This window comes from Mauremys mutica, chromosome 3 (genome assembly GCF_020497125.1).
Source record: "Mauremys mutica isolate MM-2020 ecotype Southern chromosome 3, ASM2049712v1, whole genome shotgun sequence".
NCBI classification, from domain to species: Eukaryota; Metazoa; Chordata; order Testudines; family Geoemydidae; genus Mauremys; species Mauremys mutica.
This window is the reverse complement of record NC_059074.1, coordinates 185969969-186041679: the sequence shown is the minus strand read 5'-3', so window position 1 is coordinate 186041679 and position 71711 is coordinate 185969969. Positions and strand designations below refer to the sequence as shown.

Sequence of the window (71711 nt, the reverse complement as noted above, 5' to 3'; positions counted from 1 at the left end):
TAATAAAAATTACTAGGAGCTTGGTATTCTAATTTCTATAAATATATAATGTCTTCTTCAAGTTCACACAGGGAAAAAATAACTCAAAAGATGCAAATTTTTTTCCTTTAAAGCTTGAGTTTAATCTGCAATCAGACACTTAGCTTACTCAAAAAAGCAGAGGATATGAACTCTTCTGACTGACGATAAAATAGGTATATTATTTTAGTCCTAGGTTGTATCTACATTAGGCTCTGCCAAAAATATCCCACCATTGCTACTACTGGTCAGTGGCAGCAGTAGTATAGACAGGGTCTAAGGAAGCCACAGGCATTTTAATTATAGAGTCTTCTAACCATGTTTAGAGCAGTCTAGATGACCTGGGGATTAAAACATCAACAACTACCAGCACCTTATTTAGACTTGGGCTCCAACTGTTGTTGCCACCAGCAGAACTGAATCAGCAATAGCAATAGTACAAAGAGTCTCATGGTATGGTTTCCTCTTTATATTAAATATTTGTGTTTATCTCCACAATCAGTTTGCATTTGTCCAAACTGAATCTCATTTTTTTTTTACCCACAGAGACCTGTTCGTGAAAGGTGCTGAGCTTCTGCTGTTCTTAACAGCATCATTGTGATGTTTAGAAATTCTCAAGCTCAGGGCAAGATTAGTTCATTAAACAGATATGAAGTCTCTGGCCTTACTATCTGGTATCTTTTATGATCTTCAGCTATATGGGTATAAGCTATACCATTATATGCACTTTTAGATTGGTAAAATTGCATTCACGCTAGGAAGTTGTATTGCTTGAACTACACTAGAACCTCAGAGTTACGAACACTAGAGTTACAAACTGACCAGTCAACCACACACCTCATTTGGAACTGGAAGTACACAATCAGGCAGCAGCAGAGACAAGACCAAAAAAAAAAAAAAAGCAAATACAGTACAGTACTATGTCAAATGTTAACTACGAAAAAAATAAAGGGAAAGCAACATTTTTCTTCTGCATAGTAAATTTTCAAAGCCGTATTAAATCAATGATTATTGTAAACTTTTGAAAGAATAATGTTTTGTTCAGCGTTACGAACATTTCAGAGGTATGAACAATCTCCATTCCCGAGGTGTTCATAACTCTGAGGTTCTACTGTATATTGGTTTCTAAATCAGACAAGATACAGCTATACAAAAACTCTGAGTGTATGAGCTCTAAGTGACAAAGAAGATTCTTTCTGCTCAGAAGTCATTTTCCTTTGTGAAAATACATTAATAATTTTTTTAGAAATTAAGGTTACTTGAGGCATCATGGGGAGATCCACCCTATTCATAGAAGAATGCTTCTATCCTGGCTAAAAAAACCCCAAGGAGTCCTTATGGCACCTTTGAGACTGGCTGAGATACAATTTAATGGTAGTGGTGACACTTGTTGTACCTCTTGGTAATTGGCAAAAGCTCTTATTATTTACCTAGTAATTTGGGAAAAAAATATTTAACAAAATGTAACTTTAAAATGCGCTACATACAGTGGTTTAAACTTAATGTGATAAATGAAAGGGATACCCTTTTATGGACACCCAGCAAGCCAGTTAGCTATAAAATCCCTGTTAGTAGCTGTTCACTACTTGCTTTACCTGTAAAGGGTTAAAAAAAAAAAGCCCATAGGTAAAGGGAAGGAAGTGGGCACCTGACCTAAAGAGCCAATGGGAGGGCTAACACTTTTTAAAATAGGAAAAAAACCTTTCCCTTTATCTGTCTGTGTGTTTGTTCTCTCAGGCCTTGTCTACACTACAAGACTATTTCGAATCTACTTAAGTCGAATTTGTGGATTCGACCTCATGAAGTCGAATTTGTGTATCCACAGTAAATACACTAATTTGAATTTCTGAGTCCACAGTAACGGGGCTGGCGTCGACTTTGGAAGCGGTGCACTGTGGGAAGCTATCCCACAGTTCCCGCAGTCCCCGCTGCCCATTGGAATGCTGGGTAGAGCTCCCAATGCCTCCTGGGGGAAAAATGTGTCGAGGGTGCTTTTGGGTAACTGTTGTCATTGAACCGTCAATCACGCCCTCCCTCCCTGAAAGCTCCGGCGGGAAATCTGTTCACGCCCTTCTCTTGTCGGTTACAGCGCGTACGCCACACCACTGCGAGCATGGAGCCCGCTGCGATCATCGCTGCACTTATGGCCGTTGTCAACTCCTCGCACCTTATCGTCCACCTCTTCCACAGTCAGCTGCTGAGAAATCGTGCGAGGAGGCTCCGGCAGCGCGGTGAGGACAGGAATTCACAGAGTGGCGCAGACCTCTCACAAAGCAGGTTACGCCGCGCCGTGGAGATCATGGTGGCAATGGGTCAAGTTCATGGTGTGGAACGGCGATTCTGGGCCCGGGAAACAAGCACGGACTGGTGGGACCGCATAGTGCTGCAGGTCTGGGATGAATCACAGTGGCTGCGAAACTTCAGGATGCGTAAGGGCACTTTCCTTGAACTCTGTGACTTGCTGTCCCCTGCCCTGAAGCGCCAGGACACCCGGATGCGAGCAGCCCTGAGTGTGCAGAAGCGAGTGGCCATAGCCCTCTGGAAACTTGCAACGCCAGACAGCTACCGGTCAGTAGCGAACCACTTTGGCGTGGGCAAATCTACCGTGGGGGTTGCTGTGATTGAAGTAGCCCACGCAATCGTTGAGCAACTTCTCTCAAAGGTAGTGACTCTCGGAAACGTCCAGGACATCATAGATGGCTTCGCCGCGATGGGATTCCCAAACTGCGGTGGGGCTATAGATGGAACTCACATCCCTATCCTGGCACCAGCCCACCAGGCCAGCGAGTACATTAACCGAAAGGGCTACTTTTCAATGGTGCTGCAAGCACTGGTAGACCATAGGGGACGTTTTACCAACATCTTCGTTGGGTGGGTGGGCAAGGTTCATGACGCGTGTGTGTTCAGGAACTCTGGTCTGTTTAAACGCCTCCAGGCAGGTACTTTCTTCCCGGACCACAAACTAACGGTTGGGGATGTGCAGATGCCTACAGTGATCCTCGGGGACCCAGCCTACCTGCTAATGCCCTGGCTCATGAAGCCCTATACAGGCGCCTTGGACAGAGAGAAGGAACTCTTCAACTACCGGCTGAGCAAGTGCAGAATGGTGGTGGAGTGTGCTTTCGGACGTCTCAAGGGGAGATGGCGGAGCTTACTGACTCGCTCGGACATCAGCGAAAAGAATATCCCCGTAGTTATTGCTGCTTGCTGTGTGCTACACAATCTCTGTGAGAGCAAGGGCGAGACCTTTTTGTCCGGATGGGAGGTTGAGGCAAATCGCCTGGCTGCAGTTTACGCTCAGCCAGACACCCGTGCCGAGAGAATATCCCAGCGGGAAGCGCTGTGTATCCGGGAGGCTTTGAAAGCAAGTTTCCTCGGAGAGCAGGGTAACCTATGACTCTCCACTTGCTTTCAAGAGAAACTGACCCTGGGCCTGTGTCTGTATGTGTCGATTTCGATCTGCGGTTACATACCCCGTTCTCCAAGTTTCCCCCACTTCCAAAGCACGTTTTAAAGCAAATTAATTGTAACACTCATTATTAATAAATCTTTGTTTTACTTTGCATTTCTGTTCAGGTGTTGAAACATGGACGCATACTGTGCTGGGCACGGTGTGCACTGATGTACAGACCGCTTGTTCCATAGAGGAATGACATCCTCCTGCTCAGTGATGAGCTGCCAAAATCTTAACAACGGGTTCCCTATAAAAAGTTCTGATTTAACAACGGGTTCCCTATAAAAAGTTCTGATTTAAGGGATGTGCGACAGCATGTATTTTTTGTACCAATAGGGTTACCATACATCCATATTTTCCCAGGTGATTAAGAACCGAAAAGCCTGACATGTCCAGGAAAATACAGATGTATTTTAACCCTACCTAAAGTTCTTTTTTAAAAAGATGGGGCTGAACTAGAAATGAGCTCCGTTTCAAATGTGTGGGTGGTGATCAGGGACAGTCTCAATTTTTGGGTCTTTTTCTTATATAGGCTCCTATTACCCCTCACCCCCGTCCCGATTTTTCACACTTGCTGTCTGGTCACTCTAGGGTGTGCACATGTGTGGGTCCCAGCTGCTCCCTGCCCCCCCTCATTAAAGCACGTGTGCAGGGTTACTGCCCTGGGAACTGCAGGGCACCAGTGGATGTGGGGCTGGCTGCAGATAGGGGCGTGGGGCAGGGCTAGCTGGAGGCAGGGAGTGACACGGGCTGGCTGTGGGCAGGTGATGCAGACGGGCGGGCTGCGGGTGGCTGTGGGCAGGGGGTGGCTGCGGGCGGCTGTGGGCAGAGGCTGGCTGCAGGCAGGGGGTGGCTGTGGCAGGGGCTGCGGGCAGAGGCTGGCTGCGGGCAGAGGCTGGCTGCGGGCAGAGGGCGGCTGTGGGCAGGGGGTGGGGCAGGGGCTGGCTGCGGGCAGGGGCTGGCTGCAGGCAGGGGGGTGGCTGGGGGCAGGGGGTGGCTGCGGGCAGGGGCTGGCAGGGGGTGGCTGCAGGCAGGGGGTGGCTGCAGGCAGGGGGCTGGCTGGGGGTGGCTGGGGGCAGGGGCTGGCTGTGGGCAGGGGCGGCTGTGGGCAGGGGCTGGCTGCGGGCGGCTGTGGGCAGGGGGTGGGGCAGGGGGTGGCTGGGGCTGGCTGGGGGCAGGGGCTGGCTGGGGCTGGGGCTGGGGGCAGGGAGTGGCTGGGGCTGGCTGGGGGCAGGGGCTGGCAGGGGGCAAGGGGGTGGCTGGGGTTGGCTGGTGGCAGGGGGCGGCTGTGGGCCGGGGGTGGCTGGGGGCAGGGGCTGGCGGCGGGTGGCTGGTGGCAGGGGGCGGCTGCGGGCAGGGGGGGCAGGGGGTGGCTGGGGCTGGCTGGGGGCAGGGGGTGGCTGGGGGGTGGCTGGGGGCAGGGGCTGGCTGTGGGTGGCTGGGGGCAGGGGGTGGCTGGGGGTGGCTGGGGGCAGGGGCTGGCTGGGGGCAGGGGGGTGGCTGTGGGTGGCTGGTGGCAGAGGGCGGCTGTGGGCAGGGGGGTGGCTGGTGGCAGGGGGCGGCTGTGGGCAGGGGGGTGGCTGGTGGCAGGGGGCGGCTGTGGGCAGGGGGTGGCTGTGGGTGGCTGGGGGCAGGGGGCGGCTGGGGGCAGGGGGTGGCTGGGGCTGGCTGGGGGCTGGGGCTGGCTGGGGGCAGGGGGGTGGCAGGGGGTGGCTGGGGCTGGCTGGGGGCAGGGGGTGGCTGGGGGCAGGGGGTGGCTGCGGGCAGGGAAGGCGGGGGAGGGGCGCAGATACTCACACGGGGGGAGCAGCAGGATGCAGCCGGAGCCCCAGGGCCAGAGTTCCAAAGAGCAGCAGCAGCAACGGGGCCAGGAGGCAGCCCCCAAGGCTCTCACAGCACAGCGCAGCGCCCCCCGGCGGCCGGGAGGAGGAATTACAGGCTTCCCCGGCAGAGCCCATCAAAGCTTCCCTCGCAGGGAAGCTAGTTAACAAGCGGTTCTAAAACCGCTTCTAAATTTAACAACCGGTTCGTGTGAACCGGTGCGAACTGGCTCCAGCTCACCCCTGCTCCTGCTCCTACATAGGTCTCTGGGGTGGGGGACGGTTGCAAGTGGTTGTGCATGAAGGGGAGGGATTGCAGGAAGGGGTGGGTTTGCAGGAAGGGGCGAGTGGTGCCTTCTTTGGATAGGGGTTTGGATGACGGCAGTGGGCTGCGGGTTTGGGCGTAGGAAGGGGTGAGGGGTGTGGGGGAAGGGTGAGTATCTGTCCGTGGATGAGGGCTCTTGTTGGGGCTCAGGGCAGCGGAGAGGCTCGTTGCTACGGTGGAAGTGCATGGTAAGGGCAGTGTGCCTTAACATTAAGGGGGTGGCAGGCGCTAGGACCCTGGACAAGCATACACATCACAGAATGACCCGGGGCAGCATACACCACACAGAGTGACCCTGGTGCCTACTGACTGCAGTGTGTGTGTGCCCTGCAGTTGATCATGGCCCCAAGTCTATACCCTGGTAATGTAGGCTATACCGTGCAATTATAAATCCCCTCCCCCCCCCATACACAAAAAAATCCTCTGACACGAAAGACGTGACCGAAACAGTGAATAACAGCAAACAGCTTTTAATAATCTAATACACACTGGGGGGATGAAACTTGGATTTGGGACTGGGTGAGCCTGTAAGGGAAGCACTTCTACAAATTTATAGCGTGAGAGGTGTGTGGTACATTAGCGCTATGCAGTGGTGCAGTGACAGTTCTCACGGCCCCTACCGCCCCGCCGTCTTGTACTTTTGGGTGAGGGGGGGGCAGGACTTCTTGGCGGGGGAGGGCGGTTGCAGATACACTGCAGGGGGGCTCTGTCCTCCTGCCTGCGGTCCTGCATAACATCAATAAGGCGCCGGAGCGTGTCCGTTTGCTCCCTCATTAGCCCAAGCAGCGTTTGAGTCGCCTGCTGGTCTTCCTGCTGCCACCAGTCCTCCCGTTCGATGTGTGTGCGATGCTGTTGACATAGGGTCTCCCTCCACTGTCTCTGCTCTGCCGCCTCGGCTCTGGAGCAAGCCATCAGTTCCGCAAACATCTCGTCCCTAGTCTTTTTCTTTCGCTGCCTAATCTGCGCCAGCCTCTGTGAGGGGGATGCCAGGGCAGTCCGGGAAAGAGCCGAAGCTGTGTGATGGGAAAAGTAACTGATTTCCTTGAACAGATACATGTTTGCGAACAGTGAACACAGTCTAGTCAGTTTCTCTGAACAAGACCATACAGGGCAACAAGTCTCACGAGATCTCAGGACAAGTTCGAGATTTCGGAATACGCTCTCATTGGCTGCGGCACTGCACAGGAGAGCGGACAAGTGGGGAGAGACAGCTGAATCCGTCTAGCAGACAGTCCTGGTAAGCCTTACAGTACATTCTGCTTATCAGTTAATGGATAGCTGTGCCCTCCCGCTAAAGGCAAACTGGAAATCATATACTCTGACCCTTTTCCAGCCACTCCCGCCAGTGCACGGGAAAGATCAATGTATGCTTTTCCTATGTGGCCTACAACACGTGGCTGTTAAGCGAGGGTCATTGTTATGCAAAGTAAAAGTCAACCATTCACAACAGTAACAATACACTAATTGCCCTAATTAGATGCAGCATTTCATGAACGAGATCACCCTGATGCGGATCCCTCGGAGTCACAAAGAGCGGATGCTAAGGGAAGCCCTGCAGAGACCAGGACCATATGCGGCCATGCTTGTGGAGGCGATGATTCCCATCTACATAAGGATGTCCTGGCGCGGAAGAGTGTGCTTCCACGGAGCACCCAACAAGGCACCTCTCCCCAGGAACCTCCTGCGGAGGCTTTTCGAGGACCTAAATGAGACCTTTCTTGAATTGTCCCTGGAGGATTATTGTTCAATCCCTATATGTGTGGACCTACTTTTCATATAGTTTTTCATTGAAATTTTTATATATAGTATTTCTATTTTTTTATACCTGTTTTATAAAAAATAAATGTTTACATGTTTATAGCACTTACCGCCTGATCCTTCCCCTGATTCAGAGTCCGGGTTAACGGCCGGGGAGGGTTGGTAGGGGATCTCTGTGAGGGTGATGAAGAGATCCTGGCTGTCAGGGAAAGCGGTATTGTGTTCGCTGTCGCCTGCGCCGTCCTCCACAGACCCTTCCTCATCTTCCCCATCGGCGAACATCGAGGAGGAACTGTCCAGGTTCACTATGCCATCCACTGAGTCCACGGTCACTGGTGGGGCAGTGGTGGCAGACCCACCTAGAATGGCATGCAGTGCCTCGTAGAAGCGGCATGTCTGGGGCAGGGCTCCGGAGCGTCCGTTTGCCGCTCTGACTTTTTGGTAGCCTTGTCTCAGGTCCTTGATTTTCACGCAGCACTGCATTGCATCCCGGCTGTATCCTTTCTCTATCATTGCTTTGGAGACGTCCTCGAAGGTCTTTGCATTCCGCTTGCTGGAGCGCAGCTCCGACAGCACAGACTCCTCGCCCCACACAGCGATCAGATCCAGGACTTCCCAGTCTGTCCATGCTGGGGACCTCTTTCTATTCTTGGATTGGCCGGACTCCTCTGCTGGAGAGCTCTGCATCGTTGCAGGTGCTGCGGAGCTCGCCCCAATGTCCAGCCAGGACGTCAGATTCAAAGTGCCCAGACAGGAAAATGAATTCAAATTTTCCCGGGTCATTTCCTGTGTGGCTGGTCAGAGAATCCAAGCTCCGAATGCTGTCCAGAGCGTCAACAGAGTGGTGCACTGTGGGATAGCTCCCGGAGCTACTAAGTTCGATTTGCATCCACACCTAGCCTAATTCGAGCTAGCCATGTCGAATTTAGCGTTACTCCACCTGTCGGGGTGGAGTACCAAATTCGAACTAAAGAGCCCTCTAGTTCGAATTAAATGGCTTCCTGGTGTGGACGGTTGAGCGGTTAGTTCGAATTAACGCTGCTAAATTCGAATTAAAGTCCTAGTGTAGACCAGGCCTCAGAGAGTAGAGACAGGGCTGGAGCTATGCTGTAAAAAGCTCTAAACCAGGTATGAAAATCACCAGATCATACCTAGAAACTACTCAGTTTGAAACCCCAGATATGTAAGTAGATCAAGAAATGTCTACAAAGACGTGACTAGGTTTCTCTCTTTTATTTCTTTATGGCTTGTGGACTCATCTGTGCTAACCACAAATGCTCTTGGTTTGCTTGTAACCATTAAGCTGGACCTCAAGAAAACCATTCTTGATGCTTAATTATTATATTTGCTCTTTTTAAATCTAGCAATAGCCTAAATTCCAGATGTATTGTCTTTCTTTTTGTTATTAATAAAATTTACCTTTTTTAATAATGGGACTGGGTTTTTTGTGTTCTAAGAGGTTTGTGTCTATGGGCTTGGCTACACTTACAAGTTGCAGCGCTGGTGGAGGCTTTCCAGCGCTGCAATTACACCCCGTCCACACTTGCAGGGCACAACCAGCGCTGCAACTCCCTGGCTGCAGCGCTGGCTGAAAACCCATCCCGGCAGGGGTATAAGAAGTGCAGCGCTGGTGATCCAGCGCTGCTCAGCAGGTGTGGACACTCACCAGCGCTTTAAGTGTCCTCCAGGGAATAAGGAGTTATCCCAGAATTCCTGTTCAGCCACTCTGCTCATCAGTTTGCACTCTACTGCTCTTGCCTCAGGTGACCCGCCCTTTAAATGCCCCGGGAATTTTAAAAATCTCCTTCCTGTTTGCTGCAGCCAGGTGTGTGTGGAGTGCAATCAGTTAATCTTTCCAGGTGACCATGCCTCCACGTGGCAAACGAGCCCCAGCATGGAGCAATGGCGAGCTGATGGACCTCATCAGTGTTTGGGGGGAGGAATCTGTGCAGGCACAGCTGCGCTCCGGCCGTAGGAATTACGATATCTTTGAGCAGATATCAAGGGCCATGCTGGATAGGGGCCATGATCGGGACGCACTACAATGCAGGGTGAAAGTTAAAGAGCTGCGGAGTGCCTATTACAAAGCCCGCGAGGGGAATCGCCGATCCGGAGCTGCCCCCACGACCTGCTGTTTTTACAGGGAGATGGACGAGATACTTGGGGGTGACCCCACTGCCAATCCCAGGATAACGATGGACACTTCTGAGCAGGCTGGGGGACAGGAGGAGGAGGCGGAGGCGGCGGCGGCGGGGGGGGGGGAGGAAACCGCGAGTGAAGCTACTGGGATGGGGGAAGACACCCCAGAGTGGGCATGCAGCCAGGAGCTCTTCTCAAGCCAGGAGGAAAGTACCCAATCGCAGCAGCCAGCAGTTGCAGAAGGACAAGCAGAGGAGCGGGTTAACGGTAAGTGGCTTTTATTTTCTAGGTGGAAATGTTTCTGGAGAGGAAGGGGGGTTATGGCTGCATGCATGCCAGCCTCTAGATGTGGAATAGCCCATTGATGTGGTCTATCACGTCGCGGTAATCTGCTTCAGTTATCTCAGCAAAAGTTTCATCCAGAGCGTGGGCAATATGCCTGCGCAGGTTTATAGGCAGAGCCACTGTGTCCCTTGTCCCAGTGACGGTGACGCGTCCGTGCCACTGTGCTGCCAGTGGTGGGGGGACCATTTCTGAACACAGGCAAGCCGCGTAGGGTCCCGGGCGGAATCCACATTGCTCTAAAAGAGCCTCCCGCTGTGCCCTAGTGACTCGCAGAAGGGAGACATCTTCCAGGATTAACTCCTGTGAAAAATGTTGGGAGACTCTTTAGTGAAGAGATAGGGAGATAAGATCACCCCTGCAGCTGCATCTTCACTCAACCCCTCTAGCACTCCAGATTACCCAAAGCAACCAGCTCCCCTCTATCACTCAAGCCCCACTTCTCCCTCTATAAGCACCCCTCACTCACCATTTCGTGGCTTCTGTTGTGTTATGCGTTTGGGAAAAGAATGCTAAAGTGAGAACTCCCTCAGTGTAACAATTCATGTCTGGAGATAGTGGATACAATGCTGCCCGTGTTAAATGTTGTCATTTCTGTGTTTCTACAGTGACCTTGACTACTGGACTGCCCAGATGTTCAACATCACAGAGGCTTCAAAATTTGAGAAAAAATCCCCGAAAGAGCAAAGAGGACATGCTGAAAACTGTTCTTCATCACTCTGCTACAGAGAGAAAGGAATTGAAGGAGTGGAGAGAGAAGGAAAGCATGATCCGCCAGAGACATTGGCGTAGAAACGCTGTGGCAAAGAGGAAAAGCACAAAGCAGCTGCTAGACATCCTGTCGCGCCAAGCGGACTCTCTCCAGGCTATCGTAGCCATGCAGGCAGAGCAGTCCCGTGCTGCCCCACAGCCCCCCCCGTCCCAAAGCTTTTTGCCTTGTGCCCCAATGTCAGCTCAAACCGCCTTTCCCCAGCATTCAGGTTCTTACCACCACCAGCTGCCTCCAACACCTGTACGTTCACCAACCAGCCCTGATACCTACCACCACCCTTACCCTCTGCACTCAACCCCCATCACCATGCAGTATATGCACCCTGAAGTGCAGGATTCGTTAAACAGCACTCCAGACAGGACATATGCAAACTTGTGACTGTACAGTTCGCCAACCCACACCCCTGCCCTCTTGTTTTCATGAAATGTTGTGTGTCTGTCTGTCTGTCTGTCTGTCAAGGAAGTTTTTTTCTTTTCAATAAAACAATTCTTGGCTTTGAAAACAGTCTATATTATAGCAGATAGTTAAAGATACCTTAGCCCAGTAAAGAAAGAGGCACTGCAAATCATATTATTATTAGGGATAATAGAATAACAGTGTAAACAGTGCAATTCACTCCCATGCAAGGCAGCAAACATTACTGTTGGCTTTCAGCCTCAAATTCTTCCCTCAAGGCATCCCTAATCCTTGTAGCCTGTGCTGGGCCTCTCTATTAGCCCTGCTCTCTGGCTGTGCATATTCAGCCTCCAGGACTTGAACCTCGGTGGTCCATGCCTGACTGAATGTTTCACCCTTCCCTTCACAAATATTATGGAGGGTACAGCAAGCGCATATAACCGCGGGGATGCTGCTTTCCCCCAAGTCTAGCTTCCCATAGAGACATCTCCAGCGAGCTTTTAAACGGCTAAAAGCACACTCCACAGTCATTCTGCACCGGCTCAGCCTGTAGTTGAACCGGTCCTTGCTCCTGTCAAGCTTCCCTGTATAGGGTTTCATGAGCCAAGGCAGTAACGGGTACGCAGGGTCTCCAAGGATCACAATGGGCATTTCGACGTCCCCTACTGTGATCTTCCTGTCTGGGAAAAAAGACCCTGCCTGCATCTTCCTGAACAGGCCACTGTTCCGAAAGATGCGTGCATCATGCACTTTTCCAGGCCAGCCTGTGTAAATGTCAATGAAACGCCCGCGGTGATCCACAAGCGCCTGGAGAACCATAGAGAAATACCCCATACGATTAACGTACTCTGATGCCAGGTGGGGGGGGGGCCAGAATAGGAATATGCGTCCCATCTATCGCCCCTCCACAGTTAGGGAAACCCATTTGTGCAAAGCCATCCACAATGTCCTGCACGCTCCCCAGAGTCACGGTCTTTCTTAGCAGGATGCGATTAATTGCCTTGCAAACTTGCATCAAAACGATTCCAACGGTCGACTTTCCCACTCCAAACTGGTTCCCGACCGACCGGTAGCTGTCTGGAGTTGCCAGCTTCCAGATTGCAATAGCCACCCGCTTTTCCACCGTCAGGGCAGCTCTCAATCTTGTGTCCTTGCGCCGCAGAGTGGGGGCGAGCTCAGCACACAGTCCCATGAAAGTGGCTTTTCTCATACGAAAGTTCTGCAGCCACTGCTCGTCATCCCAGACTTCCATGACGATGTGATCCCACCACTCAGTGCTTGTTTCCCGAGCCCAAAAGCGGCGTTCAACGGTGCTGAGCATTTCCGTGAATGGCACAAGCACTTTGGTGTCACACGCGGCAGGAGAATCGATATCGATATCATCGTCAGACTCCTCACTGTCACTTTGGAGCTGAAGGAATAGCTCGACTGCCAAATGTGTTGTGCTGGCGACACTCATCAGCACAGTCCTCAGCAGCTCGGGCTCCATTTGCCACAGAAATCGCGATTCACACAGAGAGTAAAACACTCACAATGGCGCCAAACGTTGCCGGAAAGAGTGAATGCTGGGATGTGAAGCGATGCACCATGGGGCGTTGGCACACAGGAAGCGGAATGACCCGCACACTTCCTTCCCCTTCCCACAATACTCAGCGCCAAAACGGCGCCAAAACGGGACGAGGTGCTCTGTGGGATAGCTGCCCACAATGCACCTCTCAATACAGCGCTGGAAAGTGCTGCAAGTGTGGCCACACTGCAGCGCTGGTAGCTGTCAGTGTGGCCACACTCCAGCGCTGGCCCTACACAGCTGCATGACCAGCGCTGTAACTCCCAGCGCTGCAACTTGTAAGTGTAGCCAAGCCCTATGTTGTTTAATTAGCTGGTGAAAACAGCTGATTTCCTTTGTTTCTTTCTCAGCTCTTGGGGCGGGGGGAAGAGGGAGAAATGGCTTGAGGGTACCCTGCAGTGAGGAATTCCCAAGTGCACCTTCCTGGGTCAAAAGGGTTTTTTTTGCACTTGGGTGGTGGCAGCATCTACCCATTCAAGGTCAGAGAGAAGCTATAACCTTGGGAGTTTAATACCAGCCTGGAGTGGCCAGTATTAATTTTTAGAATCCTTGCTGGCAGCCACCTTCTGCTCTTGAACTACCACAGTGGGGAATCAGACTTGACACTTAAAAATCCTGTAACACTTAAGGAATGATTAGACAGGAAGGAAAAAACCTTTTTCACGCTAAATCAGGGAAGTAACCTCATTAGTAATAAGCCCCATGTACATATAATTCATCTCACTCCAGCATCCCTTTAAAAGAACAGTGAAAGTTAACAGTAGTCTGATTTTTCTGTGGGGTGTCTGTGCTTGGGGGCATATTGGGGATTTTGCAGAGGGGTCAGCTCCCTCCCGGAGCCTGCACCCCACAACCCCTCCCACACCCCTGCCCCAGCTTGCATCCCAAACTCCCTTCTGGAGCTTGCACCCCACATCCCGTCCTGCACCCCAACCCCCTGCCCCAGCCCTGAGCCACTTCCCACACCCCAAATCCCTCATCCCTGGCCCCACGCCCAGCCCAGAGCCCATACCCCCTCCCACACCACTACTCGGAGCCCCCTCCCAAACGCCAAATCCGTCGGAGCCCCCCCCCTCCCCCCTCAGGCCAGTGAAAATGAGAGAGTGAGTGGGGTAGGGCGAGTGAGTGATGCAAGATGGAAGGAGGGGGATGGAGTGAACGGAGACAGGACGGGACAAGGGTGTTCAGTTTTTTGTAATTAGAAAGTTGGCTACCCTGTCTGGGGAGAAGTCTGTGGGGGTCTGTGGTGGCAGGTCAGTGTTTGGCAGTGGGTGTGCGCACAGTACCAGGGATCGCAACAGCCCCGGGCCCGGGCCCAGAGCGGACTGTGGTTGCTGAGCCCGCCCTCAAGGTTGTCTCCCTCGCTGGCCGCCACAGCAAGGCGCTGCCACCAGGGGGCCCTGGAGCCCAGAGAGCGGAATCGAAGCTCAGCCGACTGCGGCGGGCAGCCCCGCGCCCATGGGAGCCAATGGAGCTCGGCTTTGTTGCGCGAGAGCTCAGCCTCTGAGCCAATCGGCTGCGGTTTTGTAGCGCGGCTGCCGGGCCGTGACCCGGGCGTCATGGCCGCCTGCACGGGGTGCCAGGCCTGCTGCCGCGCCGGGCTCAGGGAGCTGGCCGCGGCCGGCAGCTTCCGCCCGCTGCCCGGCACCATGAGGCGTTGGCTGGAGCCGGCCGCTCGGCTGGTGCAGCTGGCCCAGGCCCGAGGCTTGCAGGGCGGCGCCGGGGCCTACAAGGCGGCGTCGGTGGACGTGGGGAGCAGGTAACGAGGGGGCGGCCGGGAGAAAGCAGCGTCCGCCTGGGGGGACTCAGTGCCCCCCCCACCGGACCGGGGACCGTCTCCTTTCTCCCTGTATCCCGGGGCTTGTGCTAGCCCCCGCGCCTGCCACGTCTTCCCGCAGTCCCAGAGCCCTCTGCTCCCTCCCAGAGCAGCTGCCTTCGCTGCCCTGCGGCCTCCCATCCCGAACCCCCACCCCCTTCTCAGACCAGCCCTCCTCGCTGCCCTGTGTCTTCCACCTTCCCTCAGAAAATTCCTCCTCGCTGCCCTGCGCCCCCCGCAGCCCCCTGCTCTCTTCCAGAACATCTCCCCTTCACTGCCCTGTCCCCTCCCAGAGCGATTCCTGCAGCAGGTGTGTTCTCCCCTCAACATTTCTTCCTCTCCCACCCCCCACCATGATTGGTTACTTTTTTCTTACTCTGACCCCAGGATCGTTTCCCATTTGAGTATGTCTCATTGAGCTCTGCTCCCCACTGCCCATTCATGTCCAGTATCTGCTGAGAAGTGTGTGTTGGTGGGGAGGTCTGTGTAGCTTTGCTTCAGCCATCCCTTTTCCAACCCACAATCTCCCAATATGTAGCTAGTGGAGCCAGAAGTGGACCATAATTGCTAAACACGTTGTTTAAAATCCACTGGCCTCCTTTTTTTTTATGCCTGGTCTTATTGCTTACAGTTGATAAACTGCTTTTCAGTAGCCCTTGCAATACCTTGTCATGGTGATAATGTGATTTGAAATTAAAATTCTCCCATCACGATGACTAAGGTGGTTTATGTCATGGTGGTATTGGTGCTGAGTTGTGCTGATACATTTATAAAGTAGAAAAGTATTAATACACAAGCCATTTAAGGTTAAAGTATCTCAGAAATAACCATCCAGATGTGGACTCTTCCTGCACTTTAAGATATAGTAGCTGCCTCCCTTTTCCCCACATTTGATGGTTTTTATTGATAAATTTAATCAGAGGAGCTGTTTGAAAGTTTTAGAAATAACTAGGGGCCTGATCCAAAGTCCACGAAAGTCAGTGGAAAAGCTCCAGTTGACTTCAGTGGGTGTTAGATCAGGGACTAAATCAGTTGAAATAAATAAGAAAACGGAATGTAATTTGAACTTTTTTTCCACTACACTCTCACATACATAGCTGCCAAATAATGGGCATAGTCTTGCCCCTAAATGTACAAGTGTGTGCATCAGATCTTCCACTTCACTTTTTCCCTTCAAGTACTGTCTGCTGTCACTGAGAAAAAGTGTTTGTGTGGGGTGTAAATGGGGTACTTTTTGCCTTGCATATATATACCATCTCATTTTATGTTGATTTTTTAAAAAAACATTTAATCATACACCATTGAGAATAATAGCCATTAATAAGACTCTTAAAACTCTGACGTGTAGGGGAGACTTGCTGGTTTCCAAAAGAATATAGAGCCTTTCACCTCTAGGTCACTGGTTCAAATCTAGCCAAATTCTGTACAGTAACTCCTCACTTAAAGTCGTCCCAGTTAAAGTTGTTTTGTTGTTACACTGATCTGATCAATTAGGGAACATGCTCATTTAAAGTTGTGCAATGCTTCCTTCTAAGTCATTTGGCAGCCGCCTGCTTTGTCCACTGCTTGCAGGAAGAGCAGCTTGTTGCAGCTAGCTGGTGGGGGCTTGGAACCAGGGTGGACCGGCAGCCCCCCATCAGCTCCCCTAATTTCCCTGTGCAGCAGCTGCCAGCAGGCTAGCAATTGCAGCTATCCCTCCCCGCACTGCCATGTGCTGCTCCTGCCCTCTGCCTTGGAGCTGCTCCCCAGCCGCCTGCTTGCTGGCGGGGGTGGTGGTAAGGTCAGGGTGTCCCCCTCCCCCTGCTTACCCCTTCTTCTCCATATAGAGCAGGGTGCCTTGTAGAAAGTGAGGCTACATTAACAACAATGTATTAACCCATGAGGGCTCAGCCGAGTGCTAGTTCATCATTTAGCACAAGGGTTCTCAAACTGGGGGTTGGGACCCCTCAGGGGGTCATGAGGTTATTACATGGGGGGTTGCAAGCTATCAGCCTCCACCCCAAACCCTGCTTTGCCTCCAGCATTTATAATGGTGTTTAAATATATTAAAAAGTATTTTTAATTTATATGGGAGGGTCGCACTCAGAGGCTTGCTATGTGAAAGGGGTCACCAGTACAAAAGTTTGAGAACCACTGATTTAGCAGCAATGCGTTCCCTGGGAAATATCCCACCCTCTTCCACCCTCTAACTTCACCACTTCAACCAAGCTTCACAATCATCATAGCTGTGAACAGTATTAAATTGTTTGTTTAAAATGGTGGGTGGGTGGGTGGTTTTTTGGTCTGGTGAAAAACATTTCCCTGGAACCTAACCCCCGCTATTTCCAGTAATTCTTATCGGGAAATTGGGTTCGCTTAACATCGTTTCGCTTAAAGTTGCATTTTTCAAGAACATAACTATAATGTTGAATGAGGAGTTACTGTACTGACAAAGATGTTACTGTCTGACTCTTACTTTGCAGATATGAAAACTGGGTGCTGATCTGTCTTGTTCCACATGACTTACTACCTGTTGCAGATGGCAGTCACAGCAGAGATGTATGGGATGGAATTAGTTTGGAGATTAAGGGTTTGTCTACACTCCCCTGCAGTTTGGAGGAGGGTGGGGAGAATAGAAGTGCACCCCAAAATGTTGTGGTGTAAGTCCCCCATATGAATACGTGGCATGAACTAAAAGGTTCCTAGTTTGTGTTAATGTAACCTACTTCAAACAGGATTACATTAATGCAGGCTAGGAACCTCTTAGTTCATGCCCACAGCATCAACACAGGACAGTTACAGCACAGCACTTCGGTGCACACTGCTATTCACACCCCACCCCATTGTCTGAACTACACGGCAGTGTAGATGTAGCTTCAGTTTTCCTTTCATCTTAGAAGGTGGTCACTTTGGAATTGAGGCAAAATTGCTGAACAGTAGAGAAGCTTGTACTCTTGTTTCCTATTCTGTGGATAGATCTAGGGCTTCTGCATCCAGACTTGTCAAAGCCAGTTCCTATCACGAATAGTAAATATAATCAATATCTAAAAAAAAATGAAACATAAAATATAAATGTATAGTAGTTGAATAGAGAGGTGTTAATAAACTGATCCTCAGTTGTCACTAATGGCAGATATGCTCTTTTTTTTAACCAGAAAGTTGGAAATTTCCTCAGGAAAACTAGCCAGATTTGCTGATGGATGTGCTGTAGTGCAGGTAAAAAAAAAATCTATGCAAACTCAAAATGTATAAGTCAACTTCGATAAATGTACTGGTTTTTGTTGAGATGTCTCAACCATGTACGGTAATTGGACTCCCGACTGGATCCACAGCTAGCTACAGCGTAGAAAAACACTTTTTATAAGGTTTCCAGAAGCCTCATCAGTGCACTGTGGATTCATGTGTTTTCTCTTCACTTGGAAAATTCTCTACTCAGAAATGAAACTAAATGATACATTTATCAAAATGTTTTTTCTAAAAGTAATTTCACTGTTTTTAAATCAAGTTAGGTGATACATCAGTGATGGTCACAGCAGTCAGTAAAACAAAGCCTTCTCCATCTCAGTTCATGCCATTGGTGGTGAGTACTAATTGTAATTACACAAACTGCCCAAATTGATAGCTATAAATAATAGTAGAGAAGTAGAACTTGAGTTCTCAGACATTTCATTTGGTTTTTAATATAAATTGTTTTGTCTCTGTGGCTACAGCAAATAGAATATTCAGCTATTAAATACAGATATATTGTCATCTCTTACCTTTTTTTATAGGTATATTTAAGAAATAGCAGTAATTACAGTTTTGTTTACAAATCCCTGTTTTGTTGTTTAAGGTTGACTATCGCCAGAAAGCTGCTGCAGCAGGAAGGATTCCCACAAACTATCTTAGAAGAGAACTTGGTTCCACTGATAAAGAAATTCTTACAAGCAGAGTAATAGGTATGACAAAAGACTGAGAAAACAGTGTCCAGTACTTTCTTTTTTTTGTTTGTGATATCCTCATTGAAAGATTGAAAAGAGAGGACTACCTGTAACCATCGTTTTCAGCGAATATTGCCTCTTCATCAGTTTTGAGAGAAGTGCATGCCTTAAAGTGCTGGAAATTTCAGAACCATTTTAAGACAATGTCCATTGGGGCTGCATGCACATTCCCTATATGAAAGCCCAAAATACAGTAAAAGCTATTTTATCTGGCATGTTGGGGGAATAGGGGGTGCCAGTAAGTGGAAAAATGCCAGTTAACTAAGAGGGATGGAGTTTGGGTGCGGGACGGGGGGTGGGTGCAGGTTCTGGGAGGGAGTTTGGGTGTGGGAGGGGGCTCAGGGCAGGGGGTTGGGGCCCCGGAGTGGACTCTGGGTGTTGGATCCCGGGGGCGTTCGCCACTTGCGGGGAGCTGCCAGAGGTGATCTGTCCTGGTTGCTCCTAGGCAGAGGCGCGGCAGGTGGGTCTGTGTGCTGCCCCCGCCCTGCCCTGAGCGCTGGCTCTGCAGCTTCTCTTGGCTGGGAACAAGCAGAGGCAGCATGCAGAGCCGCCTCTGCCTAGGAGCACCCGTGTCAGGTCAACACTTGCAGGAAGCCACCTGAGGTAAGCGCCCCCCGGATCCAGCACCCCAAGCCCCCTCCCGCACTCCAACTCCCTGACCCAAGCCCACTCCCACACCCAAACTCCCTCCCAGAACCCATGCCCAGCCTCCCTGTCCCAACTCCAGCACTACACCCCTCCCGCACTTGGAACCCCTCATAGCCATTCCTCCACCTAGGGAGCAGCAGGGACATGTCGCCACTTCTGGGGAGCCAAGTGGAGCCAGGTAGGGAGCCTGCAGGTCCCGCGCCAATCTGACTATAAACCGGACTTTCTATGAAGATTAGAAATGCCAGTTTATAGAGTTTTCCAGTTGGTACAGGGCATGATAACACAGCTTTTACTGTATCTAATAGCTTGTGAGATTTCTTCTTTGCTACTGAAATTGGGATTTCTCATGCCTCAGCCTAGAGAGACATCATCTCTTGGAGCTAATAATTTGTCAGGAGAAAGGAAAGAAGAGGCAACCAAACTGTTTTCTGGAAAAGTAGGAAAAAAAGGAGACAGACTGTTTGGCCCAAATGTATCCTGCTTGCACCTTCCTCATTGTCTGAAAAATAGTATCCAAGATGCCCAAAACTTGTCTCTTGAATGAGATAATGGCACCTTGAGGCTCAATGTTTGCTAAAACTAGCAGGACTTAATAGACAATTTGAAGAGGGGATAGGGTTCTGAACAGACTAAGCCGGGGTGGACAAACTTTTGGGCCTGAGAGTCATGTCGGGCAATAGAAATTTTATGGCGGGCCATGAATGCTCACAAAATTGGGGTGGGGGTGCGGGTTCTGGGGTGGGGCTGGGGATAAGGAGTTTGGGGTGTAGGAGGGTGCTCTGGGCTGGGATCGAGGGATTTGGAGGGCGTGAAGGGGGGATAAGGGCTGGGGTTGGGGTGTGGGAAGAGGCTCAGGGGTGCAGGCTCCAAGCGGTGCCTACCTCAAGCAGCTCCTGAAAGCAGTGGCATGTATCTTCTTCGGCTCCTGCGTGGCCAGGCGCCTCTGCATGCTGCCCCATTTGCAGGCACCGCCCCTGCAGCTCCCATTGGAGCGCATAGGAGCCGGAGCGGGGCCATGTCGCGGCTTCTGTGAGCCGCGGCCCCCAACCCAGCACCCCGGCTGGAGAGCGGGGCCGAGCCGCTGGTGCAGACCCCAGCTGGAGTGCCAGAGAGGGGCCGAGCCACATGGTGCGGCTTGTGGACTAGCTTAAAACAGCTCACAGGCTGGATGCAGTCCATGGGCCATAGTTTGCCCACCTCTGGACTAAGCCCTAGTCAGTGTGCAGAGGTGTATTAATAAATCAGGTTGAAAATCAAAATTTAAAAAAAAAAATGCAACATTTGCTTAACTTCACCATTCAGTTGCGTTGCTTTTCATTACATGTCATCTTATTACAAGCTCTCTGGAGCTAGCACTTTGTCTTTGTTTATGTCTGTAACTGACACATTTATACTGCTACTAATAAATACTCAAATTTTCAAAACGTGTTCTTTTCAGCAGCAGGAAAAGAACCATGAGAGCATTACTGAGCTCTTTATACTTCCATCCTTTAAAAGTCAGTTTGGACATGTGCATGGTTACTGATTTTTAGTGTTTTCAAGGCCCATGGCACTGAGGTTCATGCTCTTAAATAGGAATCCGCAGAGGCAGTTCTAACTGGATAAAAATGGCAATTTTTCATATTGATGTTGTTTTAGTGGCTTGTTTTTAAAAGCTTCATTATTGTTGCCTGGGTCCTTGATGCAGTTTCTGGAATAAGATTTACTTTATGCTAAGCCTAAAGAGGCAGAGCAAGGATATTGTAGGGTTATTTCTTTATAAACAGTTTATTTTTCTTGGTTAGTTTTAAAAAATAAAAAGGTAATCTAGGTGGGACTTCCAAGTATAACAATTTTTAGGCAGGTCAATTTGGTTCTAATCTGAAGTGTTATAATTTAAACTACTGAAATGTATTTATTATTTTGTATAAGGGGAAGCTTAGCTATGTACAAAGTTTATTACTAACTGTGACTTGGAGCGCAGGAATAGCATAGTAGATCAGACCACTGGTACATTGTCAGGTATCCTGCTCTTGTTAGTGGCAGTTGATATGTGCTTTGGAGGAAGACACTAAAATTCCCTGTACAGAAATAACCTGCTCATAAAGGAAGCTTCTTCCTAATTCCCATTCCTTAGTGGCTGGCGTGTATCTTGAAGCATGAAGGATTATGTTCCTTACATTTTATTTTATCTAATATGACAGTGAATATTCTCACTATCCATGTACATAGTCTTATCCTTTTTTGAATGCTATTCAGGTCTTAGACTCAATATCTTTTGGCAAAGAGTTCCACAATTTAATTAGCCTTTGTGTTTCTAAAAATTTTAAATGTGTTGGTTGTCAGTTTCTTTGGATAACTCTTTTGTTTTTTATTATGAGAGGAAAATAAGGATTGCCCAAATTTATCTTAGACATATATGCAATAATAAATGACAATCATTTACTTCCTTCATCCACTGTCTCCTATAAACAGTCATAATCTTAATCTTTCCATGTATGAAAGTTTTGAAATGTTTTTTACAGATCGATCAATTAGGCCGCTCTTCCCAGCAGGCTACTATTATGATACACAGGTGGGTTCATTATTTTTAGTGATAGTCACAGTTCTGTGGGAGCCAAAATAATACTGTTTTGGGCAAGCTTCCAAATTGGGTTAATGTTTTGTAAAATAATGTTAACTGTTGGTGCAGTTGAAGGCTTAACAGCAGCCTTCTTTAATTGTTCAGTAAATAATATTGCTTAACACAGACCAACTACTCATTGCTACAAAGAAAGCTATTCTTTGGAACTGGTCCTAATTCAGACTCACTATCACAAAGAAAGGAGTGGGATTTATTCTCTGGGAGTAAGTAATTTAACTAGCTAGGAGCTGTCATTCCTGCTCAGTAATTTTAGATTAAACATTGATCATAGTTTCTGTTGCATGTCAAGTAAAATAATCCATGCTCGATTTTCTCTTGTAGAAGGTGGGGAAAAAAGCTCAAACTCTGCATATTTGTGCAGCAGAATAAAAATAATCCTTAAAACCCAAGAACCTCTCAATCTATTTCCTGTGACTATATTAAGGTTGTTTCACTGTGGAATTTTCTTTCTCACATTTGTTACCTGTTAGATTTATCTCATTATTAATATTTCTGAAGTATGCAAAGTATAGTTAAAGATAATTTTAAGGGCCTGTGTTTGCCCCTAATTTGGTGGTGGTTGGTGTTAAATATCATTTTTCTCCAGCAGTTTATTGATTTAGGTGTGTGAACATTTTTTTTTCTTCAGATAAATTCATATAATTTTTAGGTCATTGTATTTCTTGTTCCTTGCAGGTGTTTTGATTAAAAAAAAAATCAAACACATATAGCTCAAAATTCTTCCATTTTCTTTTATATTATACCAGATCCTTTGTAATCTTTTAGCAGTAGATGGTGTTAATGATCCTGATGTCCTGGCAATTAATGGAGGTAAAAGTAACTTTAAATATTTTGTAAACTTTTTTTAATTTTTGTATTTATGTAATCATTTAAAAATATATATCTTACCATTTTAGCATCTGCAGCACTTGCGTTATCTGATATCCCATGGAATGGTCCCATTGGTAAGTAAATATTTTAGCTCCAAAGCTTGTCTCTCTTACCAGTAGAAGTTGGTCCAATAAAATCTGTTACCCGCCTTGTCTCTAATATCATGGGACTAACACAATACAACAACACTGCATATAACTTGAAATCTAGTCATTTTAAAATTAAAGGCAGTTTCAGGTACTACATCTGTCCCAGATTCCACTGCCAATTTGTATGATTTTACAGTCATGTTTTGTTTTTCTCTTCTCTCATGCTGTGTTAAGCTCCACACAAATAAGGAAAACTGATTATATAGAGCAAATAGTGAAACTACACAAAAAGTTGCAAATGTACAAAGTAAAACTGAAAAATAGAGAGAATAGATTTTTTTCTAATCTTCTGTGTACTTTTAACAATAGTAGCTACAGAACTACAGACAGATGTATGATCAGTAAAATGGCTTCCCATTAATTCCAGTAATTGTTACAGACGTTTAAATAAAATTGTAAGACTACATGATAGCATTGCAACAACTGTCTAAAAACAAGGCATAGTGCTCAGGTCAGATACTTTTTTTTAAATGGACTTTAACTGCAGACAAAGTGAAATTAGTGATCAGGAAAATACCTTCTAATTTTCATATTCTGAGGAAATATCCCCATGACTATGAAGTATATGGAAAAAAATACTTTTTAAAAGTGTCTTGTTCATTTAATTTTATTTAGCAAGTTATTACAGTTCTATGTAAGTTTCTTTTCCTGTATCACTACTTCAGATTACCTCTAAAGTGTTTTTTTAGTTTATTGGACTTATTAAAACAGTTCTCTTCAAGGTTTTGGTGGGGTGGGCACACATGCTACAATTATTTATTTTCTTATTCTAAGGCAGAGATCGGCAACCTTCAGCACGTGGCCCATCAGGGTAATCCACTGGCGGGCCGCGAGACATTTTGTTTACGTTGACTGTTCGCAGACTCAGCCCCCCCACAGCTCCCAGTGGCTGCGTTTCGCCGTTCCCCGTCAATGGGATCTGCAGGAAGCAGTGGCTTGCACGTCCCTGTGGCCCGCGGCTTCCCGAGCTCCCCTTGGCCGGGAATGGCGAACCGCAGCCATTGGGAGCTGCGAGGGGCTGTGCCTGCGGACGGTCGACGTAAACAAAATGTCTCTCGGCCTGCTAGCGGATTACTCTGTTGGGGTGCGTGCAGAAGGTTGCCGATCCCTGTTTTAAGGAATAGTCTGAAGTATAGCAGCAGTCTTGGAGCATCTCCTATAAGTTGCAGGAAATGTTCCATTAACAGGCAAGTCTTACTGTTTTCAAACCAATTGTTAGCCTTTTCCCTTCAACAATATATGCTTGTAAAATTTCCAAACAATAAAATTTTATTAAACTGGAGTAAAGGTTGATAGAACATATCAGGGATTCAAGGATTTAAAAAAGCTTTAAAAAATTAGAAACTTATGAAATTCTGTATTGACATGATTGCACTTCCTGGGTTTCTAATGTGGTCTTAACACTTTTAAGTGTGTTTTTAATCTAGAGTTAAACTCAGAAATACAGATCAATGAAGGTTTTTGCCTGGGGAACCTATTTAGTTTTTCAGATTTTGGAAATACTTATCCTTGAAGGGCCCCAGGTAGAGGGGAGTAGGATAGGGGCTTTTTGCTTTCTAGACAATCCCTTTCCTCCCAGCCTTTACCCCAGCAATCCTAATAGGGGCTCTTTCGCCAGCCTAAATGTCTCACAGGGAGGTAACTTACATTTCTCAAAAAGAGATTTCCTTTTGTAATTTATTTTTCTTCAACTGATTCATGTTTCAGAAAACCTGTGTCCAAACTACCAGCAAAAATAAGCTTACAACCTTAGAGGCATAGCATTACTATCAGTGACACTGCAATAACAGCACTACCCCAATAAGCCAGACTTTTTCAAGTGTGATTAACTTGACTTGCAAATTGTCTGCATTGTTTGTTTGAATAAACAAGTTTATTTTAATTTTATAATTGTCAAAAGGTCATCTGGCACAAGCACACACAAATCCCACTATTTAAATAGAATTAGTAATTTTAACAATTACCTCCTGAAAGCAAACCAAGTAAAAATGATTCTTTGAATGAACTCCTACTTAGATGCAAAAATGAACCTGGAGTTTCTTCTTAGGCGCAGTAAGGGTAGGAATGGTTGATGGAGAAGTTGTTATTAATCCAACTCGAAAAGAAATGTCTTCTAGTACCTTGAACTTATTGGTCACTGGAGCTCCTCATAGTCAAATTGGTAAGTGGTTAAAATTATTCAACTTCGATGTTTAGTTAAAAATCGAGCATTTTCTCATATGAGCCACCTTTAATCATAATTCTCTTGAAATACTACCTTTGTAATCAAGACTAGATAGAAACAAATAGTAAGGAAGTATTTTTTCTAGTTTGATTTCTTTTGAAGTCATTAATATATTGGAATTTCTTTACTGTATTAATAAGATTCAATATCATTTAGATAAAACTTATGTTGTGCTTTCTGCTTATTCAATTTGAACTGAAACTTTGGAATACAGTATCAATAAATAAAGTTTAAATGTTTTATTGTAATGTGTCCTAACAGCCAGTAAAATTTTAGTCCCCACAGGATCCAACTTTGTGATGCAGAGTTGTTCTGAGAGAATTTAGCTCCTATTTAAAAGCACTGGAAACCTTAAGTTATAAAGCTGCTTAAAAGAGAGAGAATTTTTCTTAAATCGATTAAATTAATTTCCCGAGCCCTGGCAGAAGCCATGGGATGGAAGCCCTGAACTCCGGCAGGAGCCACAGGGGCAGAAGCTCTGAGTCCAGGAGGCGGAAGCCCTCAATCTATGCGGCTGAAGCCCAGGCAGGAGCTGCGTGCGTGTGTGTGTGTGTGTGTGTGTGTAAGCAAGCCTCGAGGACAGGCAGGACTGGGGAGGGTGGAAGGGGAGCTCTGGGGCACTTCTGCACTGCCTGTGGAGGTGGGATCTGTCCCTCCCCAACCCTGCTGAACTAGCATATTTTGGGGAGATTAGATTTCATGGAGAAGAACTTATTTCACAGTCTGTGACACATTTTTCATGGCTGTGGAACTGATAGGGACCAATTCATGAGTGGCCACAAGATTCATCATATACTTGTTTATAAGCTGAATTTCCTATTCCGTATTAATGTACCGGTAATCTTACTGGTTGAGGAAGTGTATAACGTATTGTATTCAGTCTGTGGCACATCAATATTTAAATGCATATTCTAACCATTAACCTATTTTGAAGGCATTAGTTTGACTTCCTTTCAGTTGCATCTTGTGAAATTTCTCCTTACTAACTTATATTTGCAAAATTATTCTGAAATCCTCCCAATTAATTTTTCTTCCATAAGTCCAGCTCTTCAGTTTGCACTTTGAAACTGTTTCTGTGACTCTCTGACCTTTGAAATAATAAAATCAGCCTGGCAGAGATCAAACAGATTAACTAAGCCATTGTCTTAATTTTACCAATACTACATGGGTCTTCAGGTTTGCTTTGTGACGGATATATTTTAACAACTTGTTCTATATCAGTTGAAAACCATGACGGTAACTGACTTACTATTTGACTCTGAATTAATAGTCATGTTGGAAGCAGCAGCCGAGAATATATTGCAGCAAGACTTCTGCCATGCCATCAAAGTGGGAGTGAAGCATACCCAACAAATAATTCAGTGCATACAACAACTGGTAAAAGAACAAGGTGCTGCCAAGAGAACTGTTCAGAAGTTATTTAGTGCTCCAGCAGAGATTGTTGAATGTGCAAAGCAGTAAGTACAAAAACAAATGGTTCTAATAAAGTGTGTTAGTGTGACCAACTTCTGTCACTAACTGACCCTCACTTCTGGGCTTTTTTCATACAAAATATTGTTTGTTTTTAAACATTTGAGTCCCTGACTTATCCTCTGTTTTTTCTTCCTTTTGATAGTCAGAAACCCTGGTCCTCTACCCCTCCTTTGCTTAGTCACAAGGGCAATGCTACTGTAGCAGCCGGAAGACATGAGGATGGGAAAGGAGGAGTCAGAGAACCCATCTCAGATCCTCCTCTCCCACAAAAAATAAGAAGCAAGAAAGATTCTCATCTCCCCCAGATAGAGGAAGCATCTTGAGGCTAAAGCACCTGTGGTTCCCCCCCTTTTTAGAAAAAATTGGGGGAAAAATGGAGCAATCTTGAGTGAGGGAAACTCTAATAGAAGGTAGCAGAGAGAATTCAAGGTGAGGATGAGACAGATCAATACTGGGGAAATGCTGCATGGCTTCCGACTCTCCTTCTGGTGTTTAGAGAGCTGTTACTCTATGCATCTGTACAACCCTCCTAGCAATTCTTTCACCTATCCCTGCTGGGAGGGAAAGCCAGCAAGTGGGGGCAAATACCTCCCTATGAAAGAGGGCTGGGGTGGGAAAGGCACAAGGCCATGTCTCTCTTCTGTCTAACAGCAGCACATCAGAACTACTGAGGAGAGGAATACCAGTGGGCCCACTGGCTGCTTTGTAAGGGAATAGGGAATTTGGTGCTCAAGACTAGCTTAAATGTAATTGACCCACTGAACTTCCTTGTAGTGCTCTTCCAGCATGCAGTCTCCTCTTCCTCTCCCCAGTTTAGAATGTTTTTGTGTTTCAGTTCTCTCTGCCATCTGGGTGGGGTTTCCCAAAGATACATATCTAGTGGGAGACATAAGTTTCCCTATCCCTTCAGCACTCTCACATATCTTTGATGGGAAGGAAAAGGAGTCATCTTACCCCCTAACTACTGCGTATTCAGGGAGGAGAGCACATGGTTCTTTTCTCTAGCCCCATCTCTGAGGACTTTGGGATTGCTGCTCTTTTGAAGAGGCAACTGGAACTTCTCTCCATGTAATCGCTACTGTTCTACTCCATGTTGATGTATAAACTTTTCCCCGAGTTACAGGCAGGGAAGACAGGGCTTCTGTCTGTAAAAGAGAAAAGTGAAGGAGAGCATCTGTCTGGGGCCCTTAACATCCCAAACCATGGAAATATATATCTTTAGAGAGATCCAAATTGACCCCTTGCTGGCATCCCCTCACTTTTTTATAAAGGTGATGTCTTTGTGTAGAATTGCTTTGTAAGTTGTAAGAAGGCAGGCTTATGGATCTGTCAGTGAGGCCCAACTTCCAATAATATAAATGTGTGCTATGTGTGTGATTGCTGGGGAGAGGAGAATTTCTTGGGCACTAATTTCATTTTTAAACACTCTCTATTGCAGCAAACAACCTAAGCATTAACAATGGTATACTTAATGTAAGACTAATTAACTGAAACCTCCCCCTTTTCTTCCCATCCACCCTCAATGCATGCTTTGAAGGGAGCTCTCATAAGCATTATAACTGAGAACTAATGGAATGCAACCAACAAACTCTGTGTTTCAACAATTAAAAGAGAGAGAAATCAGAAAATGATTATACACATGAGAAAGCAGAATTAAAAAAACTACATTGATAGTGATAGCACAAGTATAGGAAATAAAAGCAGTAAATTGGGCGATCAAGGATGAAAGATGCACTAAAAGGCATTATTAAATTATCAAGATGTATAATTCTTTCTTTGGCATGAGCTGAAGACTGTGTCTGCTTAAATCTAAATGTCTTGGGTCCTGTTGGCTTTCAGTCAGGAGCTTATTAATTTTTTGTACATTTCCTTTATAGCAGAAAATTCTAAATATCTTTTAAAATGTCAATAACAAAAGCTCTCCCCACTTTATACTTGCAGTGTCTGGCTCAATATACATTGCACCAGAAAAGTTCTTTTATAGTAGTACTATGTGAAGGTTCCTTAATTGCTTGATGCATCAGGTAGTCTATGTGGGTTTTGTGGATTGATAATATAACTGTCAGTTCAGATAAACTGTCACTTAAAATAAATCTTAGTGAAACTTAAAGTGTGCTGTACATGGTTAAATGAGAATTCCACCAGTTTTGTGTTTGCTCCAATCTTTATAGATGAATCCCCTTGAAAATATGTCATTAAAAGCCATTTAATGAAGTACAAGGTGGATCTGAACATAACTGCTTTTAAATTTTATTTCAACAAAATGTCAAACCATTTTCTAAAGAATAGACTTTATTTACTAAGTTTCAACATGGAACAATATTTTTCTGGCCATAGTAAACTCTTGAATATAGGGTTTTGTATCAGAACAAGTTAAACTTTTTATTCTGTATTATGCTGCTTATGAGTATTGCTATAATACTAATATAAATTAGAGATGTATTTAAATCTTAGATAATCTAGCAACCTTTTTAAAGTCACCATTTTCTTTAGAACACTAAATGCATTTATGATGGTGACTTGTTCAAACTTTGTACAGGTAAACCAATACTAATCAGGTTGTTAATTACTTTTTTCTCTTCAAAAAGGCTTGCCTCTGATAAGGTCTGTGCAGTATTTGCAGATTTTAGCCATGACAAAGTAAGTGTTGCCATCAAAATCTATGGGTTTTTTAATGTCATATTTTAATCAGTTCTCTGAATTTGTTTTAGTTCTCTGAATTAGTCCATGTTTAGATTGTTGTACTGTCCCCATGATATTTCTTTAAAGAGCCACTAACGCTTGACTGTATTTCCTCTTATTCTGCAAGTGTAAGAGAGACAAGGTGGGTGAGGTAATTCCTTTTATTGGTGAGAGAGATGGGCTTTCGAGCCACAGAGAGCTCTTCTTCAGGCTTGAAAGCTTGTCTCTCTCACCAACAGAAGTTGGTCCAATAAAAGATATTCCATCGCCCACCTTGTCTCTGTAATACCCTGGGACCGACATGGCTACAGTTACAGTGCAGTAGTATAAATAAGTTATCAGAGGCTCTTCTCTGGGAGATTCTTGTTTCAGTATGTAATGATTCCTTATGCTCAGATTCATTGCTCTGATTATCTCATTGCTAGACAGCTGTGCAGAACTTTGAGATTGTTGCTTTATTGTTAGTCTGCACTATCAGTGGTAATAGATGAAAATCTTATCTAGATTTCTAGAGATGAAGCAGTTAACAAGATAAGACTTGAAACAGAAGAACAGTTGAAAGGTATTGTACTACTTCGTATAATATTTGTACAATTTTAATAAAAGTGGGCACTGTACTTGAGGCCAATATTCAATACCATTTTATATATATACACACACACACACTCTCTCTCTCTCTCTCTCTCTCTCTCCTGTAACATTATTATGGAGACCTGCAAAGAATGTAACTTTTTTAGATTGGTCTTCTGCCCTTTTTTATGATGTATAAAGTGGGCCTGAACATTTTTTGCTTACCAGAAATTTCTGCTTTGGTGTTCCTTGGTTTTGCTGTAATGCCTGTTTGAGATCTTGGATGTTTATTGAAAGCCCTTACATCTTCATTGAAAGGACATAAGGGTGCTGAATCTTGAACAAAGGCTTCCTTTATCCAAAATGTTAATTAGTCCTAAGTTAAATAAGTTTTAAGAAAACCTGTTTTAAATTGTCTTTGGACCCTAGGTTAAAAACCACTGGTATAGCACAAAGATGAGCATAGTATTTTGTTACTGAAAAGTTCTAATTTAAAATAACTTGATAAAAAATACTGAATTATAAGAAAAAATACTGAATTATAAGAACTAACACTGAAATAATACTGCATTGCACGAAATGGTCGTGTGTAGTATATAACACAGCATAGGGGTCTAGTACTTTGTGTGTATGCGTTGGCTTAGCCCTGGCCCGTTTACCTGAAAATATGTGTTCTTAGCATGTAGGGGAAAGAAGGGGATTGCCATTCACCTTTTCAACAGGTCTCTTACAGTGTCTTTATACCTCCAGTCTCCCACATGAATGCACAGTCCCATTTGAGTTTATTAGGGTGCTTCTGCTCACTTTTGCATAAATAGTTGAGAAAGGAAAGACTCTTATCAAGTCTGCTCCCTTTGCCTGGGAACAGAGTACTGAACAGATAGCAGTTATTGCTGAGATAGTTGGAGACTATATCACTGCAGTAATCAGCCTGTGTCTACCTCCTCAAACTCCTAATGGTGAGGAGGAAAGATATTGCCACTGAACACTCCTTTTCCACATGCTGGGAGGGGGGGACATGATAGAAAAAAGGCTTACTCCTCCTCCTGGCCTACCTTCATGTTGTAAAGGAGCACAAGAAAAAACTAGTGTATGTGAAGGGAGTTGAGGATGCACCTCAGGTTCTCGCCTCCCCCTCCCCATTTGCCCTCGGGGAAAAAAAAAAAGCTATGTCTCTCTGTAAGTGGTCCAGCCAACTGTGAAATCCTCCAAACCCCAGGGTGCATGGGATATGGAAGTCTCTAAGGTTGTATCTTGCACATCTTACTGACTTAGGCCCTGCACAGTTCAGGATTGGCACTATTTCAGTCCATTAGTTTTTACTCTTTTGAAATGTTTGTTTCAGCAGCAATAGAAAACAAGCTGTCTTATTCCTTTTGGTCCTACCAGTCTGAGACTAGTGGAGCACCAACTTCTGTAGCTGCCGGTATTACTGCTTTATGTGTTAATTAGAAGAATACTCTTTGAGCAGTAGACCTGGTAATAGAACTGGTACCATCTATGTGATTTACCCAATTTCTAACAGTTTGGAGAGTGCTCCCAGTTGTGAATAACATGTATAGCAATACAATGGGATTCTGTTGTACTCTAATGCTGACCACAGTGCTTGTTAGTTGATAACTGTTATGGAGCTTGTTTTCCAACTTTAGAAGCTTGGAGTTCTAATTTGTGTTTGGTATCTCTAGAGAAATTTCCAGAGGCTGAGTCTTATGAAATTATGGAATCCTTTAACGTTGTTTCAAAGGACATTTTTAGAAGCTTTATTCTGAATGAATACAGAAGGTAAATGCACAGAATCCTTTTTGAATAAACTCTTTGCAAATATTTCCCCATAATTATGGTTTTCTTGAGTTTATAGTTCATATTTTATTACTATAGGTGTGATGGCAGAGACTTGACTTCTCTCAGAAATATCAGTTGTGAAGTGGACATGTTTAAAACACTTCATGGATCAGCGTTGTTTCAGAGAGGTCAAACTCAGGTAATATTTTCAAACATCAGAGTTGTAGTTGTCATAAGCTGAAAGTTTCCATTAACCATGACATTTGTTATTTCTCAATCAAGTAATTATTGAAAACACCTTGCATACCTTCCAGTGTAAGAAAGTATAAATACATTGCATGCTATTCAGGTTCAGTTTAATATTGCCTGGCTCCCATTAGAAGAAACAATGTACAGAACTAAACTGTGTGCTGTTCCAGTGGAAACGTCAAAATAACATTGCAAAACATAGTTGCCTAGAAGTATTCCGTTAAGCAGAATCACGTGTCCACTTTCAGCCTTTTTTAAATTCCTGAAGAAGGCCCAGCAACCAAAACTTGGGCCTACAAACATGCTTTTCTGTAATTTCATTTAATAAGTTGCAATTTCCTTTCAGTGGTTCACAATAATGCTGCTTATTACTTGCATAAATACATAAGTATTTATTTTAACCCCTCTATGCATTACTTATAAAAAGAAAGTATGTGAGTTTTACATTAAAACTATTGTTTGCTGAAAAACAGCACTGTGTATGCGTTGTTTAGTTCAATGATCAGGTTCACGTAAAATAAAATTGTCTAATTTATCTGAGCTACTACTATATAGGAGATTGCCAAGCAGTTTTTCTGCAAATCTTTTTAAAAGAAAGTTATGTATTCAGATACATTTTATATCAAAGTTCAGAGTGGTGTGGAGGGGAGAGGGAGTCCTTTCTAAACTAGGCTAGAGCATCTGCCTGTTGAGTTTCTGATCTGAGACCTCTTATTAGACCTCAGTTTCACAGCCATCTTTCTTCTGGGGATGGATTGATTATCATCTGTCTAGCTCTTTAACTGGTTAATAGGGGAGTCATTAACGGAGATAATTCCTATTTCTTAAGGTGAAGATGCTACCTCTGTAGTACTCCATACTTTTGCCAGGCCAGGGGGAAAGAGCCAGGAATCAGTCTGTTTCCTTACGAACTGGTGGACGTTTACAAGACCGAGTTCTGATTCTGTCATCTTTATTGCAAAGAAACCTAATGAGAATTGATGTTTGACAAAAATCATGATAGAAACTTTCTGGAATCAACTCTCCTTAAATATTTGTGCGCAATATAAATTGCTTTAAATGATCATAAACTGTATGAGGTTTTCATTGTCCCTTTTTTAATTCTAGGTTCTCTGTACAGTTACATTTGATTCACTAGAATCTAGTGTAAAATCTGATCTTATCACAACAGCTGTGAGGTATGTGACGTATCTTCTATCGCTTTGTTACCTTTATAATAAAGGAGCATGTTTAATTTAAACAGTTGATAAATGGTACTTGAACTGAAAATATATATATATCAAAATTTTCAAAAATAGATGTCTAAAATTAGGCTTCTAAATAAGTCGCCTGATTTTCAATAGTGCCAAATGCCCAGCAGCTCTTTGGAATTGCCTTTAGTCTTGGTTATGATTATAGTGGCTCAGTAGTTACAAACAATAAATCAAAAAATATTGCAAGAAAATATTCACTCTTTTAAATGAGACTATGTAAAAAGAGTCCTAAATGTGTAAAAACTCTACATAAATGTGCCAAATTTTTCCAAGTATTAATATGATAATGAAAACAGTGTACACATTTTACACTTTCAATGTATGTTCTCTACAGATTTGTGCAGTAATGTGCTGTTGTGTAGATTCAGTACATGCAACACTTGGAATAACATATTTGTACCATGTTAGCAACTACCTCTCCAGTGACTTTAGGTGGTGCTAGCCAAGCATAATGTAGTTTTGACTCACCCAGAATAAGTAAAATTGTCAGATTAGTGATCGTTTTTCCAACGTCAAGTAATCTATTCCAAAGACCCAGATTTGTCAGAAGAAAAATCTTTTTAGCTGGTTGAGAAGTTGGTCATACTTCAATTTTAATTACCTCACTGATCGGGTTGCCAGTTTTGGTTGGAGGTTTCATCATGACATGATCTTTAATTAAAGATTAATCTTTAATTACTTGAGATTCCAGGACAATTGTGGAGGGTTGGAAACCCCACTCACTGAAATGAACTGAGAGTTAGTCTACACAGTGGGGTAATGTGTACTACAGGGGGGTGATTTCTAAAATGCACTAACGTGCTGTGTATTAATTGGTCTATGTAAACCCTGCTTATCCACACTAAATGTTCCCTGGTACACTTTTTAACATAGGGCCTGCAAGTGCAAACAAAGCAATGCGCTTTAGAAATCATACCCCTGTAGTGTGCATTACCCCACCATACTCCCCCCGGAACCCAAAGACTTTGGTTTCCCGGAAGCTGCCCGGCGGGTCATGGGAATAACGCCGCCGGATCGCCAGTCGGCATCGTTTATGGTCGGAACTACGACGGTATCTGATCGTCTTCGAACCTCCGACTTACCCCACCATGTAGACAAGCACTGAGTCTCTTTAAAACTAATAATTATTCTATCAAGCTAAGTCCTCTTGCTGATTTACTAATCTTTATGGGTAACAATTGTCTTATTAGGTGGTAAATATTCTTCCCTTAATGCTTGTGTGCAGTCATTTCCTCTTCATGCATTTTGCTCTCTCAACTTTGCTTCAGCTAACACTATTTTCTGCCCAGAGATATTTAACAACCTCATTTCATTCATCTTGCAAATTAATTTGTGCATTCACCCACAGTTCTCACATTAGTGTGCAGTAGGCCACCACAAAAGTGAAGAGAGGGTCCATGTGTGGAATTACATGTGAAATTGATTGAAAGGTTGTCACTTATAGGTTAGCTCCTTCTACTAGTCTCTAATATTGCACTGGATTTGAATCTTTAAGACTTTGATTATACATAGTTTGTATACTGGTTTAACTTTCAGTTAGGGACGCAACTTTTCTGTTAAAATAATCAAATTGGTATAACCCTTTGTGTTTTAACTATAGCAGTATAGTTAAAATGATACAATTTTTGTGTGTAGACAAGGTCTTAAATTCATGTACTACAGGGAAATAGCAATAGAAAATGATTTTGTTGTCCAGCTGATTCACTGAAACACTTCCCCTCCTTTATAGATACCTGTATTTAGTGATAATGGAGCTGTGTAATCTTTTAATCCTACTCTAAATGGAAGCTGATATTCAGTTGCTCCTGTATGATGCTGTCTTATTTTTAATTTCTAGTGGAATAAAAGATAAAAACTTTATGCTGCATTATGAGGTAAGATAGCTTTTCTGTGTTTCACATGTTTTGTTGCATGTTTCACAAACATGAATATGCCTAGGAGTTTATTAATAAAATTTTAAGCAAGCTCTCTTTATACCATAAGCATTTCTCATTCTTTGCTCAAAATATTTCACAAAGCAGATGTAATATAACAGATTTGGAAATTATAAGTACCTTTGGTGATTTTTGCTTTATGAGCAAGTTTGTGATTGTATGATAGAAAAATGAAGATATAGTTCTTGACAAGTTTACTTGTGGTTAGCTTGCCTCCCCTGGTCCTGTGTTATCTTGCAACTGCATTACAGTAGAACTTCAGAGTTATGAACACCTTGGTTCACGAACACCTTGGTTCACCTATGGAGGTTGTTTGTAGCTCTGAACAAAATGTTAGGGTTGTTCTTTCAAAAGTTTACAACTGAACATTGACTTAATACAGCTTTGAAGCTACTATGCAGAAGAAAAATGCTGCTTTCCTTAATTTTTAGTAGTTTATGGTTAACACAGTGCTGTGCTATGTTTGCCTTTTTTTTTTTCCTCTGAGCTGTGTACTTCCCATTCCAAATGAAGTGTATGGTTGACTTGTCAGTTCATAACTCTGAGGTTCTACTGTGTTCTCTGACTGCAAATGTTGTTTTGCATTTATTAAATGTAAATCCAGGATACAACTGGGGTGGTCAACTATCAGGGAGTAATGGTGCCGGAGAGGAAATGTGTTGGCTGAGTTCTCACTGCCTCTCTCTAGCATGTACTATTAAAAGTAGAGAGAATGCAGAAAAGGAAGAAAGAAAGAAGGTGGAGGAAGGGTTTTTTTGTTTGTTTTTGGTTTTTTTTAACCAAAAAGTCTATAGATGGGAAGAAACAAGACTGGTGTAGGAACGACAAGAGAAGGCCAACAGAGGAATGGAGGAGATAACAGTTAAGGCATTAAACACTGATGATCATACATAATAAATTAAAGTTTGTGTATTTCAGAAAATTAGTATGATTTGCTTGGTGAAGTGAAATTTACAGCAAACTAGATCACTATGAAGTAAATCAGATTATCCCTGCTAGCTAAAGCCATGGAACATAAGTTGGACTAGTGGTCCATCAAGTTCATTATTGTATCTCCAACAATGTCTAGTATCAGACACTTCAGAGGAAAGTACAAAAATCCCCCAAATACAAAATTTATAAAATGGAATTTCTTTAGTTGATAAAGAATTTTACAGCTGATGACTTTTAAAGTTTATACAAAAATGAGGAGTCCGGTGGCACCTTAAAGACTGACTAAGATTTATTTGGGCATAAGCTTTCGTGGGTAAAAACCCCACTTCTTCAGATGCATGGAGTGAAAATTACAGATGCAGGCATAAATATACTGACACATGAAGAAAAGGGAGTTACCTTACAAGTGGAGAACCAGTATTAACAAGGCCAATTCAGTCAGGGTGGATGTGGTCTACTCCCAATAATTGATGAGGAGGTGTCAATACCAAGAGAGGGGAAATTGCTTTTGTAGTGAGCCAGCCACTCCCATTCCCTATTCAAGCCCAAATTAGTGGTGTTAAGTTTGCAAATGAATTGTAGCTCTGCAGTTTCTCTTTGAAGTCTATTTTTGAAGGTTTTTTGTTGAAGGATGGCTACTTTTAAATCTGTTGTTGAATGTCCAGGGAGATTGAAGTGTTCTCCTACTGGCTTTTGTATGTTACCGTTCCTGATGTCTGATTTGTGCCCATTTATTCTTTTACGTAGAGACTGTCCAGTTTGGCCCATGTACATGGGAGAGGGGCATTGCTGGCACATGATGGCATATATCACATTAGTAGATGTGCAGGTGAATGAGCCCCTGATGGTGTGGCTGATGTGGTTGGTCCTCTGATGGTGTCGCTAGAGTAGATATGGGGACATAGTAGGCAACGGGGTTTGTTACAGGGATTGGTTCCTAAGTTAGTGTTTCTGTGGTTTGGTGTGTAGTTGCTGGTGAGTATTTGCTTCAGGTTGGGGGAGAGGGGGTCTGTAAGTGAAAACTGGCCTGCCTCCCAAGGACTGTGAGAGTGAGGGGTCGTTTTCCAGGATAGGTTGTAGATCGTTGATGATGAGCTGGAAAGGTTTTAGCTGGGGGCTGTACGCAATGGCCAGTGGTGTTCTGTTTTCCTTGTTGGGCCCGTCCTGTAGTAGGTGACGTCTGGGTACCCGTCTCACTCTGACAATGTTTCCTCACTTCCCCAGGTGGGTATTGTAGTTTTAAGAATGCTTGATAAAGATCTTGTAGGTGTTTATCTCTGTCTGAGGGATTGGAGCAAAAGCGGTTGTACAAGTGTACGTTTGGTTTATACAAGTGACTAATGTATTTTTTTTTCTTGATACTCGTGCTTTTGGGAGGGTATTGATGCTTGTTTTGAGGCAAACAAGCAATCAAAGAAGGAAAGGGTACCACATGCTGCTTTACTTGCTATCTGAAAATTGCATTTTTCTAGTTTCCTCCTTATGCAACTAATGAGATTGGCAAAGTTACTGGTGTCAACAGAAGAGAACTTGGACATGGTGAGTGATACCTAGAGAAGTTAAACATTATTATTGTAGTACTTATTTAATCACTTTTTGTACTGATAGAGTATTTTGTATCTTTAAATGCAGGTGCGCTTGCAGAAAAAGCTTTGAAGCCAGTTATTCCCCAAGATTTCCCTTTCACAATAAGGGTTACTTCAGAAGTCTTGGAGTCAAATGGTATTAAAATTTCATTTTCATTTTTTTTACCTAGTGGCAAAGACCAAATATACTTCTTTAAATTCCTTGTATTAGATAAACTATGCTAGCAGTTCTAGCTAATTAATTTGGTTTGCTATTTAATGGTGCTAGTTGAAATTCTGAAAATGACAAGGATGTGCATGTTTCTGAACCTCAGTTATGGTTGTTAGAGAATTGCTTTAACTTGCAAAGCAGTAGACCTCAAATAAAAAGGGAAGACATAAACTGAAGATTAATAAATGGCATATTTCCCACAAATTTTTCTGATGAAGTTCACTGTTCTAAACCCTTTGTGATAGCAAGTGTAGTCCATTGAATTTCTGGGGAACCCTGTCACCTGGCCAGTAAGGGGTTTAATTTTAGAATTACTGAAGAACTTCTCTAGCTAGTTTTGCTTGTTACTTTTGATCGATACATCTCCATTCTCTGATTCTCCGTAGGATCTTCTTCAATGGCTTCTGTATGTGGTGGAAGTTTGGCATTAATGGATGCAGGTACAATATGTAAAATGCATACAGAGGATAAATTCATTTATTCATTAAATGGCTATAAATTTGGGCATGACAGGATAATACAAATATTTTAATTTATTTCTATTAGGAGTTCCAATATCAGCTGCTGTGGCAGGTGTAGCAGTAGGACTGGTTACTAGATGTCATCCTGAGAAAAATGGAGAAATTGAGGATTATCGTTTGCTGACAGACATCCTAGTGAGTGTTTATAGTAGGTTTCCCTCCTCAATTTGTTTCCTCTTGTCAGATAAGGCTTCCAATATCTCTCTTGCAATATTTCTCCAGAATACTTTGGGAACATGTAATACCAAATTACTGAATAGTTATGGATATATTTTCTGATTTTTGGGGGGTTTCCCCCCTTTTGGGGGAAGATCTCCTTAAGCATATCTATTAACCATATCTTAATTTTATGTGTTTCATTTAAGCTCAATTAACAACTTCACTTCTAGTGAGTTCTGCCTCTTCCATTTGCAGGAAGAAGAGGCACAACTTAGGCCATGCCTACACTAGCACTTACATCAACAAAACTTTTGTTGCTCAGGGGTCTAAGAAAACACACCCCTGAGTGACATAAATTTTGCTGACATAAGTGCTCATGTGCATAGTGCTATGTCGGCAGGAGATGCTCTCCCATGACATAGCTACTCCCGTTTGTTGAACTGGTTTTATGTTGTTGACAGAGCTCTCTCCTGTCGGCATAACGCAGCAGTCTTGCAGCGGCACAGCTGTATGGGTAACACTGTGCAGATGACACTAAACTGGGAGGAGTGGTTGATACGCTGGAGGGTAGGGCTAGGATACAGAGGGACCTAGACAAATTAGAGGATTGGGCCAAAAGAAATATGATGAGGTTCAACAAGGACAAGTGCAGAGTCCTGCACTTAGGACGGAAGAATCCCATGCACTGCTACAGACTAGGGACCGAATGGCTGGGCAGCAGTTCTGCAGAAAAGGACCTAGGGGTTACGGTGGACGAAAAGCTGAATATGAGTCAACAGTGTGCCCTTGTTGCCAAGAAGGCTAACGGCATTTTGGGTTGTATAAGTAGGGGCATTTCCAGCAGATCGAGGGATGTGATCATTCCCCTCTACTCAGCACTGGTGAGGCCTCATTTGGAGTACTGTGTCCAGTTTTGGGCCCCACACTATAAGAAGGATGTGGATAAATTGGAGAGAGTCCAGCGGAGGGCAACAAAAATGATTAGGGGGCTGGAGCACATGACTTATGAGGAGAGGCTGAGGGAACTGGGATTGTTTAGTCTGCAGAAGAGAAGAATGAGGGGGGGTTTGATAGCTGCTTTCAACTACCTGAAAGGGGGTTCCAAAGAGGATGGATCTAGACTGTTCTCAGTGGTAGAAGATGACAGAACAAGGAGTAATGGTCTCAAGTTGCAGAGGGGGAGGTTTAGGCTGGATATTAGGAAAAACTTTTTCACTAGTAGGGTGGTGAAGAACTGGAATGGGTTACCTAGGGAGGTAGTGGAGTCTCCTTCCTTAGAGGTTTTTACGGTCAGGCTTGACAAAGCCCTGGCTGGGATGATTTAGTTGGGTTTGGTCCTGCTTTGAGCAGGGGGTTGGACTAGATGACCTCCTGAGGTCCCTTCCAACCATGAGATTCTATGATTCTATGATTAAAAGCTTGTAAGTGTAGACATGGCTCTAGGGTAGCACTGAAAGTAGGTATCTGTTTATTGACTGATAAGCAATGTATTTTGAGTAAGCCGTCTACCTTTTCTTCTCCCCAAATAGCTGGTTATTCAGTGAGTCTGTGTAAGGGTCCGGGTGCGAGTCCCCTTGTCAGGTGAGGGGTCGTTCTTCGTCTTCGGGCGCCTGGGAACCAGGCCACCTCACTACACAGGAGCTGAGCAAGTAAACAGTACTTTAAGCCCCAGCCCTGGATCAGGGCGGGGCAACAGGCAGTAGTCCTGGGCTCAGACCCTCAGGCAGGGCTGCAGCACACAGGGCTCAGACCCTCAGGCAGGGCTGAGCAGCAGTTCAGTTTATAAGCCCAGGCCCTTGCTCAGGGCGGGGCAGCAACAAACACAGGGCTCAGACCCTCAGGCAGGGCTGAGCAGCAGTTCAGGTAAGTCCAGGCTCCTAAGCCTGAGCGTTGGGGTTGAGGGGGAGACTGCCACCCGTGAGTGGGGTGGCAGGGGGGACACAGGCCCACCCACTCCACTGTGTCCCAGCCCGGGGCCCTAACAGCGGCGTGGATCCGCTGCAGTCAGTGGGGATCCTGGCCGCAACACACTGACATAGGCTCAGGGTCAGCGGCAGCCAGACTGGGGTCGGCTGTCCCCGGGCCACTTCCAATCTCCCCCTCCACTGGTACCTGTGTCGTTGCGGCTTCAGCAGGGGGGTCTACCAGCATGGGCTCCTCAGGAGACGGGTGCACAGGTGGGCTCGACTCCTCCTCGGGGTACCGAGCTTGGGGCAGGCTCGGCCAGTCGTCCTCTGGGTACCGGGCTTGGGGTAGGCTCGACCAGTCGTCCTCTGGGTACCGGGCTCGGGGCAGGCTCGGCCAGTCGTCCTCTGGGTACCGGGCTAGGGGCAGGTTCGACCAGGCGTCCTCTGGGTACCGGGCTCGGGGCAGGCTTGGTTCGGCAGGAGCTCGGGCACCAGCGTCTGTCTTCTCCCGCGGTCGGGCTCCAACTGAGCGCTGGGCCCGGGCTTTTATACTTCCTGTCCCGCCCCTTGACTTCCGGGGGGAGGGGACAGGCGGCGGTGGCTCCGCCCACTGAGGCAGCTGGTCTGGCTTGTCCCTCTCAGGTGCGCCTGGGAGCCAGGCCGCCTCACTACAGTCTGCAATAGCTCATAGAATGCAGAGGAGAAATGTTCAGAGTTAATACAGAATAGTGAAATTGTACTAAAGAAAGGCATTGAAGTCTTACAAGAAGCAACTTTGAATCTAGCAAACAAAAAAACTCTGTGGCTTATAGGTATAAGGATGTGACCTAGGAAATGTTTAGCATGGTCCTTAACTGCAGTATCAAATGTGGATTTAATTTGGCTTGTTTAAAATACTTGCTTTCATGTACCCCTATAGGGAATTGAAGATTACAATGGTGATATGGACTTCAAAATGGCTGGTACTAATAAAGGAATAACTGCTCTGCAGGTATCATAATTGATTAAGTCCCCTTAAAATGAAATATAGAAAATATCACTGGACAGCAGCCGTTCCTTACATATTGATGTCACTTAACTCTTTTTCCACGTTAGGCTGATATAAAACTACCAGGGATACCACTAAAAATTGTAATGGAAGCCATCCAACAAGCCACGGGTAAGTCCATATTTATATGTTGTACCAATTTTAACAGACTAATTCCTAACTTTTTAATATTTTGTTACATACAAAACTCCCATCCTATCTGAACGATCAGAGTGCTGTGGATTGCTAAGATTTAACTTCTGTACATGCTCCTGTATAAAAAAGAGTTAAATATTTGAACTCACATACTATCTCAAGGAAGTCTGGCAGTTCCCTGCCCTCTTATAAATTCCAAATCCTGTCAACAGCTAGGGAAAATGTTTGTTACTCACTCACATAAGCTGCAATTAATAAAGCGGAATGTAAAAGTGCACTGCATGTAGACAATGGGATACTAATGGTTACCAATCCATCACAATATAAATCATATATTGTGGCAGAAATTCAATGATATATCAGACTATTAAACTAATACTGAATTTGAAATATTAAATATTTGGCTGGAAGTTCTATAATTAAACAATTGCAGCCTACATTTGAGTTTGGCTGGTCTAAACAAAGGATTTAGGAATCATTATTTCTCCTACTCTCAATTGGCTAGATGAAATTAACTTTCCTCCCTTTAATTTCGAAACTGAAAAATGACTTGTTGGATCAGCAAAAAACTAAATTTGTCTTGAGTTGGCCATATATCATTGGGAAAAATGAAATTTTTGACAACCAATCCCATTTCAGACCCTACCACCCAGATACTAAAGGAACTCTAAAGGAATTTCAAAATAAAATTGTGTGGAAAAATAGGTTCCCAAGAGTAAATAAGAAAACTCTGTGGACCCACTGTGAAAGGCGGAATATTGATATTTCAGTTTTAGCTTATTTGCAACTAAATCATTATATCAACTCTCAGAGCATTATATCAAATCACATGTAGTAAACCCAAGTTTCAGGAGAGAATTAAGAAGGATAGAAATGCTAATTACAGGAAAGGCTAACTCAGAGGTCCTAATCACTATATGATGCAACAAATTCTTCCTGATTGACCTAGAAGGTTACCATTAGGGGCAATGGGAAAAGGATCTGAAAACAGATACCACTTTGGAGCAATGGACGATATCTGAAGAAAAGACAAAACTTCATCTATTTGTGTAAATTTTAAGGAAATTTGTTACAAAATACCTTATTCCATTTAAGCTAAGGGAAATTGAACTAATAAATGCTGAAGAGACTGTGGATGATTAGGGACCTTTATGATGGGAATGCCCTAAGATAATATTTTGGAGGAAAATAATAAATAGAATTTTCAAGGTAACTAAAATTAGGCTACATGTAGAACCCATAGTGATTCTGTTAAGTTACAGTATGAAGGAGATTATTGATTTTGGGAAGGACTTATTGATAACACAGTTACTATGAACAGCCAAGTGTGTGCTGGCTTATTTTTTGGAAAAAGACAGATCCCCACTCCAAACATTAGTGGTGTTCAAAACGAGGTATGGAAAATCCTTTTAATGGACAGAGAGCTTTATATCAGGATCAAGTAGATTTCATAATGAATGGTTATCATTTTTGAAATTTGAACAAATAAATATATAGTAAAAGGTGACCAAACACACATGGATCTTTTGAAGGTGACACATACATGGAAAGTATGTGTATGGAAAGTATGGGCATGTCTACACTTACCTCCAGAGCAATTGATCCAGCGGGGGTTGATTTATCGCATCTCGCGAAGACACAATAAATCGACCGCCGAGCGCTCTCTCATCGACTCTGATACTCCACCAGAGTGAGACGCATAGGCGGAGTCGATGGGGGAGCGGCAGCAGTCGACCTATCACAGTGAAGACACCATGGTAAGTAGCTGTAAGTACGTCGACTTCAGCTACACTATTTTTGTAGCTGAAGTTGCGTAACTTAGACCGAGTATGGACCAGGCCTTTCTGTATGTAAGCTTGTATGTAAAGTTCATATACACTAATGACAAAAAAAGTTTTATTTTTAGAAGGTCTCAGTTGGTTGCATCCATTGGGAGAGAAAAGGAAGGAGTGGCACTTTGCGCACCCTTCCTCCTCCCCCCCGCCTCTGTCCTTCATCTAGTTACACAGCAACACTTCTGCTCCACTTGGCCACTAAGCAGCCAGCCTCTCAGCTCCTTGAAGCCGCAATGCCCCTACCCTGGAGGGCTCTCCCACCCCAGCAGTACTAGCACCCTCATCTCACCAGCTCCCCTGTTCTTTGAGTGCTGTCCCTGTGGGTGCTCCACTTCAGGTGATGGTGTGTCTTGGTGCCGTTGATCGGAGGCTTTTCCATAGCAGTGCTCGGTTGGGCCACATGCATGCTCAGCTGTCTTGCGGCGTCTGTCCTGTTGAACACGCGTGCACAGCCCATCCCCCTCAGTTCCTCCTGTGCTCCTGTCGACTCCGGAACTCCACCAACGCGAATGGCGGTACGGAGTCGACATGGGGAGCCGCGGACGTCGATCCCGCGCCGTGAGGACGGTAAGTAATTCGAGCTAAGGTACTTCAACTTCAGCTACGCTATTCACGTAGCTGAAGTTGCGTACCTTAGATCGACACCCCCCCCCACTAGTGTAGACCAGACCTTAGCTTTGTTAGTTCTCTCTAGTTCATACTTCCCCCTCAGGCCACACAAACTAACATTAACGACTATGCCAGGTTCTCCTGGCTTTAAAAGATGTGGCTCCTGCTGTGAGGCAATCCTAGATCCAATGGTCACTCTCAATGTATGAGGTGCATTGGAGAGATGCACATTCCTTCTAAGTGCATTCATTGCAGCAACTTGAAGGCATGAGCCCACTGAGACCAGGACCTCCACCTGAAGGTGATCCTAATGGAGAAATCACTTCTCCCAGGATCAGACAAGGACGACCACAGCTCCTCAGGAAAGTGCTCACCAACGTGGTCTAAATCGTCAATGAACACGGCTCCATCCTCCTCAGAAAAGAGGATGAGAGCCTCAATCTCTCCTGCAGCGGGAACCATGGAAAAAGAAATGGTACCCTGGGTGGTCTCTCCCCCTGGTGCTGACGGCTAAGAGAGTGAATGCATATGACTCTCCCGGCACCAGCCACGCCACGGAACCGAAAGACAAAAAGGAGGAGTTGAGACCTAACCCACCAAGTCTCCTTCATGGCACCAACGCATATGGCACGGACAACTGAGCCGGCACCGACCATGCCCCGCCACCCTTTCCATGGTATGTGCCCCCGTATGCCTTCCCCCTTTCAGTGGCCTACGTGGAACCCATGGGCAGCATATAAGGCCCAATACACCGCACCCTCCTCACCACAAAGGGGAGAGTTACAGTCCCCACCAGGATCACCAGTTCCCGCTACATCACTGGGACCAGACGACACAACACAAGAACCCGAGGGGAACGTGGGCAGTGAAGATACCTCGCCCGCGCATAACTCATCCTCCTCTCCGGACGAAGCCATCAAGCCACCTCCACCAATGATGGTGGATGACTTCAAACAATTCCAAGAATTGTTTAAAAGGGTAGCAGCCAGTCAGGACATCCCACCGGAAGAAGTCCAGGAAAACCAGCACAAACTACTACAAATCATAAAGCCATCAGCCACCTCTAAGATAGCTCTCCCTATCTCGAACCTGCTGACATGGTATGGCAAACACTGGCATCAACCCCTCCAACATGCAAATGTGCAGAAAGGAAGTACTAGCCAAGGGCATGGCTACACCCACCACCAACCTAGCTCATTGGTAGTGGATGCCGCAACTCACAGGGCGAAACAAACCCAACAATGGGCAACGCCACAGGACAAGGAACACAAATGACAGAATTTACTGGGCAGGAAGGTATACACCTCATCCATGCTACAGTCCCGCATTGTGAACTGTAGTGCCCTTCTCACTAAATATGATTATGATAATTATAATAAGCTCTTTGAATTTGCCTCGGAACTTCCTGAGGAAGAGAGAGTGGAACTAAAGACAGTACTTGTAGAGGGTCAGTTAGTTTCCAGAATGGAATTACAAGCTACCCTGGACATGGCCGATACCGCTGCACGTACGACTGCGATGGCCATCACAATGTGGAGAGCATCGTGGGTCTAAGCATCCGGCATACCTAAGGAGATGCAATTAAAAGTGGAGGACTTACCATTCAAGAAAGACAAACTTTTCTTGGCGAAAAAGGATTAAGTCCTTCACACAATGAAAGACTCTCGTGCCACACTACGCACATTAGGTATTTATACTCCTCCCCACAAAAAGAGGAGGTACCAGTCATACCAGTACCCACAAGACACTCAGTTTAATCGCCTACAATCCAGACCTTCTGAGGTGAACAGACAGAAAAACAGACTGCCACGCTGGAGACAGACACAGCCACAACATGCAGCATCCCAACCTTCAGACAACAAGCCGCAATTTTGAAGATTTGGTCGAGGGCCTGAACGACCTCCTCACGACTCCAGCGCATACCACCGTATTTGGCCATCATCTACAGCATTTCCAACAAGCCTGGGAGCACATTACCCAAGACTGTTGTGTTTTGGAGATAATAAAATCGGGCTATTCCATCCCCTTTACTTCTTGTCCCCATATCCTCCCCGTCCCTCTTCAGGGACCTCTGTCACGAGCAGCTTCTCAGACTGGAAGTAGAGTGCCTACTACAGTTAGGAGCCATGGGACCCATATAAATGGAATACAGGGGAAAGGAGTTTTACTCCCATTATTTTTTGACAGAGAAGAAAAGCAGGGGATTGCGCCCAGTTATAGACCTCTGAAACTCAACAAATTCATTCGCTCCGAAAAGTTCAAGATGATCACTCTAGGCACGATAATTCCTATGCTGGAACAGGGGGACTGGTTTTCATCCCTCGACCTACAAGACACATTTCCACATCATGATTCATCCAGCCCACAGACGATTCCTCTGATTTACAGTCGGACACGAACATTTCCAATACCATGTACTCCCATTTGACCTTTCCACAGCACCAAGGGTGTTCTCTAAGACCCTAGCGGTTGTCACAGCACACTCGCGCAAATGTGTGATCATAATCTTCCCCTACCTCAACGACTGCCTTCTCAAAGGACGCACGTACGCAGAGACAGAAACATTCACCCGACTCACCTTTGATCTTTTCCAGAACCAGGGACTCCAAATAAACATAAAAAAGCCCATGCTAATACTGACAGAACACCTGGAATTCATCGGGGCACGCCTTGACTCAGTACAAGGCAGAGCGTTTCTTCCGAATGCCAGAGTTCTAACCATAAAACATCTGGTAGACACAATCTCCTTCTGTCCCCAAATCGAAACAAGAACTTGTCTACAACTATTAGGACACATGGCCGCTACCACATACATGGTAAAACACGCCAGGCTACACATGGTGCTTTCAAAGCTGGCTGAACTCAGTGTACAGACCCACCAAACACAACATACACAGGCTAGTCAAACCACCCTACAAGATCCTGGATTCTCTCAGGTGGAGGACAACATCGGCAAATCTAATGATGGGTATTCCCTTCCAACAACCCCCAACCTCAGTACTGATCACAACAGACACATCTCTATTGGGCTGGAGAGCACACTTAGACAACATACTGCACAAGGCAAGTGGTCACCAGCTGAAACACACCTACACATAAATCTCTTGGAACTTAGAGCAGTGAGAAATGCCTGCTGTCACTTCCTCCCTCTAATAAGGAACAAATCCATCCGAGTCATGACAGACAACGTAGCATGCATGTTCTACGTCAACAGACAAGGGGGGGCCTGATCCCACTTCCTCTGCACCGAAGCCGTGATGCTATGGAACTGGTGCATCTGCTACAATATAAATATCTTAGCCTCTTACCTTCCTGGGTGCCAAAACACCACTGCAGACACCATCAGCAGAAACTTCTCATGGGAACACGAATGGGAAATGAATCCTACAACGCTCCACAGAATATTCAGACATTGGAGGTTCCCTTCCATCAACTTATTTGCCATGTCCCAGAACCGCAAATGTACCGGGTTCTGTTCCAGAGCAGGACTCGGCCCCCAATCCCTAGGGGATGCCTTTCTAATCCAGTGGGACACCTCACTTATTTACACTGTGATGGGGTCTGCTTACCCTGCGCTAGCCCAGACAGGGTTAAGCCCATATTATTGATAGCGGAAGTCCCGCCTCACAGACGGGACTGGGCATTCTCCAAATGCTCTAGCAGTATAAAGGGGGGAAGCCCAGGTCATTCTGGGCTGGAATCTGCAGGGGAAGGACCTGTCTGGGAAGCTTCTGCGGAGGTACAGCCGTGGCCCCCGTCTGCGCCGGGAACCAGAGCCCTTCCGGGCCCACTTGAACCCCTGCTACTGCAGGAGCCACAGGAGGTGACCGGCAGAACAGACCACAGAGAAGCCAAAGGCTCATGCAAGATCTCAATGTGGATACTGATAGGAAGTGACCCAGGGAGGGTGACGGAGTGGTACCTCCTGTCCAGGAAACCTCAGCGCTGAGTTAGTGGCAAATTGCTCCACCACTGTTCGGGCCCTGGGTCGGGGCATGATGGAGTTGGGTGGGCCCGTGCCCCCCTACCGGGGCTGCCACACCCCTTGTGGGTGTGCCCCCCCCCCATTGGACTCTGGCCGCTAGGCCGTGCTGCTCTGCATTCCAAGGGTGGATCTATTGAACTTTGGCCTCTAGGCCATGCTGCCCCAATCCTAGGGGCCATCACTTGTGTTTTGGACTTCTCTGGCCATATGAGACAGGGCAGAGAATTTCTTGACTGCACAAGACTGTATTGATGTTGGCAGTGGGAATATAAATAACATGAAGATGCCATTCAGTGGAGAGCCTGAGAGGTTTCAGGGCATCATAAGATAGGGATGGTTCATGTCCCTTTACAAGGATACTTGCATTTTTGACTGAAACTGCTAACTCAAGGTTTTGAGAATCTGCTATTAAAGCTGTTAACCAAACACTTCACAGGCAGTGACTAAATCATGTTAATTGTTACACATGGCCTGTCAGCTGTGCCATGCAGCCTTCCTTCTTCCTAAAGCATGTAGCCAGGACTCTCCCAACCTCCTTGTGGAAACCTTCAGTACTCTGCTTTGGATGGATAGTTTTTTGGAAAATACATTGTCTAAACAGAAATGTTTGCTTTGGCCTAAAGGTGTGACTAATGCTGAGAGAACATCTTTATTAAACTAAATTGCTTTTTATGAAAGGAATTTTTTTAGAGAATCTTTGTGGATCATGAAAGGTTAAAAGCACGGTAGTGCCTCTCCCAAATAGAGTAGCTTATCCTTCCTGACTAGTAGCTTGGATTAAACAAAAAAGTACATTTTTAAAATATTGAAACATTTTATTAATAGATAATATAAAGAAAAAATGGTGGGGGAAGTGTTACACAAATAACATTAAGAGAATCAAACAAGAACATTATTTTTGTGGTACACCAGAGTTTCTATAATCTTTGAAGGTCTCTATGACCTGAGGATCTTTATATAATTTTTAGCACACTGTGCTATTTTGGACACTTCAGATTTGAAGCTGTGTACCAATAAATTGTGCTGAAGGTGCAGGGCTCTTTTATAAAGAAGAGAGACCACAGAAAAATCCCTCTAGAATAAGAGGTCATTATGGAGCCTATACTATCTCTATAATTTATGCCACATCAATGGCAAATACTAAATTTGTCATGCTAGATGCTCACATTAGGTTAGACAGCCTCCTTGTATCCTACCTCTCAAATTTAAAAGCAAACATAATGTAAGTTTATTTTCACTTTAAACATAGTACTGTCTTTTTTTTCCACAGTTGCAAAGAGAGAAATCTTGCAAATTATGAACAAAACAATTGCAAAACCCAGACCAAACAGAAAAGAAAATGGACCAGTTGTAGGTAATATTGCATGTACAGTAACTCCTCACTTAACGTTGTAGTTATGTTCCTGAAAAATGTGACTTTAATCGAAACGATGTTAAGTGAATCCAATTTTCCCATAATAATTAATATAAATGGGGGAGGGGCATTAGGTTCCAGGGAATTTTTTTTGCCAGACAAAAGGCATTGTATACATTTTAAACAAGCAGTTTAATACAGGTATAAGTTTTAAACAATTTTTAAAGAAACCATTTAATACTACAATTATCATTGCTGAGTTTGAAGCTTGGTTGAGGTGGTGGAGTCAGAGAGTGAAAGAGGGTGGATTGTCCGGCTGCTCCTCTTGCTGTTCTTGCAAGCACACTTACCGACTTTGCCAGGGGCAGGGGGCTCAACCCTTGGCCCATCCACTCCACCCCTGCCCCCACGCTTAACCCACCTCTTCTCCCCCCCACACCTCTTCCCCCTTTAATCTGTGCGCCGCGTCCTCGCTCGTCCCCTTTCCACCCAGCCTCCTGCCCGTGGCAATCAGCTGGTGTGCGGTGTTCAGGAGGCTGGGGGGAGGAGCGAGGACGCAGCATGCAGCCTTCTCCCTCTCCCCAGCCTCCTCAACGCCGCAAACCACCTGATTGCCACGGGCAGGAGGCAGAGGAGGGAGGGAGGAGGCTGCGCACCGCATCCTTGCTCCTCCTGAATGCCTCAAGACAGCTGATTGCCGCGGGCAGGAGGCGGGGGGAGCAGGGAGAAGGCACTGATCCGCTGGGTCTGCTGGCGGGCAGGAGGCATTGGCGGGGGGGGCATAAGGGAGCTGATAGGGGGACTGCCAGCCGAGGACAAAGCAGGCAACCAAACAATATTATTGGGGAGCATTCCACAACTTTAAACGAGCATGTTCTGTAATGGAGCAGGGACGTAACATCGAAACAACGTTAAGCGGGGAGTTAGCAATACACAATTATGTACAGTAACTTTTAAGATGAGATATTGGAAATAAGCCTCTGTTTAAAATATTTTGTTATAATGGTCCTCAGTTATGTGTAGGTGGTTCTGTTTTTGTTTTTGTTGGCTCAGTGTTTCCCTCTCTCCCCCCAAAATTTGTGAAACTTGGTTAAATTTAAGGATTTCAAATATTGTTTTGAGGGTAGGAACTTTAAACTCCCAGTTCTATCTGTTTGTTCCTCTCTCACTAAATCTGTGTAAGTTATATACATGTATATGAGTGCTGGCTTTGACCTTTTTTGTGTTTTATATCTGTTAGAATTCCTGATCAAAAACTTGTACTGACCCAGGTTCTGATTTTCTTTGTAGTTAAACTTCATTCAGTCATTGAAGAGAAACATATTTCATTAGCATATTTAGCAAATCTTTACAAACCAGGCCACTAAAATTAAAATATAAATGAGTATCACTTGATTTTAGAAATACCACAAGAATTTATAAACTCTGCATTTCAGACTGTGACTTACATGCTATTTTTCAGAAACTGTTCAGGTACCACTATCAAAAAGAGTGAGGTTTGTTGGCCCAGGTGGCTATAACTTAAAAAAACTTCAAGCTGAAACTGGTAAGAGAATTATTTTTTTTTTAATTGAAATTGTAGAGATGTGATATTGGCTCTCTTCGGTGTCTGGGAAACCCTTACTCTGTGGGATTTCATTTTATTGGCAATAGTAGCACACTAGATTATTAAATGCCTAAAGACTTTGTTAATGCAGAGTTAACATTGCCCAGTGATGTCTTGTGCCCTTCTGATATCTGGGAGTGGCTAAAGGTATACCTCAGAAAACCAGGAAATATAGTGAAGGTACACTTCTCCCCCACAAGGCACCATTAACTCTGTCCCTGGAGCTGGCAATAGTCTCTGGGAATGGTTCAGTGAATGGAGTGGGATGTGGGGTGTTTTGTCATAATAAGTAGACATGATGAAGTTCTAAGAGAATGTTCTATAGTGTTATGCTTCCAAGATTTGAATTTCAGCATTTGTCCGTGCACATTTCAACTGCCTTCATTGTTATGTGTAACTGAATTGAATGGTGGAGGGATGAGGTGGAGTAACATGGCAGAACTCTGACTGTGAGAGGAGAGGTGCATGTGTACTTTGAAGGATCAAGTATGCCTTATTTCAGTGCTAAGATTTGTATGTTGTGTCTAGAGAGGTACACGAGGGTGTCTTTTTGCTATGGGGATTGTCAGCAGTCCAGCGGCATACATGCCAATGGACTCCCGGGCTCACTGGGGGTTAATTGAAGGCAGTGTCACAGAAGAAATTTTTGGGGCAAGATTGACGGGAAGATCAAATTTAGCAGGTTTGGGGTGGGGTGTGTTTAGTAGGTTCAGGGCATGTATTGACTACAAAATTAAGTCAATCTACGTTCAGTTCAACTTACAGCCACTGCAGTAATTACTGCAGTTTTTCATGTCCACACTACCCTCCTTATGTCAGTGGTGTGCTTGTCAGGAGCACTTCCACCAACTTAAATGGAGGCAATGTTGCGGGCTGAGAGCCCAGGCTCCCAACTCTGTGTGGAGCTAGGTGCAGGGAGACCAGCTGCTGCCTGGGCTCTCAGCTCCATTCCCTACACTAACATAGGCCCTACGTTTCTTGTGGAGGTGGAGTTATGTCAGTGTAGTAGGGCGCTAACATCGCCTGGAGCAAGGCTGTAGCGTAGACGCTGACACAATTAGGTTGACATAAGCTGCCTTACATCTACCTAACTCTCTAGTGTAGACGAGGCTTCAGTGTTTTACATGTAAGCAGCTCCTGTTTGCTAGACCTGACCTAATCCCAAATTTTGCTGTAGCAAAGAGAATTTGTTACCGTGTCCTTCAGTGGTCATGTGCTCTGTTCCTAAAATGTTCTGTAGCATCTGTAAGGGCAGAATGGTACTATGGATGGCATACTGGGTGTTGCTGAAACAGGACAGAATTTAGGTTGTGTTGCAGGATAGCATATATCTAGGGCTCAGACTCAGTGTCTGGGTACAGCTCGGGTTCTATGACCACAGCATAACACTTTGAGCGACCCAGTTACTGTGACTACAGCCTGCCTGGATATCTGTTGCTTCAACAGAGCAGTTCTATACAGTGTTGTCTAGCCACAATATAAACAAATGAGTGTAAGCCCTGATTAAGATGTAATATTCTGATGACAGTACATTGACATGATTTACAGCTTTGGTGTAAGTGAAGCCTTCAGGTAAAATTCACTATAAAACACCAAGCCCACACAAGATCACATGCTCCCATAAGTCTTAATATGGGTCTGCAGTGGTATGAATTTCCTCTTTATTGGGTTAGCTGTAGAGGAAATTCTAATTTCATGTTTGTCATCAGTGTTTAATTCCATGTGCATTTTTATTTTTAAGGGGTAACAGTGAGTCAGTTGGATGAAGAGACGTTTTCTGTGTTTGCCCCAACACCTAATGCTATGTATGAAGCACGAGAGTTTATTAACGAAATCTGCAAAGATGATGTAAGGACAGACTCATTATTTGCTTTGTATTTCTTTATTTTATGAACCTGTGTCTTACACCTTTTTTTTCCCTGCAGCAGGAGCATCATTTGGAATTTGGAGCAGTTTATACAGCCATAATAACTGAAATTAGGTAAGATATACTTGTCTTCTGAAGTTGAGGTGAATTCATACATATGTATATACATTTCATTATATCAGGAAGTCTAATTGATACCTGGGATATTTTTTTAAATGGTCACTTACAATATACTTATGTTAACTCATTACAAATTTATATCCCTTTAGAAACCAGAAATCCAGGTTCTGGGGTTATCTTACAGCTATATAAAACTGAAAGGTTCAGTGAGGCATTGGCCTTGAGAACTCAGGGGTCATGGAAGGATTATTGTTTGGACTGTCTACTGATTCTTTAGGAAAGGAGATTTGAAGCCCTACCTTGTATACATCTTCTGGTGATACCACCAGAAGGGGACTCTCTTCCCAAGGAGCAGGCGAGCCCGGCAGACCTGAATGTAGAGTAACTTAGCACCGGTTCATCTATGTAGACCCATTGCAGAAGATTGTTAGGCAGTATTAAGAATGTAGAGGAGCGGACCCTTTTATAAGTGGGAACCCTTATAAAACTAGATACTGTTTGATAATATATATTTCCTTTCTGACAAAGTTTTAAAAAAAAATTGTAAAACCACTGCAGGACAGATGTACTACCCTCCAAGACTTACGTAGAAAATCACTGTGCTGCTGGTGAGATTGCCGTCAGCGCCTCTCCTAGTATTTTTCTGTTGAAAAAATTATCCTCTTCTCCTTTTCTCAACAGAGCTTTTCTGTACACTTTGCTGTATCTGTCTTATGTATTTTTAAAGCCTCTAACACTTGGCACTCAGATGTAGTAGGAGTTTGCCTTTCGTTTACTACAATGGCATATATTGATTTAAAAGATAAACCTAGAAAAATATGTACTAGTCATTTGTTATTGAAAATAAAGCTTGCATTTCAGGACAGACAGTTTAAATAAATGTGTGCACCTGCTCTGTTCTGATAGGTCAACAAGAAAATAAAAGGACCAATAAAATCTTACTAAGGAAATTCAATTTATGTTTCCATTGGAACCATGAACCAGAATAAATGTACAGTTGTCTAGACAAATTATTTTGAAATAACCAAACTCTTTTATGATGCAGAGATATTGGAGTGATGGTAAAACTGTATCCGAATATGTCTCCAGTGCTACTTCATAATTCACAACTTGATCAAAGGAAGGTAATAAAAGTTGTTCAAATTAATAGAAAAACAAGGGGGCAAAGTATTTCTGGGTTTCCAATCAAGATTTCTCCTATTTTTTTTTAATTAAGTTGTTCAAATGACCTGGGAGAGGGGTTAGTGTAGCAATCTATCTTCATTGCAGCACCAGTCTGTAGGATTAAAGGGAGATTATATTGCCCTTCCTACAGCAATCAGGTATAAGGAAATGCATGTGGAGAGGAAGAGGGTAAGGGCTTCAAATTTCAGACACTTACTAGCCGAAAGCTCATCAGAAAGAAAGAGGCACGGCCAAGGTCCAGGGACATCACCCTGGTAAGAATGGGTATATATGGGTGGGGGAGGCTGGCATTGCCCTTGGATAGTATATCTCCTTCCCTGTCCTGCATGCTGGTCTTGACCTGTAGGTTTTGTGTATGAGGGGAAAGCGGGTTTAACAAAAACAGATGTAGTAAGTAGAATTTTAAAGGATTATATAATATAAAATTAACAATATTAAAATCAGTATAGTATGATAAACTGTACATTATGATTTTATTTCATTTAATTGCATGTGGTGTACCTTGGGGCATAGATGCAAAGTTTTATTCTTTTCCTAACTAATATATCTTGGGTACCTTGAGTTAGTAGCTCGCAGGTAAAGATCAGTCCCAGGTCCTATGCGTGATATACTGCTGAAAATCTTATCTCCTGCACTGGCTACTATGAAAAACAGTTTCCTTATTTTTCTGAACTTTCTATGAACTGACTGCATGCTCCAACAGGGATTAGTGGTACAAACAATGTACTATCATGCTGCATACTGGTGCTGCATCAACAAGAGACAGCCCCGGTGGGAGAGAGGTTTCAATAAACAAATAGTTTTATGTATGTGCTGAATACCCCTCTTAGACTGAGTAGTTCAGTATTTAGGACCAAATTCTTACCTTGTATACTGAAGGTACAGCTCCATTGAGATCACCTGTTACTGAGAGAAGTGTATTGCCCTCAGAGATAGTGAATGTTTGGCATTTAACTTTTGTTTTTCACCATAGCATATTGTAAAACAAACATGATTCTGCCAGGGTATCCTGATCAGTTTAAATCCTCCATTCTAGTTGGAAAACTTGACTCCATTTAATTCCTGTTAAGTCACAATGCTATATTCTAAGTAAAACAGAAACCTTTACAAAAAGCTTTTATGTACCCATTACTCTTAGTAAAGCTAACTAACTCTTTCTATAACTTTCTGAATTTAAGAACATTTTGTTTAATTATGTAAATATTGTGTTCTAGATTAAACATCCTAGTGCCTTGGGATTAGATGTTGGCCAAGAAATTCAGGTATTTATTTAAACCTTGAAAGTGTTGAAAAAAAACTTTGTAGATTTTGGTTCATTATCTGAAGGTGTAATAGTTTCCATATTATCCTTGTTTTGTGTTTGCATAGGAGGAATATGGCTACATCTGCTATGAAAAACTTAAGTCCATCATACTTCATAGCTTTGTGCCTTGGTTAAAAGCCTGATCCTGTTCCCTTGGAATAAATGGGGTTTTAGCCATTGACTTCAGTGGGAGTAGGAATTGATTGTGCAAAACAGATTTAAAAAACTATGAAAACTTATGTTCTTGATATCAGTATTTAGCATTCACCTTAAATTTTGTTTCTTTAGTTTGATATGGTTAATTCTTACACTGAAACTTAATGTAACCATGTCATAGTCTGAAAGCAATCTCATTTCTTCTTAGGTGAAATACTTCGGACGTGATCCAACTGATGGCCGAATGAGGCTTTCACGTAAAGTACTTCAGTCACCAGCCACAACTGTGGTTAAAACTCTAAGTGACAAAAACAGTATTGTAATGGGAGGTGCAATTCCAGAGTCATCTAGCTCATCCTGTTGACTAGTAAGATCATAAGGACTGCTATGGTCATATTAGTGCTGAACTTTTTAACGACTGAACAAATATTGTACAGATAACATTTTAATTTTGTATAAATACTGTTTGATGCTGGTTGCTATTGAACTTTTCATCACTATCTCATAGGCTATTTCGTTCTGTCACAAAAAGCTTAGTTTCGTTGTAGTATTGTTACAAATTATGTAGAATTGCCAAGGAAAAATCGACAATTCTAGACTTTGGGTCAGCTACCGTATGTAAGCTATCAGAAAAGAACTCTCTTTATTTTTAAGAAGTCTTACTCAAAATGCCAAAGAGGAGATACAAACCCTGCTTAAAGAAATGTAAAGTTTGCTGCTTTCTTGGAAGTTCTGATCCGCACAGTGGAATGCCTGAAGCTGTCACCCTTACACAAAAATGTTTTCATGGTGTCTCCCTAACATGCATTTGACTGTAGTCTTAGTTTAAGGTTTTTCAAAAGAATATTACTTGCGTTTTTTCTTCAGAAGCCAATGGGACAGTAGACAAAAGTGACTGTTTATAAAGTGGAGGCAAAAGCATGCCATGTCATTGGCAAATTAAATTTTTTAGTAGTAATCACTTAAGATATTGTCACTGGTTTAGAACAATCTTATTCTCTAGATTGGTGGAGCTATATGCTGATTTAGAGGAATGCAAAAATAAACTTAATTTAGTGCATTTTTAACAAACATTTGTGAATGTGGAACCTTTTTGATTTAACCAATATTTTATCAGTTGGTCCCTGGAAAAGAATGGTATCTTGCATTTTCTTTGAAAGATAACATGGTACCAAATAATACAATTTTAATAAAAGCATACTATTCTAGAACCTATAGACTGACAATAGTGAATCAAATAAATACGTAGAAATAGAAACTATCAAAGCTAAGAGGTGATGTAAAGTGTCATAATTTTAAGATGCTGTTAGAAAATTTGGCTAAAATTCCATCAGTATCTTATGCTGCTATTCAGAGTAAGAATAGTGAGAATCAAGGAACCTCCAATTGCATAGGTTCTCCTGTAGCTCCTTAAAATACGACATTTTCAGAGTTAATACTTCAGGAATATCTGATAGCATTCCAACATAAATGGTAAAAGTGAGAAGCCCTTTTTCACTGACTGTTCTTTACATAAGGCAAAACTAACTCCACAATTTTTTTTTTTTGGATATTCCACTTTTAGTTTAGCACTTAAATTAGCACAGTGTACCTCTGTTAGTCAAAGCCCAACTGCAGGACACAACCATATAATGAAGGACATAAGGAAAAAAATTTCATCAATCTGCAAGTTATGTGGAATTTCTGATAACTTAGAATTAAATGTTGATGACACCCCCCCCAAATAAAATATATAACAAATATAAAAACAAATAGGAGTATTGAGATAATACATTCCCCCCACCCCCCCCAGCTCTGAGTTAAACCATTGTGTCTGGTATACTTTTAAAAATAAATTGTCTTAATTCAGTGGAGGAGTTTTAACATTCTTAATGTTCAGTCAAGATGATTTCATCAGATTCTCTTAGACTCAAAGGGACACTTTTAAAAGGTTATAAGAATTAACTGTTTGTCTGCCGCCATGTGTGGAGGCTTCCAAAACCAGTTAAGAAAGCACCTATTCCCATGCTGCTCTCAAACTTTGTCTAACAGTAGAAAACCAAGCCTTCTGTCAGTGGCAAGTAGGCTCTGAAGCTCCCAGAATTAAAAAAAAAAAAAAAAGTGGAGTAACATGCAGGGAAATATTTATCTCTTAGTACAAAATAAACACTTGTGTTTGAGGAGGAGAAATGTGAACACTTGAGTGTGAATATACAGCCACAATTATTTTGCTATTTTTTATTCTTAATAAATATTAAAAGAACATTGACCCGGTTATATTTGTAGTCTTTTGTTCCTCACAGTATAAGCTTGAAATGTATAATTTTTTCCCTACCAATCTTTTGCTTGTCCAGTTGTCTCAGTGTTATAGTATTTCCAGTGAGATACCCTTTCACTTCCTGGTTTTGTTAATACGAATTACCAGCACAGATAACCAATGAGGTCACACTCAGTGGGTAATATTATTGGGGTAACATATGCTAATGATCTCAGATCAGCCCTAAACAGAATCTGAGCAGAGAAATGTTTTAGCTTTTCATTGACTTCCTTTAGGAAATATAACCTCGTTCTAAATGTTCCCACAGTTTCTAGTACAGTCTCTGTTCGATGGACACTGAAGTTCTGTTTTACATTTTTCTTTTAACAGTTGGCCAACAAAGTAGTCTCGTTACTAAAGTGATTATATTGATTTTGTTCATGAGGCACTGAGCTGTTTTTCAACATCAAAGGTTTAATAAGGCACTCCACTAGATGTCCTGTGAAGTTGATGGTTTGGAAACTGACCTGAATCCAATTCTTCACCCAGTTGTGAAGGTTAATAATTAGAACATTTGAATGGCTAGGACTGATGTGCTTTAATTTAATATTAAATGTTAATCTATTGTAGCTCATTTAACTCCTCAAAGTGTGGTTATACTCTGAAAAATGACACTGCAAAAATGGCATTGTAGCATTCCAAATCTGCTCACTTCTTATTTTTGTAATTACTAGCCCTGCAAACTCAATCTGTGGGGTGAATCTGAAGTTCTTTGAGTGATTGCTCATGTGTATTCCACAATAGATGTACATGCTCGCCACGTGCACCGGTGCTGGAAGTTTTTCCCCTAGCAGTACCCTTACGGGAGCGCCCTAGTCATCCCTATAATGGCGCTTCCATGGTGCGGTATAAGGGGCACAGCATGCTCCCCCAACCCTCAGTTCCTTCTTGCCGCCAGTGAAGGTGCTTCGGAACTGCTCTGCTCCAGCTTTGCTGTAGCTTGTCCCCAAAACTGCTTGTTCATTCAGTGTATGGTATCTGCAGTTAGTTTAGTTTAGTTTAGCTAGAGCGCCCGGGCCATGGCATGCCCCGTGCCCCGGGTTTTCAGTTGTGGGACACTTGTAAACTGTTTACGCTGTTCGTGGGAAACACACCTCAGCGATCACGGCAAGATTTGCAAGTCGTTTAAGCCTCGGACCAAGAGAGAAAGGGGCATCAGGCTCCGGGCTATTCTGATGGAGTCGGCGCTGACCCTGGCTCTGGTGCGCCGCTCTGAGTCGGCACCAGGCACCGTGGTGTCGGTGCGCGGCGACCCTTTGGTGCCATTGACTAGTTGGCACCGCTTCCTGTCCACGGGGCATGCCAAGAAGGCTAGGAAGAGGCCTTCTCTGCGGCACCAGAGTAAACCCGGGACAGAGGCTAGACCTGTGTTGGGCAGTCCTCGATCCCCACCAGCATCTAGGCCTCTGACTCAAGCAAGGCCCATTTGGAGCAGGCCTCCCCGGATGTTCGGATGCCCTCCACACCGGAGGCCCTGCAGGCGACCCGGGATACATCCATGCCGGTACCAGGAGCACCACTGATGTCATCCCCACGCTCCAGAGGCAAGCCGCTGCTGGAATCACTGCTGTCATCCCTGCCTTGGTCTCGGTCGAGGGAACATTACCGACACCATTCACCACCCAGCGTGCATTCAGGGCAAAGTCCACGTGGATCGCCCTTGACGCCCGCCAGGCTGTCTGGTTGGGTTCCGTCTGACTGAGACTCTTGGTGCCACTCCGCCTTGCGGAGCGAACGCTGACAGGACCAAGGCAGATGACACCAATGATCCTCCTCTCGGAGGGACTATCGCAGCCGGTCACGGCACGAACTCTGATGTCGTTCCCGTTCGTCGTCCCGCTCGAGGCCTCCGCAGCCCTGGGCATCATAGAATCTCAGGGTTGGAAGGGACCTCAGGAGGTCATCTAGTCCAACCCCCTGCTCAAAGCAGGACCAAACCCAACTAAATCATCCCAGCCAGGGCTTTGTCAAGCCTGACCTTAAAAACCTCTAAGGAAGGAGATTCCACTACCTCCCTAGGTAACCCATTCCAGTTCTTCACCACCCTACTAGTGAAAAAGTTTTTCCTAATATCCAATCGCCAGCATCGATCGCCAGCATCTCGCCATCACAGGTCCGCCTAGCGGAGCCGATCGCGGAGTAGTTGTTACCGACAGTACCGGTCCTCCACGTCAGGATCGTGGTCCCGTGGTCAGCATTGCTCCCGGCACCACTGTTCCTCCTGGTCCAGGGACAGCATCAGCTCGTATGTCAGCCCAGCCTCCCTTTGTAGTTGTCCATCGATGGGCCAGGCTGAACAGCCGGGCCCCGTGGCTGGCTCGGTGGGGGCTTGCTTGGTGGCCGGAGCCTCAGAAGGACTATCGGCCTCCCTCTCCAGAACTCCGAGGAAGGAGTCAGTAGGACGTACATCCTCGGCACCGTGCCCGGAGACCAACCAGGTGGTGGACCCTCAGGTACCGGTGGACACACCAAGTACTGCTCCGGCCTCCTCACTCTCCTCTGATGAGGCAATTATGGCCCCACCTCCCTCTGTACCACAAGAGGACTTTAGGGCCCACCAAGAACTCTTAAAAAAGGGTGGCATCAAGCCTCCACATCCAAGCAGAGGAGATGGAGGCACCCTCAGACTCCCAGTTTAATGTACTGTCCTCCTCGGTACCGGGCAGGGTGGCCTTGCCTCTCCACCAAGGAGTAGCGAAAATTTCAAATGCCATGTGGCAAACCCCAGCCTCATTGGCCCCCATCTCTACCAAGATGTACCTGCCAAGGGGCATGAATACTTATACACTCATCCTGCTCCTAACTCCCTGGTGGTCAAGTCGGTCAACCACAGGGAACAGCAGGGCCAACCAGCCCCTACCCCCAAAAAATAAAGATTCAAGAAGGCTGGACTCATTTTGGAAGAAAAATGTATTCGTCCTTGAGCTTCCAGTTGCAGATGGCAAACCACCAAGCTCTCCTGGGCTGGTATGAGTTCAATCTGTGGGGCTCCCTGCCCAAGTTCGAGGACTCCCTCCAGGAGCGTGACAGGAAGGAGTACAAAGCGCTGGTGGAGGAGGGCGCAATGGCTACCAGGGCAACCCTTCAGGCAGCTTTGGATGCAGTGGACACAGCCGCGCGGTCCCTGGCCTCCGCAGCGTCCACGAGAAGGGCGTCATGTCTCCTGCTCACTGGGCAGTCCAGCGAGGCGCAGACCTCCCTGCAGAACCTCCTGTTTGATGGCAAAGCTCTGTTTGCGAAACAAATGGATACAAAGCTGCATGCCCTGAGAGACTCCCGCATGACTCTCCAGACTCTGGGTCTTTATGTTCTGGCTCCAGCTAAACCTAAGTTCAAGCTGCAGCAGACTCCCGCTCAGGCCACCTGTTCAGAATACGAGATCACTTATAAGAAGTCATGGGACTATAAGAGGCAACCACAGTGGCAGCCTTGGCCTGTCACCCAGCCTGGCTCCTCCCAGGGCAAGCAGGCGGGGAAAAGATGCTTTTGACAGGATGCCTGGGGGCGCCCTGCCAGTTCTCATCAGGGATCCACCCTCATAAAGCTTCCCTTCTCCAATTGGTTATGTGCTTTCCTCCCGGAGTGGTTGCGGCTGATCTCAGACTGATGGGTCCTCAACACCATCTCCCGGGGCTATACCCTCCAGTTTACTTCCTCCCCGCCCAACTACCCCCTGCCCCTCCTAGGGGACCCCTCGCAAGAGGCTCTGCTCGAGCAGGAGGTGGGGCGGCTCCTGGGCCTAGGAGCAGTGGAAGCGGTTCCAGGGGAGTTCAAAGGTAAGGAGTACTACTCCCGATATTTCCTTATCCTGAAGGCCAAAGGAGGGCTCAGGCCAATCTTGGACCTGTGAGGCCTGAACTGGTACATGATGAAGCTCAAGTTCCGCATGGTCTCCCTGTCCTCCATCATCCCCTCCCTGGATCCCGGGGACTGGTACGCCGCCCTCAGTCTGCAGGATGCGTACTTCCACATTCATGCATTTGAGGGACACAGACACTTCCTCCATTTCACGGTGGGGCAGGAGCACTACCAATTTACGGTCCTCCCGTTTGGCCTGTCCAATGCCCCCAGTGTGTCGGTGATGGCGGCCTACTTCAGGCACTGGGGAGTCCAGATCTTTCCCTATTTGGACGACTGGTTGGTCAAGGTGCAGGATCATGTGGCGCTCCTTCTGTCCACATGCACCACTTTGAGACTGTTGGTAAACAACACCAAGTCCACGTTAGTCCCAGTACAACGCATAGAGTTTATCGGGTGGTCCTGGATGCCTCGTCAGCCAGAGCCTCCCTCCCACCGGACAGGTTGGAGACCCTGAAGGGACTCATCGACATGATCACAAGGTTTCCGGTGACAACAGCCAGTGTGTGCCTCCAGCTCTTGGGTCACATGTCGGCGTTCATGTATGTGATCCTTCACACCAGACTCAGAATGAGGCCCCTCCAGCTCTGGTTGGCCTCGGGACAGAATGGAAAAAGTCCTCATGGTGCCCGAACCAGTAATCACCTCCCTACGGTGGTGGTTCTCCCCGAGAAACATGCTACAAGGGGTCCTGTTCAGGGGCAAGACCCCGTCGCTGGAACTGGTGTCCGATGTGTTGGACCTGGGATGGGGGGCCCACGTGGGGAACATTCAGACCCAAGGATCTGACCCTCCACATAAAAGTCAAGGAGCTCATAAGGATAAGGTCCAGCTCTGCCCCCACCCTTCATTCCTCCCGAAGGTGGTCTCCTGCCTATCACATGGGTCAGGACATTTTTCTGCATGCGTCCAGTGAGGAGCGCCGCCTCCACCTGCTGGTTGTGAGACGGGCTCTGGCTTTTTACCTGGAGCTGACTAAGCTGTTCAGAAAGTCCTCGCAACTGTTCATCGCCTTGGCTGAGCGCATGAAGGGTCATCCGAACTCCACTCAGCGGCTCTCCAACTGGATCACCTCGTGCATCCGTACCTGTTATGTCCTGGTGGGAATTCCTCCGCTGTCAATTGTAAGGGCACACTCGACTAGGGCGCAAGCCTTGTCGGCTGCCTTTTTAGCCCATGTCCCCATTCAGGGCATTTGCAGGGCTGCCACATGGTCTTCAGTTCACACGTTCACCTGGTATTATGCAATCGTTTCTCAGACCAGGGATGATGCCGGGTTTGGCAGAGCTGTGCTCTGTCCTGAGAATTTGTGAACCCTTACCCACCTCCAGCAGATATAGCTTGGAATCACTATTGTGGAATACACTTGAGCAATCACTCGAAGAAGAAAGGACAGTTACCTTTTCCGTAACTGGTGTTCTTCAAGATGTGTTGCTCATGTCTATTCCACATCCCGTCCTCCTTCCCCTCTGTCGGAGTTGTCTGGCATGAAGGAACTGAGGGTGTGGGGAGTGCGCAGCACCCCTTTTACTGTGCCATGGAGGCACCATTCCAGGGGTCACTAGGGCGCTCCCCTACGAGTATTGTTAGGGGAACAACTTCTGGCACCGGTGCACGTGGTGAGCACGCACACCTATTGTGGAATAGACACATCTTGAAGAACACTAGTTACGGAAAAGATAACTGTCTTTTCTTTCTGGCTTGAACACCACCCCCAATAAGGAATTTGCATTTGGAGCATAGTTAACAATTGATGATCCATAAGCCAAAAAGAACCCAACTCCTTCCATAGCTGGATTGGCTCTTCTGGGATAATAAGAGAAAAAACATATTTATGTTAAAGTAAGCAGATATAAAACTAAATATCAGTATGAACCAGATCTTTTGAGTATGGATATAGTGAGTTCTTTTTAACATAGTCACTTTTGTGACCATAACCCTACTTCAAAGAAATAACATAGGCACTTTCTGTATCTAACATTTTAGGCATCTGATCCTGTATGTCTGAAAGCTCTAACCTTTTATCATTTATTTGTATTATTGTAGCACCTAGGACCCTACTACTAGTCATACACCATAAACCCATTGTGCTACGTGCAGCACAGACAATAGAAAAGATGGTCCCTGCCTCAAAGAGCTTACAGTCTAAGTATAAAACAACGCAGTGGATGGGTATGGAAGGGAGTAAAAAGAAATCATGAGGCAGTGGTCTCAGGATACCAGCAGCCTAACAGTTGTCCAGTTTTTTTGTAGGTGTCACAGGAAAGGAGAGTTTTGTATGTGTTGCAGACAACTCTTGGTATCTTACAGATTCCAATATGTGGATATGTATATATTTTGTTACTGTAACAGAGGTTCTTAGGTGTGGGTCTCAACTTCCTAACGTTAAAATCTTGAAAGGAGAAATTTCTTTTTTGTGAATTATTGCTTTTTATGCTAGTGGACAGCATTGTGGTCTCTGTTTATAGCAGAGGCTTAGGAGCCAGGACTCCTGGATTCTTTTCCTCTGTCAACCATTTGCTGTGACCTTGAGGAAGTCACTCAACTTTCTATGGTTCAGTTTATTCACTTGTAAAATTGACATTACCTGTCTTTCAAGAGTGTTGTGCCTGAGAATTAGTTAGCGTTTATAAAGTGCTTTCAGATGCATGAATGCATATATAAGTGCAAAAAAAATGTAATTTAACAGTTCAGCCAGCTAGGTGTGCAAAGACTTTAAATCTAGATGCTGCACTGGGCGCACACACAGATTCAGAAGATGGTGTGCAAGCTGAAATGTTAAAAATAAATTAAATGCAATATAAAAATCAAAACTAGTACTGAAAACTTGAACCTAATCCTCAGAAGCATGGGAAACCACTGTTCTTGCCTGAATAAAGGGGTAGCATAATTATGTGAAATACTGAAGATTAAACTATTTAAATTTTGGTTGGATTGTAAACAGGTGATGACTGACCAATGAAGGTCCAAATTCCCTTGGTCAAGTCCTCAAAAGGGAAAAGCTACCATGTCTCTCGTCCCAGGTTCTTCAGTACGTAATAGTGATTGAGCAAGGAATCAGATTTCCTGTCTGACTGTACTTCCCAATAGGAATATCTGAACTCTTAGGGATGTTTCTCTCTGTGATGGAGCATCTGCCCACAAGGGGTTAATAGATCCCTAGGGAGGCTGCGCAGGAGTCAGCTAATTAGAGAGGGGCTGTGAGGAGCAGCCAGTCAGGGCCAGGCAGGCCCATATAAGAAGAGCTGCAAGGCAGAGCAGCTCCAGTAGCTGCCTAGAACTTGAGGAGGGAAGATCAGGCTCCTAACAGGAGGAAGGAGTGCCAGCACCCTGCACAGAGCAGTGCTGCTAGCAGCAATGGGGTATAGGGGGGGAAGCTAAACATGGCTCCGAATTGGCTGCAGGGATTTGCAGGGTGCCACAGGGAAGTGGTACAGGGAAATGAATTGAGTCAGAGGGGATGCAGTAAGAGGTGGCCATCTACAGGGTCCCTAGGCCAGGACCCAGAGTAATGGACAGGCCCGGGTCCCTGTCCCCCCCACCACTGAGGAAGTGACCAGGCAATGGGCTGCAGTTGCCACTGAGGGAAGTGGCTGGACAGCAGACTGCAGTCCCCCTGGAAAGGGAAGTACAGACTGTGCCATAGCTGGAGGGACATTGGTTTGGAGCAGAAGTGATGGCAGCAAGATATCACCAGAAGAAGGTGCACTGGCTAGTAGAGCTAATCCCCAGGATAGCCAGCAGGAGGCGCTGCAGTGGTGAGTGAACCCTATCACACTCTCCAGTTCTATCTGTGAAAGAGCATGAGACCCATCTCCACCTCAACTGCAGGCTAAAATCCAAAAGTGAACAAGACAAGGAAAAAAAAACACCAAAAAAACAGTCCTCTGAGGATGACCATCCTTTGCTTCTTGAAAAGGCAGAGAAAAAACCAGTAGAAAACAGGAAAGAGCTCCAGAAGTAGGCCTGGAGGCAGAATATTCTAGTTATCACATGGATGGTTCCAAATGGATGGTTCAAGCAAGGGGATTTGGAGGACAGTGTAGAATAGATATTCTCTAACTTTTCAGGCTCCTCCACATCCCTTTGGAGATTGCTCTGACAGGCCAGGAGCCATTCCCAGCAAGAGATGCAAAGATAATTCAGAGTGCTTTCTGCCAACAGCGGAACAGGTTCAGACTCCCAGTGGTAGTCCATGATGGTAGGATTTTCCCATTACAATCCAAACTCCCATAGTCATGATTACAGATATCATCCTCTCACAATTGAGAGGTCAGCTGTGGCACCCAAGTATGCAGAGCATATGTTCGAGGTCAGAGTGGGCTCACAGGATCCACTTTCCAGAGTCAAGAGCAGTCAGGTTGGCTCTGTAGACCAGGGTCCATTAACGTACTTAGTGTGCCCTGCTTAATTTAATTCTAAATATTGAAGAGGTGCAATTCACCTCCTGAGCAAGAGGTCATATTGGCACAATCGATATACAAGGGTTACCGAAAGCAAACAGACTGGCTAAGCCATGAGCAGATACAAAACCCAGAACCAGGAAATATTCCAGCTGTTATCCAAAGAACTAAGTCAGCTTCAGGTGGAACCATTCACATCGCGCTGCAAAACAAAGGTGAACCTTTTCTTCCCCACGGAAGCAGACTAAAAATGACTGACGAAATGCTCTGGCTCAAAAATGGCTGAATCAACTTCTGTATGCCTTCCCCCCCTCCCCTAATGGATCTGCCAAAGAAGTCTTCACTCATCTTCTCAGTAGGCAAAATCTTAATTTTACGTGTATTATGACTTGGTTAACTGATAAAACTCAGTGATGATAGTCATAAATGGGGAATCATCATCCAACAGGAGATGTTTCTAATGGTGTGTTCCAGTGATCTATTTTTGAGCTAATGCTATTCAATATCTTGGTCAATGATCCTGAAAAAAATAAAATCCATGCTGGTAAATAATCGCTCTATCATACTGACTTGTTTGCAATCTGGATCACTTAGTAACATGGGCTCATTTGAACAATATGCATTTTAATACAGCCAAATGTATGCTCTCAGGATCATCTGAGTCTCTGGTTGATCACCCATGGTGTTAAGGCTCCTAAAGGCAGTACATCTATCCGGACCAACAATTTAATCCAGTCTTCTCTATGTGTGGTCAGCACTCAGTGCTGCAAGCTGTTACAACTCATCTATTCCAGCCAATGACATCTATTTCTTTTTATTTACATACTTTCTTGTTGCAATACGCTGGCAAGAAGTCTTCCCAGAAGCTCTGCTCTCATAAGTTTCCAGCTTTTTATTGCACGTTTGACAGAGGGAAGATGTTTTTTTCATACACTACAGCCATTTATAACAAAAGTTAACTCTCATTTTCATACTTCACAGGAAATAATTCTCCCATGAGTTTGCTCAAAGGCTCAACACCCAAAAGAGAATTTGAGGCACATTCTGGATGTGAGAAGAGCGGTTAAAATATAGGTTAATAGGATCACTTCAGGAAAACAGTTTTCCTTCTTTCATGTCTGAACCTGAAAGCACCCAAATCCTCCATTGCTAAGTGTCATTGTAACATTTTCCCTTGCAGATAAACCTATTACAGGAGAGATCAGAGGCCCCTCAACACTTTTCTTCCACTGGGGAATCTCCTGGGCAGAAAGGGTGGCAGCCATCAAAGAGGACGTCTAAGTAAACTGCCACCATCAACACACATATAAAGCACCACTGGCTTGACCTTTGCTTCTCTGCAGAAACATCCTTTGGCAGGAAGGCACTCTAAAGTAGTGTTCCCAAAATAGATCAATGCTTCTAATTTTAGGAAAGGGAGGATGAGACCTTATGTCTGTCCTGCTTATTGCTCCCTTAATTTTTTTTACTGTTTGCTATGTGCCAAAGGAATCAGGCTCGGGGAGAGGAAAGAATCTAAAATGGAAAACATGTTACCTGAGTTCATTTCTGAGACTGTCTCCCCCATTCTGCCTCATATGAGAAGTCCTTCGGATATCTTCATGATGGCACTTTGAGGTTCCAGATAGTGTATATAATTAAAACAGTTGAAAACATCACTGTTAAAGTTATATAGCAGAGGTCAGCAACCTTTGGCATGTGGCTCACCAGGGTAAGTACCCTGGCGGGCCAGGCTGCTTTGTTTACCTGCCACATCTGCAGGTTCGGCCAATCGCAGCTCCCACTGGCCACGGTTTGCCGCTCCAGGCCAATGGGGGCAGCTGGAAGCGGCGCGGGCCGAGGGATGTGCTGGCCACCGCTTCCCACCACCCCCATTGGCCCGGGACGGTGAAACGCGGCCAGTGGGAGCCATGATCGGCTGAACCTGCGGACACGACAGGTAAACAAACCGGCCCAGCCCACCAGGGTGCTTACTCTGCCGAGCCACGTGCCAAAGGTTGCTGACCCCTGTTATATAGTCTCTTAAGAAATGTAGTGTTTCCATACTGCTTTGTGAGTACTTGTCTGACTCAGGTGGCAGAGGGGTATAAGACAATTCTGAATAGTCTCATATCTGCAGGAATATCAATGTCCAGCCCATTGTCTCTGACTGGGGGGAAGAGGCCAGTCTAAGAGAGGATGTCAGGTAACAAAATTTCCATTTGGCCAAAAATTTGCTCTGGATTGAAGAGGATACAGGGCATCTGCTATGGAAACATTTTCCCCCTAGATTTAAATGTTCAGTTATATAACTTGTGTTACAAAATAAAAATTGCCTTTGTGATTGAGTTATGCTTACAGATCTCAAGTGGATTATTTTTTTCCTTACGAAATGTTGTCTATGTTGAGAAATTATATACATTGATTGTATGGTCTCTTTAAGAATGCTGTTTTCTATTTCTCATCTCATTTCAAGACACAGGCATAGAAAAGGCCTAGAGAAGGGCATGTTTACACTTAGGTGTAGCATGTATTGATTATATGGAAGTGTTCAGTTTGCCATTTGAAATGGGGAGATGAAGGGAGGAGAGAGTGAAGACCTTGTAAGTGGCATCTGTTCTGAGAATACTTTGTAAATAGCTGACACTTTACATATCCTAAAGACAAAAACTTACTCTTCATAAAGGTGGTTGGGTTTTATTTTGTTTTTGGGTTTTTTTGCACTGGAGGAATGTAATATTTGGTATAGAAAGCCTAGAAGTGTCCATAGAGGGGATTTGCCTCAACTGTCCCTTCATTTTGGTGTAAAATGTTTATAAAGAGCTTTTGTAAACTTCCTTCCAATATATTGCTGGCTACCCAAAAAAACCCAACCAAACAAAAGTACAACCTCTGCAGTGTTTGTACAGTATTGCTAACCTGCTCTTTTCATATACATCCTGCAAGAGCACCAGGACATGAAGAGCTTTCTTTCCAGATGACACAGCTACTTTAACTCTAGGGAAAACTGAACTTTTTGACAAACAAAACCTGGTCAATAGAGACTGCCGCCATGTCTAAACTATAAACTTTGGTCAACTCAAGTTACATTGGCATTCAGCCACTGAAGTTTGTTTATCTCTGGGACAGGTGAATACTTGGCTGCTTGCACTGGCAAATGCGTCTGCTCACCAGGAGTGCTTGTGTCAATAAAAAATGTAGTGGACCATCTGCTGCAATCCATTTTGAGACATGTTTTATGAGATAGTAACAATTTGCCCAGGGATTTCTGGGAGCTGGGGGCCAAGTTACCAGCATGCAACTTTCTCCAGCCCATGATACCTTCCATGTCTCGTAATTTCTGCATTGCTATTTAAAAATCCCACAGTCCCTTCTGACATTTTTTGTTCTCTGCCATCTGACAGAAGCATGGAGCCCATAGAGTTTAGTACTGTTCTCATTAATGTTGCAAATGATTCTCCTGAATATGCAGACCTTGAGGAAGTTCTGCAATATGCAGGATCACAGTGAGAAAGACATCTCATTGCGGATATCTTTGAGGACAGTTTGCTCGGGGACATAACCTGGAATTTTTTCCCCTGGTGCTTGTAGTGTTCATGGAGCAGTTGCAGGTGGAATGTTTATGGGGCTGAGAAACCAGCACTGACTAGTTGAAGCACAGGGTGGGGGTGGGACATAAGAACGGCCTTACTGAGTCAGACCAAAGGTCCATCTAGCCCAGTATCCTGTCTACTGGAATGGGTTACCTAGGGAGGTGGTGGAATCTCCATCCTTAGAAGTTTTTTAAGGTCAGGCTTGACAAAGCCCTGGCTGGGATGATTTAGTTGGGAATTGGTCCTGCTTTGAGCGGGGCGTTGGACTAGATGACCGCCTGAGGTCCCCTCCAACCCTGATGTTCTATGATTCTATGACATTGGCCAATGCCAAGTGCCCCAGAGGGAGTGAACCCAACAGGCAATGATCAAGTGATCTCTCTCCTGCAACCCATCTCCACCCACTGACAGAGGCTAGGGACACCCTTCCTTACCCATCCTGGCTAATATCCATTAACGGACTTAACCTCCATTAATTTATCCAGTTCCCTTTTAAATGCTGTTATAGTCCTAGCCTTTACAACCTCCTCAGGCAAGGAGTTCCACAAGTTGACTGCGCTGTGTGAAGAAGTACTTCCTTTTGTTTGTTTTAAACCTGCTGCCCATTAATTTCCTTTGGTGGCCCCTAGTTCTTGTATTATGGGAACAAGTAAATAACTTTTCCTTATTTACTTTCTCTACATCACTCATGGTTTTATATACCTCTATCATATCTCCTATTAGTCTCCTCTTTTCCAAGCTGAAGAGTCCTAGCCTCTTTAATCTCTCCTCATATGGGACCCGTTCCAAACCCCTAATCATTTTAGTTGCCGTTCTCTGAACCTTTTCTAGTGCCAGTATATCTTTTTTGAGATGAGGAGACCACATCTGTATGCAGTATTCAAGATGTGGGTGTACCATCGATTTATATAAGGGCAATAAGGTATTCTCGGTCTTATTCTCTATCCCTTTTTAATGATTCCTAACTTCCTGTTTGCTTTTTTTGACCGCCGCCGCACACTGCGTGGACGTCTTCAGCAAACTATCCACGATGACTCCAAGATCTTTTTCCTGATTTGTTCTAGCTAAATTAGCCCCCATCATATTGTATGTATAGTAGGGGTTATTTCTTCCAGTGTGCTTTACTTTACATTTATCCACATTAAATTTCATTTGCCATTTTGTTGCCCAATCACTTAGTTTTGTGAGATCTTTTTGAAGTTCTTCAGTCTGCTTTGGTCTTAATTATCTTGAGTAGTTTAGTATCATCTGCAAACTTTGCCACCTCACTTTTTTCCCCTTTCTCCAGAACATTTATGAATAAGTTGAATAGGATTGGTCTTAGGACTGACCCTTGGGGGACACCACTAGTTATCCCTCTCCATTCTGAGAATTTACCATTTATTCCTACCCTTTGTTCCCTGTCTTTTAACCAGTTCTCAATTTATGAAAGGACCTTCCCTCTTATCCCATGACAACTTAATTTACATAAGAGCCTTTGGTGAGGGACCTTGTCAAAGGCTTTCTGGAAATCTAAGTACACTCTGTCCACCGGATCCCTCTTGTCCACATGTTTGTTGTCCCCTTCAAAGAACTCTAATAGATTAGTAAGACATGATTTCCCTTTACAGAAACCATGTTGACTTTTGCCCAACACTTTATGTTCTTCTATGTGTCTGACAATTTTATTCTTTATTAGTGTTTCAACTAATTTGCCCAGTACTGACATTAGACTTACCAGTCTGTAATTGCTGGGATCACCTCTAGAGCCCTTTTAAATATTGGCTTTACATTAGCTATCTTCCAGTCATTGGGTACGGAAGCCACTTTAAAGGACAGGTTACAAACCATAGACAATGAGCAGTGGCTGCAGAACTTTTGGATGTGAAAAGGTCACATTCCTGAATCTGTGTATCAAGCTCACCCCAGCCCTCCAGCACATGAGCACCAGAATGAGAGCTGCATTGACAGTGGAGAAGCGAGTGGTAATTGCACTCTGGAAGCTTGCAATGCCAGATTGCTACTGGTCAATGGGAAATTATTTTGCAGTTGGAAAATCCACAGTGGGGGCCCTTGTCATGCAGATGGTTAGGGCCATTAATTGTCTTGTGCTGCACAGGGCTGGGACTTCCGGCAAGGTGCAGGAAATAGTGGATGGATTTGTAGCAGTGTGGTTCCCGAAGTGCTGTGGGCAATAGATGGCACCAGCCCACCTTGCCACAGAGTACATCAACAGAAAGGGCTACTTTTCTATGGT

General features: G+C 44.8%; 1 protein-coding gene and 1 long non-coding RNA gene across 2 annotated transcripts; one reads left to right on the top strand and one right to left on the bottom strand.

Annotated features, from left to right (window-relative positions):
• Window positions 1–14112: 14112 nt before the first annotated feature.
• On the top strand, window positions 14113–57594 carry PNPT1 (polyribonucleotide nucleotidyltransferase 1). Its single transcript, XM_045010231.1, has 28 exons — window positions 14113–14350; window positions 17542–17602; window positions 17892–17966; window positions 18219–18324; window positions 21522–21571; window positions 22387–22450; window positions 22537–22584; window positions 24707–24820; window positions 26154–26340; window positions 28945–28996; window positions 29543–29600; window positions 31294–31390; window positions 31487–31589; window positions 32747–32817; window positions 34730–34766; window positions 37232–37298; window positions 37392–37481; window positions 37943–37996; window positions 38103–38212; window positions 41063–41134; window positions 41239–41302; window positions 49026–49109; window positions 50572–50655; window positions 52457–52563; window positions 52641–52696; window positions 53748–53826; window positions 55102–55149; window positions 55555–57594. The coding sequence occupies exons 1-28, from the start codon at window positions 14151–14153 to the stop codon at window positions 55708–55710; spliced, it is 2394 nt and encodes a 797-aa protein (XP_044866166.1). The 5' UTR covers window positions 14113–14150; the 3' UTR covers window positions 55711–57594.
• On the bottom strand, window positions 16412–33968 carry LOC123366605. Its single transcript, XR_006578151.1, has 3 exons — window positions 33832–33968; window positions 27800–27802; window positions 16412–16422 (listed from the first exon to the last, which is right to left on the bottom strand). It is a non-coding gene; the product is annotated as an uncharacterized LOC123366605 (long non-coding RNA).
• Window positions 57595–71711: the final 14117 nt, after the last annotated feature.

Bases quoted from the DNA above. Each gene is read 5' to 3' on its own strand.
- PNPT1 (XM_045010231.1), top strand. From the start codon at position 14,151: ATGGCCGCCTGCACGGGGTGCCAGGCCTGCTGCCGCGCCGGGCTCAGG. The intron at 50,656-52,456 runs GTAAGAGAATTA...TTTATTTTTAAG, and splicing joins AAAACTTCAAGCTGAAACTG to GGGTAACAGTGAGTCAGTTG. The intron at 52,564-52,640 runs GTAAGGACAGAC...TTTTCCCTGCAG, and splicing joins ACGAAATCTGCAAAGATGAT to CAGGAGCATCATTTGGAATT.